The 69,404-nt window shown below is 46.0% G+C and overlaps 2 protein-coding genes and 2 long non-coding RNA genes across 4 annotated transcripts; all 4 read right to left on the bottom strand.

Moving 5' to 3' along the window:
* Nucleotides 1–3,957: 3,957 nt before the first annotated feature.
* LOC147645900 (uncharacterized) lies at nucleotides 3,958–5,076 on the bottom strand. The gene is made up of 2 exons (XR_015282086.1): nucleotides 4,765–5,076; nucleotides 3,958–4,446 (listed from the first exon to the last, which is right to left on the bottom strand). It is a non-coding gene; the product is annotated as an uncharacterized LOC147645900 (long non-coding RNA).
* Nucleotides 5,077–10,202: 5,126 nt separating this feature from the next.
* Nucleotides 10,203–11,323, bottom strand: LOC147645899 (uncharacterized). The gene is made up of 2 exons (XR_015282085.1): nucleotides 11,010–11,323; nucleotides 10,203–10,691 (listed from the first exon to the last, which is right to left on the bottom strand). It is a non-coding gene; the product is annotated as an uncharacterized LOC147645899 (long non-coding RNA).
* Nucleotides 11,324–48,196: 36,873 nt separating this feature from the next.
* LOC147645898 (maestro heat-like repeat-containing protein family member 7) lies at nucleotides 48,197–58,565 on the bottom strand. The gene is made up of 19 exons (XM_086874135.1): nucleotides 58,363–58,565; nucleotides 58,026–58,082; nucleotides 54,178–57,741; nucleotides 53,567–53,925; nucleotides 53,309–53,467; nucleotides 52,974–53,038; nucleotides 52,707–52,856; nucleotides 52,370–52,518; nucleotides 51,898–52,045; nucleotides 51,461–51,648; nucleotides 51,234–51,371; nucleotides 50,837–50,951; nucleotides 50,518–50,658; nucleotides 50,150–50,326; nucleotides 49,857–50,012; nucleotides 49,592–49,693; nucleotides 49,144–49,246; nucleotides 48,807–48,863; nucleotides 48,197–48,522 (listed from the first exon to the last, which is right to left on the bottom strand). Exons 4-19 carry the CDS (start codon nucleotides 53,691–53,693, stop codon nucleotides 48,323–48,325), a joined length of 2,175 nt encoding a protein of 724 aa, XP_086730261.1. The 5' UTR covers nucleotides 53,694–53,925; nucleotides 54,178–57,741; nucleotides 58,026–58,082; nucleotides 58,363–58,565; the 3' UTR covers nucleotides 48,197–48,322.
* A 1,107-nt stretch (nucleotides 58,566–59,672) lies between these two features.
* On the bottom strand, nucleotides 59,673–61,777 carry LOC147645897 (maestro heat-like repeat-containing protein family member 7). The gene is made up of 5 exons (XM_086874137.1): nucleotides 61,585–61,777; nucleotides 61,113–61,260; nucleotides 60,676–60,863; nucleotides 60,449–60,586; nucleotides 59,673–60,166 (listed from the first exon to the last, which is right to left on the bottom strand). Exons 1-5 carry the CDS (start codon nucleotides 61,722–61,724, stop codon nucleotides 59,836–59,838), a joined length of 945 nt encoding a protein of 314 aa, XP_086730263.1. The 5' UTR covers nucleotides 61,725–61,777; the 3' UTR covers nucleotides 59,673–59,835.
* Between the last annotated feature and the right edge of the window lie 7,627 nt (nucleotides 61,778–69,404).

The following is a 69,404-nucleotide window of genomic DNA, read 5'->3' as shown; positions in this document are numbered from 1 at the left end:
GAAAGTCAGGGCCCACACTGCTCATGTGTATCAGGGGAAGGTGAGAATCAGGCCCATCTGCTGATAGAAATGCAAGTTACAGCTTTAGCAGCCAAAGGATATGCAAATAAATGGCTTCTATGTATTGGAGAGCATTAAGCATGAAGTTAGTGTTTCATACAGGTGTTTGAAGGCAATGTAGGACTCCAGAGCTTAGTGTTTGAATTGTAACTTGAATTTCTTTATTTGCTGTTATTTAGACTGCTCTGAAGTAGTAATGAGAAGAAAAAAATGAAAGAAAATGTTGTTTGACGGGGACTGTGGTAGGGCTTTCTTGACAGATTTGAAATGGCTTGAATTCATTAAAATCTCCAGGTGAGGGGAAGATTGTATCTATTCCTCTCTTTTTAAAGCAAATTTTCCAAGAGGGATCTAAAATTGCATTTGAGGATTGGGGTGTGTTTTTTTTCCCTTCTTTCATGTGCAACCTAACAACTCCAGCTTCACAGGCCTATTTAACATTTGATCCATCAAAATCAGTCCTTTGATTTGTGTTTTGGAAGCTTGTTCATCTTGGGGTATTTGTCATCTTCTCAGGGTATTGAAGGTCCATCAAATGCTGCAGGTTTCATTCTTCCTTTAATATGGTCTATGTGCTGGAGTTTGACTCTTAAGCAGAGCTAATTGTTTATTTTGCAGCCTAGCAGTTCTACTGTGGGGCTCTGAGCATTGTGAATTGTCAATTCACTTGAGAACGATGGGTAAATCAGCTCCTGGGAAGCTGTGCACTGCCTGGCCCCGATGCTTCAGCATGCTTGAGGTCAGCTTGGCTGTCTCCGACTGTCTAATAATATGCAGAATAATAGAATTAAGTATTCATTTTAATTGCTGATCAATAAGATTTGTTTTCAGCTAAGTCTGCGTGCTAGTTTCTAAACCACTACAGTCTGTTTCATCAATGACCTTCTTGATTTTAGCTTAAGCTTTCTAGTTTCTGCCGATCTCATTTTCTCGCCTGTCCCTGGGAGAGGAAGGGATGATGGCTGGAGGTTTGGCAGTCAGCGAGGGCCTGGCCACCACTACAGTTCTGGACTCTCAGCCTTGGAGATGTGATCAGGAATCGGCTGTTAGTTCCCAGTTTTGTATTGCAAAGACTGACCATGCTGCCAGCACTGTGTTTTATGAGTGAATTTTCATTTGGTCAAACTCCAAAGCAGCCTTAATTTTAAGGTGGAATTCTTTGTGGATGAGGCTGTGAAGAACATGGTGTTTATACTCCCATCCTACCGGCAGTACAGTAGAACAACTCCTAACGGATTTGGTAATAAAGACCTAGTTTTTCTTCACTAAACCTGCCCTAGCAAAATTCATAAGCTGGTGATAGCTATCTCTGGAGTGGAAAATCTTTATTGAGTTCATTGACAATTTAATATATGTTGTCAAGCTTTGTTGTTTAGTTTCTGTTTGTCCAGAGACACTTGGGGCTACCTTTGCTTCCTAAGGGATTAAACTAGCAAGCACTTAGAATCAGATTTTGGGAAGATGGGTGCAGGAGACTTGGTAATTCACTTCAGAAAAACATAATAATGATGAACACTTCAGATGGAAATTATAGTATTTGACATACTATGTGAAATGCTTTTATATGATTTTTTCATTTTTCTTTTATTTTTAATCCTGGATAAATTAAACGAGGCTTTTGGGGAAAGCATGAGCTGGATTTTATATTGAGTTTGATAACCTCTGATTCTGCTCTCGTTTCTCTATCTGCTGGAACTTGTAGCAAACTAGCTATGTCCATGTTTAATTCTGTAATAATTATCTTTCAAATCAAGCCTTTCTCACTTGGTGTTGATATATTTGGGAGAGGGAGGGGAATGGAGAAAAAAGAGCTACTTTCATGAATACAATTGAAATTTCATATTGCTGATTTGACCCTTTCCAAGATTCAAGTGACCACTGGATCAGGTTGGAACTGAGGGGATGACTCATGACTCAGGCAAAAAAACTACGTTTCATTCCACATATTAGGAGTTTTCTGTTGCCCACAAGAAAGTTCTGAAAAAAAAAAAAACAAAAGAGAAATGGGTTTCAAATTTCCTCTGCTATTTTCTGGTGACTCTTCTTTCTGGAGATCCCTTAGCAAGTGTAGGACATCTGAAAAACTTGGAACTGCAACTTTATTGTTGAGGCTCTGATGAACATTGCTTTTGTCATCAAGTTCTTGTGTTAATACTTTCAACTTAGCTGAGTAATGTTGGTATCAGCAGACTGATAAAGCCATGCCTTCCTAATTTATAATGCATTCTTAATTAAAAAAAAATAAATCTGTTTCTTCATGTATTTAATTACCTAGTGAGTATAAGAGGGAATGAAGTTAATACCGCGCAGATTTCAAGCAAAACACGGCTTTCTAATGTGCTTCAGTATAGGCTATGCACAAGTAAATAGACATGATCTTTAAGCTTCAGTTACCTTGAATTACCTTATGCATATTCAAATTCAGATTGATGAATGCTGAACCAAAAGCAGACATCATATAGTTAATTAAAGTTCTTTTCATTCAGAGGCAAACTATTTTCATTGCTTTGTTTTGGGGGTGGGTTGGTTTTGATGGGGTTTTTTTCTGCTAAGGCAATGGCAAGCATTTATTTATCCAGCTCCCTCCACATTTTCCACCATCGTTATTGCCAGTGACCCCTGCAGTGATAAGTGGTCAATGACCCTCAGCCAGGGTGAGCTGCAGGAGCCTTACAGACGTGCCTGTTCTTTCTCACAGGGGTAGAACAAGTGCAAGAGCACAGTGGCATTTTGCTAAAAGCTACTATTTTTCCCAACAGGTTCTTCTACAGGCAGAATCAAATGCTTTCTTCAAGAGCAACCACATCTTTTCTCTGCCTGAAAGGTTGTGTTTGTTTGGGTTTTTTTCTCTTCCCTTAGGTGAGAGATAAAAAAGTGAAGAGGAAAGCCAGTGGAAATGCCAAAAGTACCAACTGGTAGTAATTTGGTGTGAGTGTCTCCATTTACACTTCACACTTGCTCTTTGAGAACTTGGAGCTGTATTTAATATGGATTTTGCTAGGTGGTCTGCTGCTGATGATCTGCATTTCTTCTTCCATTTCTTTGCTGTGCTTGTTTGCTATTGCTGCTGAATGTCCCCAAAAAGTAAAGTGGTGTGGAAGAGTTGAGGAACCAGCTTCTGAACCAGCTTCTGAAATTCTAAAGCTGATCTGTAAGTTTTATTCCTATGGGATTTTTAAAAGTAGATATGTCATCAAAGTTAACTTTCTTCAGAAAGCAACAAGATTGTCGTCCTTCCACTGATACTCTTTTTATTTAACAGAGGTATTTGATGGTGCTGTAAAGGGGCAAGATGCAGAATGAGTTTGAGAGAAGTCATTGAAACTGGGAGCACAGATGGTTGATTCCTACAAATCAAAAAACGGATGTTTTGTAGGCAAATGAAATCTAATCCTATTTGGAGGGTCAACAGGATAAATAGAAAGAACTAAATACAGATCTATATAGATAAACTCCCCCCAGAAATCTATGAAGCAGGACTGATAGCTGCCATAGCCCAGGCAGCCTGTGGATCTAATTGCCTGCCTGAATTCAGCCCTTGCCTGGATCCCAGGGGAGACGTCTCTGCATTTCTCTCCCAGCATTCCAGGGATGATCCTGCTCCTTTCATGGTGCCCCAGAGTCCTGCGAGCCCCCCGTCCTGGGGCCATCCTGATGCCTGCCGGGGCCTTTAGGGTCCCCCCTGACGTGCAGACAGGGTTTGACTCCAAGCTTCCTTGGAAGGTGGAGGCAGGTGAATATTGGCCACCTTCTTCTTTCCCGCTGCCCTCCATACTCTTGCAAACCCTGCTGGGGCACTCGGGCTCTCCATTGCAGGCAGTCTGGAGCTGCCATGCAAACCCATCTCTCAAGTAGTCCCCAGGTCTCAGGTGCAACATCAAGAAAATGACACAGCAATGTGTAGAAAACGTGAACTTTATTCACTTGACTACTTCTAAAATCTACACTACAACGTTACTTGAAGACTATGGGGTAAGAATCTTAAGCCTAAAATACTTCAATACTTCAACTGTTTAGAACTGAACACTAAGGGAAAGGTCAACTTCTTGGGGGAAACGTGGTGGGGAAAACTACAACTAACAATATGGGTGTGGCTAAATTCTAAGATGGGGAACGTCGCAGTGCCTGGGCTGGGCACTGGTCACACATTCCCCATAATGTTCTGAAGACAGAGTGCCGCGCTGGAGGTCAGAGCTGCGGGGAGGTGCGGAGTCTCCTGCCAATGCCCTCTTTTGCCGCCGTCTTGGTTGTTGGTCTCGGCTGAGAGCGAAGGCACAACCGCATCAAGTCACGGTTGTGCCTCAGCAGCTGCATCAACTTCTTTGGACAGCCGTGTCTTCGATGGCGGCGGGGCCCTGCACGGCCTGAAGGGCTCCGGAGATTCCGCTGCAAGGCAAAGCGCAGGGATCCCCATGGAAGAGGCAGAGGGGCAGAGCGGGGCCGGCACCCACAAAGTGGGGCTGCCTTTGGCCTCGGAGACAGAGACTCGGGCTCAGTTGGGCTGGGCTGCCCCGGGGAAGAGGCTGCAGCATGCAGAGCTCTGGCCGCCTCTGCTTGGTGCTGTCCATGGGGCTCAGCCCCTGGGCCGGATTCCCCAGCCAGGAGCTCAGGCCCCTTCTGCCGCAGGGCATTGGCCAAAGGGTGCCCAAGAGGCCCTCAAGGTCTGCCCCATCCCGCCTCCCTGACCCCCCAGCCCTGCCTCACCTCTCCCCAGCATCTCTGAAATCTTCTCTCAAGGGCCCATCCCATGGCCATGCCTATGATGAGCACGCCGACCAGCAGGACTGCCCAGGACACCCACAGGATCTGCTCAGGGTCCGTCTCCTCCGGGTAGAAATCCTCTGGAAGCATAGGAGAGGCATCCGTGCTCTGCTCGAGTTTGCTGGAAGGGTCGAGGGGATGGGCCAAGAGCAGCAGCACGTAAAGCTGCAGCAGCGAGGAAGAGCCGTGAGCAGCCATAGAGTTCTGCCGGCAGCACAGAGACTCTGGGCGTCTCTCTGCAAGCAGGTCTGCCTGGGCTCTGGGGCGCAGCAACAGCTGGCGACAGTTGCCAGGCACCGTGCCATCGCCAGAGGCTGTGATGTCACAGAAGCACAGAACGCCCTGGCCTCAGAGAGCCCTGAGAGAATGTTGAGTCCAACCTGTGAGCCATGGCGGCAAGCATGGCCAGCAGAGCGGGGCCCGAGAGCTGCGGCCTGGCTTGCCTTGCCCACCTGCCACAAGGATGACTCCAGCAGCCCCCTGTCAGGCCATTGCAGGATCTAATGGCCCTTTCTGGGCACAAGTTCTTGCCAACGCCCAGCGTAAACCTCCCTTGGCACAGCTTCAAAGCCTTGTTGGCATCTGCTCTCTCTTGTCCTTGCCCATCTGGCTGGCGCTGCCGTGTTGCTCACTGGCCTGTCTGTGGGAGAAGAGGCTGTGCCAATGAGTGCTGCTCAACTTTGAGGCCATTCAAAGGAGGATTTGATTGTGCCTGCTGTGGGAAGGAAGATGCGTGCACATGGCCACTTCCCATAGGTTTTACCGCAGATTTTCATCAACAGCTGTCCTACTGAAAGTAAAGTCTGTTTTAGTGAGTATTTGAGGGGTTCCAGAACACAATGGCATCTCAGGGAAATTCTGCTGGTTCAGTTCTACTGAAGTTTTGAGATGAGTTGCAAATCCTGAAAATTTTCTCCTTGCCGAGGTGGTAATTTCACAGTTTAGATTGTGGGGATATTGATTGCTCAGTGTTGAGGACCTAATGTAACTTTCAGCAGCAGAAATTTTCAACATCCATTGATTGTCTTTGAGACAAAAACATTTGAAATCTTTTTTTCTGTGGACAGGAATTGCTTCTGTGATACTTCACATCATCCATTAAAAATTTGATGTCTGGAAAAAGTCCCGAGTGCTGTGTGATTTCCTTGGTCGTGTTCTTTGGAATGGCTTCCCCCCCATTTTCTGAAGCTGGCCACAGAAAGGTAATAGATGGGTGAGAAGTTGTGAAAGGCCAACTGGTGTAGATCTTTGCCTCCTGTTTCGAGGTCTGTGGTGAGCTGTGAGTCAAAGAGCTGATTTGTCTCAGCTGGTGAAAACACAATTGAACCTTTTTGCAGCAGGATGGATGGATAGAACCAAAGCACAGCATGGCTGGCACCAGCAAATGAATTAAAATGCATCCCTGGGATATGTCTATCGGATTGTTCTTCTAATATTGTGGTAGTAATTATGATGTCTGAGTACTGAACAAGCAACAAGTACTGAACACCTGATTTGTAGTCAATTTTCTATCTCTAATGTAGCAAAGAAATTTTTAAGAATTGTGTTTTTTCTCTCATGGTTGAGGTATGTGTTCTTCACGGGCTGAATCTTAATATCACTTTGTTTTTGTAGAAGAGCAGTTTCAGCAGAAGATGATTTTCCTTGCCCTCCTTTTCATTTTTCTTTTCTGTATTATTGCCTGGCAGGTTAACTTTTGCAAATTGCGTGCTGCAAAATGTTGCTACTAAGGATGGTTGGTGTCAAAAGAGGTTCTTTTCTCGCTTGAATTCATTAAAATCTCCAGGTGAGGGGAAGATTGTATCTATTCCTCTCTTTTTAAAGCAAATTTTCCAAGAGGGATCTAAAATTGCATTTGAGGGTTGGGGTGTGTTTTTTTTCCCTTCTTTCATGTGCAACCTAACAACTCCAACTTCACAGGCCTATTTAACATTTTATCCATCAAAATCAGTCCTTTGATTTGTGTTTTGGAAACTTGTTCATCTTGGGGTATTTGTCATCTCCTCAGGGTATTGAAGGTCCATCAAATGCTGCAGGTTTCATTCTTCCTTTAATATGGTCTGTGTGCTGGAGTTTGCCTCTTAAGCAGAGCTAATTGTTTATTTTGCAGCCTAGCAGTTCTACTGTGGGGCTGTGGGCAGGTCAATTCACTTGAGAACGATGGGTAAATCAGCTCCTGGGAAGCTGTGCACTGCCTGGCCCCGATGCTTCAGCATGCTTGAGGTCAGCTTGGCTGTCTCCGACTGTCTAATAATATGCAGAATAATAGAATTAAGTATTCATTTTAATTGCTGATCAATAAGATTTGTTTTCATCTAAATCTGCGTGCTAGTTTCTAAACCACTACAGTCTGTTTCATCAATGACCTTCTTGATTTTAGCTTAAGCTTTCTAGATTCTGCCGATCTTATTTTCTCGCCTGTCCCTGGGAGAGGAAGGGATGATGGCTGGAGGTTTGGCAGTCAGCGAGGGCCTGGCCACCACTACAGTTCTGGACTCTCAGCCTTGGAGATGTGATCAGGAATCGGCTGTTAGTTCCCAGTTTTGTATTGCAAAGACTGACCATGCTGCCAGCACTGTGTTTTATGAGTGAATTTTCATTTGGTCAAACTCCAAAGCAGCCTTAATTTTAAGGTGGAATTCTTTGTGGATGAGGCTGTGAAGAACATGGTGTTTATACTCCCATCCTACCGGCAGTACAGTAGAACAACTCCTAACGGATTTGGTAATAAAGACCTAGTTTTTCTTCACTAAACCTGCCCTAGCAAAATTCATAAGCTGGTGATAGCTATCTCTGGAGTGGAAAATCTTTATTGAGTTCATTGACAATTTAATATATGTTGTCAAGCTTTGTTGTTTAGTTTCTGTTTGTCCAGAGACACTTGGGGCTACCTTTGCTTCCTAAGGGATTAAACTAGCAAGCACTTAGAATCAGATTTTGGGAAGATGGGTGCAGGAGACTTGGTAATTCACTTCAGAAAAACATAATAATGATGAACACTTCAGATGGAAATTATAGTATTTGACATACTATGTGAAATGCTTTTATATGATTTTTTCATTTTTCTTTTATTTTTAATCCTGGATAAATTAAACGAGGCTTTTGGGGAAAGCATGAGCTGGATTTTATATTGAGTTTGATAACCTCTGATTCTGCTCTCGTTTCTCTATCTGCTGGAACTTGTAGCAAACTAGCTATGTCCATGTTTAATTCTGTAATAATTATCTTTCAAATCAAGCCTTTCTCACTTGGTGTTGATATATTTGGGAGAGGGAGGGGAATGGAGAAAAAAGAGCTACTTTCATGAATACAATTGAAATTTCATATTGCTGATTTGACCCTTTCCAAGATTCAAGTGACCACTGGATCAGGTTGGAACTGAGGGGATGACTCATGACTCAGGCAAAAAAACTACGTTTCATTCCACATATTAGGAGTTTTCTGTTGCCCACAAGAAAGTTCTGAAAAAAAAAAAACCAAAAGAGAAATGGGTTTCAAATTTCCTCTGCTATTTTCTGGTGACTCTTCTTTCTGGAGATGCCTTAGCAAGTGTAGGACATCTGAAAAACTTGGAACTGCAACTTTATTGTTGAGGCTCTGATGAACATTGCTTTTGTCATCAAGTTCTTGTGTTAATACTTTCAACTTAGCTGAGTAATGTTGGTATCAGCAGACTGATAAAGCCATGCCTTCCTAATTTATAATGCATTCTTAATTAAAAAAAAATAAATCTGTTTCTTCATGTATTTAATTACCTAGTGAGTATAAGAGGGAATGAAGTTAATACCGCGCAGATTTCAAGCAAAACACGGCTTTCTAATGTGCTTCAGTATAGGCTATGCACAAGTAAATAGACATGATCTTTAAGCTTCAGTTACCTTGAATTACCTTATGCATATTCAAATTCAGATTGATGAATGCTGAACCAAAAGCAGACATCATATAGTTAATTAAAGTTCTTTTCATTCAGAGGCAAACTATTTTCATTGCTTTGTTTTGGGGGTGGGTTGGTTTTGATGGGGTTTTTTTCTGCTAAGGCAATGGCAAGCATTTATTTATCCAGCTCCCTCCACATTTTCCACCATCGTTATTGCCAGTGACCCCTGCAGTGATAAGTGGTCAATGACCCTCAGCCAGGGTGAGCTGCAGGAGCCTTACAGACGTGCCTGTTCTTTCTCACAGGGGTAGAACAAGTGCAAGAGCACAGTGGCATTTTGCTAAAAGCTACTATTTTTCCCAACAGGTTCTTCTACAGGCAGAATCAAATGCTTTCTTCAAGAGCAACCACATCTTTTCTCTGCCTGAAAGGTTGTGTTTGTTTGGGTTTTTTTCTCTTCCCTTAGGTGAGAGATAAAAAAGTGAAGAGGAAAGCCAGTGGAAATGCCAAAAGTACCAACTGGTAGTAATTTGGTGTGAGTGTCTCCATTTACACTTCACACTTGCTCTTTGAGAACTTGGAGCTGTATTTAATATGGATTTTGCTAGGTGGTCTGCTGCTGATGATCTGCATTTCTTCTTCCATTTCTTTGCTGTGCTTGTTTGCTATTGCTGCTGAATGTCCCCAAAAAGTAAAGTGGTGTGGAAGAGTTGAGGAACCAGCTTCTGAACCAGCTTCTGAAATTCTAAAGCTGATCTGTAAGTTTTATTCCTATGGGATTTTTAAAAGTAGATATGTCATCAAAGTTAACTTTCTTCAGAAAGCAACAAGATTGTCGTCCTTCCACTGATACTCTTTTTATTTAACAGAGGTATTTGATGGTGCTGTAAAGGGGCAAGATGCAGAATGAGTTTGAGAGAAGTCATTGAAACTGGGAGCACAGATGGTTGATTCCTACAAATCAAAAAACGGATGTTTTGTAGGCAAATGAAATCTAATCCTATTTGGAGGGTCAACAGGATAAATAGAAAGAACTAAATACAGATCTATATAGATAAACTCCCCCCAGAAATCTATGAAGCAGGACTGATAGCTGCCATAGCCCAGGCAGCCTGTGGATCTAATTGCCTGCCTGAATTCAGCCCTTGCCTGGATCCCAGGGGAGACGTCTCTGCATTTCTCTCCCAGCATTCCAGGGATGATCCTGCTCCTTTCATGGTGCCCCAGAGTCCTGCGAGCCCCCCGTCCTGGGGCCATCCTGATGCCTGCCGGGGCCTTTAGGGTCCCCCCTGACGTGCAGACAGGGTTTGACTCCAAGCTTCCTTGGAAGGTGGAGGCAGGTGAATATTGGCCACCTTCTTCTTTCCCGCTGCCCTCCATACTCTTGCAAACCCTGCTGGGGCACTCGGGCTCTCCATTGCAGGCAGTCTGGAGCTGCCATGCAAACCCATCTCTCAAGTAGTCCCCAGGTCTCAGGTGCAACATCAAGAAAATGACACAGCAATGTGTAGAAAACGTGAACTTTATTCACTTGACTACTTCTAAAATCTACACTACAACGTTACTTGAAGACTATGGGGTAAGAATCTTAAGCCTAAAATACTTCAATACTTCAACTGTTTAGAACTGAACACTAAGGGAAAGGTCAACTTCTTGGGGGAAACGTGGTGGGGAAAACTACAACTAACAATATGGGTGTGGCTAAATTCTAAGATGGGGAACGTCGCAGTGCCTGGGCTGGGCACTGGTCACACATTCCCCATAATGTTCTGAAGACAGAGTGCCGCGCTGGAGGTCAGAGCTGCGGGGAGGTGCGGAGTCTCCTGCCAATGCCCTCTTTTGCCGCCGTCTTGGTTGTTGGTCTCGGCTGAGAGCGAAGGCACAACCGCATCAAGTCACGGTTGTGCCTCAGCAGCTGCATCAACTTCTTTGGACAGCCGTGTCTTCGATGGCGGCGGGGCCCTGCACGGCCTGAAGGGCTCCGGAGATTCCGCTGCAAGGCAAAGCGCAGGGATCCCCATGGAAGAGGCAGAGGGGCAGAGCGGGGCCGGCACCCACAAAGTGGGGCTGCCTTTGGCCTCGGAGACAGAGACTCGGGCTCAGTTGGGCTGGGCTGCCCCGGGGAAGAGGCTGCAGCATGCAGAGCTCTGGCCGCCTCTGCTTGGTGCTGTCCATGGGGCTCAGCCCCTGGGCCGGATTCCCCAGCCAGGAGCTCAGGCCCCTTCTGCCGCAGGGCATTGGCCAAAGGGTGCCCAAGAGGCCCTCAAGGTCTGCCCCATCCCGCCTCCCTGACCCCCCAGCCCTGCCTCACCTCTCCCCAGCATCTCTGAAATCTTCTCTCAAGGGCCCATCCCATGGCCATGCCTATGATGAGCACGCCGACCAGCAGGACTGCCCAGGACACCCACAGGATCTGCTCAGGGTCCGTCTCCTCCGGGTAGAAATCCTCCGGAAGCATAGGAGAGGCATCCGTGCTCTGCTCGAGTTTGCTGGAAGGGTCGAGGGGATGGGCCAAGAGCAGCAGCACGTAAAGCTGCAGCAGCGAGGAAGAGCCGTGAGCAGCCATAGAGTTCTGCCGGCAGCACAGAGACTCTGGGCGTCTCTCTGCAAGCAGGTCTGCCTGGGCTCTGGGGCGCAGCAACAGCTGGCGACAGTTGCCAGGCACCGTGCCATCGCCAGAGGCTGTGATGTCACAGAAGCACAGAACGCCCTGGCCTCAGAGAGCCCTGAGAGAATGTTGAGTCCAACCTGTGAGCCATGGCGGCAAGCATGGCCAGCAGAGCGGGGCCCGAGCGCTGCGGCCTGGCTTGCCTTGCCCACCTGCCACAAGGATGACTCCAGCAGCCCCCTGTCAGGCCATTGCAGGATCTAATGGCCCTTTCTGGGCACAAGTTCTTGCCAACGCCCAGCATAAACCTCCCTTGGCACAGCTTCAAAGCCTTGTTGGCATCTGCTCTCTCTTGTCCTTGCCCATCTGGCTGGCGCTGCCGTGTTGCTCACTGGCCTGTCTGTGGGAGAAGAGGCTGTGCCAATGAGTGCTGCTCAACTTTGAGGCCATTCAAAGGAGGATTTCATTGTGCCTGCTGTGGGAAGGAAGATGCATGCACATGGCCACTTCCCATAGGTTTTACCGCAGATTTTCATCAACAGCTGTCCTACTGAAAGCAAAGTCTGTTTTAGTGAGTATTTGAGGGGTTCCAGAACACAATGGCATCTCAGGGAAATTCTGCTGGTTCAGTTCTACTGAAGTTTTGAGATGAGTTGCAAATCCTGAAAATTTTCTCCTTGCCGAGGTGGTAATTTCACAGTTTAGATTGTGGGGATATTGATTGCTCAGTGTTGAGGACCTAATGTAACTTTCAGCAGCAGAAATTTTCAACATCCAGTGATTGTCTTTGAGACAAAAACATTTGAAATCTTTTTTTCTGTGGACAGGAATTGCTTCTGTGTTACTTCACATCATCCATTAAAAATTTGATGTCTGGAAAAAGTCCCGAGTGCTGTGTGATTTCCTTGGTCGTGTTCTTTGGAATGGCTTCCCCCCCATTTTCTGAAGCTGGCCACAGAAAGGTAATAGATGGGTGAGAAGTTATGAAAGGCCAACTGGTGTAGATCTTTGCCTCCTGTTTCGAGGTCTGTGGTGAGCTGTGAGTCCAAGAGCTGATTTGACGCTCTGGAGGTCAGAACTGAGGGGAGATGCGGAGTCTCCTCCCAATGCCCACTTTTGCCGCTGACTTGGTTCTTGGCCTCGGCTGAGAGCAGTAACGAAGGTGCAGCTGCATCAGGTCACGGTTCTGCCTCAGCAGCTGCATCAACTTCTTTGGACAGCCCTGTCCTCGGTGACGGCGGGGCAATATAAATACAATATAAATCCAGCTCATGCTTTCCCCAAAAGCCTCATTTAATTTATCCAGGATTAAAAATTAAAGAAAAACTAAAAAATAACTTAAAAGCATTTCACATATTATGTCAAATACTATCATTTCCATCTGAAGTGTTCATCATTATTATATTTTTCTAAAGTGAATTACCAAGTCTCCTGCACCCATCTTCCCAAAATCTGATTCTAAGTGCTTGCTAGTTTAATCCCTTAGGAAGCAAAGGTAGCCCCAGGTGTCTCTGGATAAACAGAAACTAAGCAGCAAAGCTTGACAAAGTATATTAAATTGTCCATAAACTCAATAAAGATTTTCCACTCCAGAGATAGCTATCACCAGCTTATGAATTTTGCTAGGGCAGGTTTAGTGAAGAAAAACTAGGTCTTTATTACCAAATCCGTTAGGAGTTGTTCTACTGTACTGCCGGTAGGATGGGAGTATAAACACCATATTCTTCACAGCCTCATCCACAAAGAATTCCACCTTAAAATTAAGGCTGCTTTGGAGTTTGACCAAATGAAAATTCACTCATAAAACACAGTGCTGGCAGCATGGTCAGTCTTTGCAATACAAAACTGGGAACTAACAGCAGATTCCTGATCACATCTCCAAGGCTGAGAGTCCAGAACTCTAGTGGTGGCCAGGCCCTCGCTGACTGCCAAACCTCCAGCCATCATCCCTTCCTCTTCCAGGGACAGGCGAGAAAATAAGATCGGCAGAAACTAGAAAGCAAAAATCAAGAAGGTCATTGATGAAATAGACTGTAGTGGTTTAGAAACTAGCACGCAGATTTAGATGAAAACAAATCTTATTGATCAGCAATTAAAATGAATACTTAATTCTACTATTCTGCATTATTATTAGACAGTCGGAGACAGCCAAGCTGACCTCAAGCATGCTGAAGCATCGGGGCCAGGCAGTGCACATCTTCCCAGGAGCTGATTTACCCATCGTTCTCAAGTGAATTGACCTGCCCAGAGCCCCACAGTAGAACTGCTAGGCTGCAAAATAAACAATTAGCTCTGCTTAAGAGTCAAACCCCAGCACACAGACCATATTAAAGGAAGAATGAAACCTGCAGCATTTGATTGACCTTCAATGCCCTGAGAAGATGGCAAATTCCCCAAGATGAACAAGTTTCCAAAATACAAAGCAAAGGACTGATTTTGATGGATCAAATGTTAAATAGGCCTGTGAAATTGGAGTTTTGATGGATTTTTCTGAGATTGTGTGGAAAGTTGACAAGATTTTGCGGGATGTTTCTGGAATTTGGTAGGGTTTGGAGAAGATTTCTGTAATTTTGTGGGACGTTTCTGGAATTTTGTGTGATTTTCTAGAATTTTGTGGGATGTTGAGGGGACTTGAAGAATTTTGATGGATTTTTCCGATATTGTGTGGAAATTTGTCAATATTTTGTGGGATGTTTCTGGAATTTGGTAGGGTTTTGGAAAGATTTCAAGAATTTTGTTTGATGTTTCTGGATTTTTGTGGGATATTGAATTTACTTGAAGAATTTTGATTGATTTTTCCGAGATTGTGGGTAAACTTGACACGATTTTGTTGCATATTCCTGGAATTTGGTAGGGTTTTGAGAAGATTTCAGGAATTTTGTCGGATTTTTCTGCAATTTTGTGGAATTTTTGTTTAATTTTGAAGAGACATGAAGAATTTTGAGTGATTTTTCCTAGATTGTGTTGAAAAGTTTTCTCGTTTCTGTAGGAAGTTTCTGGAATTTGGTAGGGTTTTGAGAAGATTTCGGGGATTTTGTGGGATGTTTCTGGAATTATTTGGGAATTTTGAGGAGACCTGAAGAATTTTGATGGATTTTTCCTAGATTGTGTGGAAAGTTTTCAAGATTTTGTGGGATATTTCTACAATTTGGTAGGGTTTTGAGAAGATTTTGGGAATTTTTGAGGGATTTTTCCAGAATTTCGTTGGGTTTTTTTAGAATTTTGAGGGATTTTTGAGGAGACATGAAGAGTTTTGACGGATTTTTCGTAGATTGTGTGGAAATTCGTCAAGATTTTGTGGGATGTTACTGAAATTTCGAAGAGTTTTGAGAAGATTTCGCTAATTTTGTGGGATGTTTCAGGAATTTTGCGGGAATTTTGTGGAATATTTTTTGGGGATATTGAAGAGATATGAAGAATTTTGAGGGATTTTTCCTAAATTGTGTGGAAAGGTGTCCAAATTTTGTGGAATGTTTTTGGAATTTGGTAGGGTTCTGAGAAGATTTTAGGAATTTTGTGGGACGTTTCAAGAGTTTTGTGGGAATTTTTGGGAATTTTGAGGGATATTGAGGACACGTGAAGAATTTTGAGGGATATTTCCAAGAGTGTGAAAAGTTCTGAAGATTTTGTGGGATGTTTCTGGAATTTGGTAGGGTTTAGACAAGATTTAGAGAATTTTGAGAGATGTTTCTGTAATTTGGTAGGGTTTTCAGAAGATTTCGGGGATTTTGTGGGATGTTTCTGGAATTTTTTGAGATATTGAGGAGACATGAAGAATTTTGAGGGATTTTTCCGAGATTGTGAGGACAGTTATAGAGATTTTGTGGGATGTTACTATAATTTCGAAGGGTTTTGAGAAGAGTTTTGGAATTTTCTTGGATGTTGCTGGAGTTTGGTACGGTTTTGAGAAGATTTTGGGAATTTTGTGTGATTTTTGTGGAATTTGGCGGATTTTGAGGAGACAAGAAGAATTTTGATGGATTTTTCCTAGATTGTGTGGAAAGTTCTCAAAATTTTGTGGGCTATTACGTGAATTTCGGAGAGTTTTGAGAAGATTTAGAGAATTTTGTGGGATGTTTCTAAAATTTGGTAGGGTTTTGAGAAGATTTGTGGAATTTTGTGGGATGATTCTGGAATTTGGTAGGGGTTTGAGAAGATTTCGGGGATTTTATGGGTTGTTTTTGGAATTTTTGTAGATATTGTGGAGACATGAAGAATTTTGATGGATTTTCCCTAGTTTGTGTGGAAAGTTGTCAAGATTTTGTGGGATGTTTCTCGAATTTGGTAGGGTTTTGAGAAGATTTTGAGAATTTCGGGGGATGTTTTAAGAATTTTGTGGGATATTGAGGAGACATGAAGAATTTTGACGGATTTTTACTAGATTGTGTGGAAAGTTGTCGAGATTTTTGTGGGATGTTTCTGGAATTTGTTAGGGTTTCGAGAGGATTTTGTGAATTGTGTGGGATGTTTCGGGAATTTTGTGGAATTTTTTTGGATATGGAGTAGACATAATGAATTTTGTGAGATTTTTCCTAGATTGTGTGGAAAGTTGTAGAGATTTTGTGGGATGTTTCTAAAATTTCGTAGGGTTTTGAGAAGATTCATAGAATTTTGTGGGATGTTTCTGGAATTTTGTGGGAACTCTGTGGAATTTTGAGGGATTTTGAGGAGACATGAAGAATTTTGATGGATTTTTCCTAGACTGTGTGGAAAGTTGTCAAGATTTTGTGGGATGTTTCAGGAATTTTGTGGAATATTTTTGTGGGATTTTAAGGCATTTTGATGGATTTTTCCGAGATTGTGTGGAAAGTTGTAGAGATTTTGTGGGATGTTTCTGGAATTTCGAAGAGTTTTGAGAAGATTTTGGGAATTTTGTGTGATGTTTCTGGAATTTTGTTGCGTTTTCACAAGGTTTATCACAATTTGTGGGATGTTTGAGAAATTTTGTGGGATTTTCGTGGGTATTTGAAAAAATTTTAATAATTTTGCAAGATTTACCTGGAATTTAGTGGCATTTCTTTGCAATGTTCTGGGATACTGAGGAGACTTGAACAATTTTGAGGGATTTTTCTTATTTTGTGTCAATTTGTGGAGATTTTGTGGGATGTTTCTGGAATTCTATGGGATTTCTGTAGAATTTTGTGAAATATTGACATGACTTGATGAATTTGGATGCATTTTTCCTAATTTGTGGGGGAAGTTGTCAAGATTTTGTGGGATGTATCTGGAATTTTGAGGGATTTTTGTGGAATTTTGAGGAATTTTGAGGCGACCTGAAGAATTTTGAGGGATGTTTCCGAGATTATGTGGGAAGTTCGCAAGATTTTGTGGGATGTTTCTAGAATATGGTAGGGTTTTGAGAAGATTTTGGGAATTTTGTGGGATGTTTCTGGAATTTTGTGGGAATTTTGTGGAGTTTTGAGGGATAATGATGAGACATGAAGAATTTTGATGGATTTTTCCTAGAGTGTGTGGAAAGTTGTCAAGGTTTTGCGGGATGTTACTGGAATTTCGAAGGGTTTTGAGAAAATTTTGGCAATTTTGTGGGATGTTTCGGGAATTTTGTGGAATTTTTTTGGATATGGAGTAGACATAAGGAATTTTGTGAGATTTTTCCTAGATTGTGTGGAAAATTGTAGGGATTTTGTGGGATGTTTATTTAATATGGTAGGGTTTTGAGACGATTCATAGAATTTTGTGGGATGTTTCTTGAATTTTGTGGGATCTTTGTGGAATTTTGAGGGATTTTGATGAGACATGAAGAATTTAGATTGATTTTACCGAGACTGTGTGGAAAGTTGTCAAGGTTTTGCGGGATGTTACTGGAATTTCGAAGGGTTTTGAGAAAATTTTGGGAATTTTGTGGGATGTTTCGGGAATTTTGTGGAATTTTTTTGGATATGGAGTAGACATAAGGAATTTTGTGAGATTTTTCCTAGATTGTGTGGAAAGTTGTCGAGATTTTGTGGGATGTTTATTTCATATGGTAGGGTTTTGAGACGATTTTGGGAATTTTGTGGGATGTTTCTGGAATTTTGTGGGATCTTTGTGGAATTTTGAGGGATTTTGAGGAGACATGAAGAATTTAGATGGATTTTTCCTAGACTGTGTGGAAAGTTGTCAAGGTTTTGCGGGATGTTACTGGAATTTCGAAGGGTTTTGAGAAAATTTTGGGAATTTTGTGGGATGTTTCGGGAATTTTGTGGAATTTTTTTGGATATGGAGTAGACATAAGGAATTTTGTGAGATTTTTCCTAGATTGTGTGGAAAGTTGTCGAGATTTTGTGGGATGTTTATTTAATATGGTAGGGTTTTGAGAAGATTTTGGGAATTTTGTGGGATGTTTCTGGAATTTTGTGGGATCTTTGTGGAATTTTGAGGGATTTTGAAGAGACATGAAGAATTTTGATGGCGTTTTCCTAGACTGTGTGGAAAATTGTCAAGATTTTGTGGGATGTTTCTTGAATTTGGTAGCGTTTTGAGAAAATTTCGAGAATTTTGTGGGATCTTTCTGGAATGTCATGTAATTTTGTGGAATTTTCAGGGATTTTGAGGCAACCTGAAGAATTTTGAGGGATTTTTCTGAGATTATGTGGAAAGTTCTCAAGATTTTGTGGGATGTTTCTGGAATTTTGTGGGAATTTTTTGTGGAATATTTTTGGATTTTTAGGAGATATGAAGAATTTTGATGGATTTTTCCTAGACTGTGTCGAAAATTGTCAAGATTTTGTGTGATGTTTCTGGAATTTTGTGGGACTTTTTTGGAATTTTAAGGCATCTTGATGGATTTTTCCTAGATTGTGTGGAAAGTTGTCAAGATTTTGTGGGATGTTTCTGGAAGCTGGTAGGGTTTTGAGAAGATTTTGGGAATTTTTGGGGAATTTTGTAAAATTTTGGGGGATATTGACTAGACATGAAGAATTTTGATGGATTTTCCCTAGTTTGTGTGGAAAGTTGTCAAGATTTTGTGGGATGTTTCTCGAATTTGGTAGGGTTTTGAGAAGATTTTGAGAATTTCGGGGGATGTTTTAAGAATTTTGTGGGATATTGAGGAGACATGAAGAATTTTGACGGATTTTTACTAGATTGTGTGGAAAGTTGTCGAGATTTTTGTGGGATGTTTCTGGAATTTGTTAGGGTTTCGAGAGGATTTTGTGAATTGTGTGGGATATTTCGGGAATTTTGTGGAATTTTTTTGGATATGGAGTAGACATAATGAATTTTGTGAGATTTTTCCTAGATTGTTTGGAAAGTTGTAGAGATTTTGTGGGATGTTTCTAGAATTTGGTAGGGTTTTGAGAAGATTCATAGAATTTTGTGGGATGTTTCTGGAATTTTGTGGGAACTCTGTGGAATTTTGAGGGATTTTGAGGAGACATGAAGAATTTTGATGGATTTTTCCTAGACTGTGTGGAAAGTTCTCAAGATTTTGTGGGATGTTTCAGGAATTTTGTGGAATATTTTTGTGGGATTTTAAGGCATTTTGATGGATTTTTCCGAGATTGTGTGGAAAGTTGTTGAGATTTTGTGGGATGTTTCTGGAATTTCGAAGAGTTTTGAGAAGATTTTGGGAATTTTGTGTGATGTTTCTGGAATTTTGTTGCGTTTTCACAAGGTTTATCACAATTTGTGGGATGTTTGAGAAATTTTGTGGGATTTTCGTGGGTATTTGAAAAAATTTTAATAATTTTGCAAGATTTACCTGGAATTTAGTGGCATTTCTTTGCAATGTTCTGGGATACTGAGGAGACTTGAACAATTTTGAGGGATTTTTCTTATTTTGTGTCAATTTGTGGAGATTTTGTGGGATGTTTCTGGAATTCTATGGGATTTCTGTAGAATTTTGTGAAATATTGACATGACTTGATGAATTTGGATGCATTTTTCCTAATTTGTGGGGGAAGTTGTCAAGATTTTGTGGGATGTATCTGGAATTTTGAGGGATTTTTGTGGAATTTTGAGGAATTTTGAGGCGACCTGAAGAATTTTGAGGGATTTTTCCGAGATTATGTGGGAAGTTCGCAAGATTTTGTGGGATGTTTCTTGAATATGGTAGGGTTTTGAGAAGATTTTGGGAATTTTGTGGGATGTTTCTGGAATTTTGTGGGAATTTTGTGGAGTTTTGAGGGATAATGATGAGACATGAAGAATTTTGATGGATTTTTCCTAGAGTGTGTGGAAAGTTGTCAAGGTTTTGCGGGATGTTACTGGAATTTCGAAGGGTTTTGAGAAAATTTTGGCAATTTTGTGGGATGTTTCGGGAATTTTGTGGAATTTTTTTGGATATGGAGTAGACATAAGGAATTTTGTGAGATTTTTCCTAGATTGTGTGGAAAATTGTAGGGATTTTGTGGGATGTTTATTTAATATGGTAGGGTTTTGAGACGATTTTGGGAATTTTGTGGGATGTTTCTGGAATTTTGTGGGATCTTTGTGGAATTTTGAGGGATTTTGAGGAGACATGAAGAATTTAGATGGATTTTTCCTAGACTGTGTGGAAAGTTGTCAAGGTTTTGCGGGATGTTACTGGAATTTCGAAGGGTTTTGAGAAAATTTTGGGAATTTTGTGGGATGTTTCGGGAATTTTGTGGAATTTTTTTGGATATGGAGTAGACATAAGGAATTTTGTGAGATTTTTCCTAGATTGTGTGGAAAGTTGTCGAGATTTTGTGGGATGTTTATTTCATATGGTAGGGTTTTGAGACGATTTTGGGAATTTTGTGGGATGTTTCTGGAATTTTGTGGGATCTTTGTGGAATTTTGAGGGATTTTGAGGAGACATGAAGAATTTAGATGGATTTTTCCTAGACTGTGTGGAAAGTTGTCAATGTTTTGCGGGATGTTACTGGAATTTCGAAGGGTTTTGAGAAAATTTTGGGAATTTTGTGGGATGTTTCGGGAATTTTGTGGAATTTTTTTGGATATGGAGTAGACATAAGGAATTTTGTGAGATTTTTCCTAGATTGTGTGGAAAGTTGTCGAGATTTTGTGGGATGTTTATTTAATATGGTAGGGTTTTGAGAAGATTTTGGGAATTTTGTGGGATGTTTCTGGAATTTTGTGGGATCTTTGTGGAATTTTGAGGGATTTTGAAGAGACATGAAGAATTTTGATGGCGTTTTCCTAGACTGTGTGGAAAATTGTCAAGATTTTGTGGGATGTTTCTTGAATTTGGTAGCGTTTTGAGAAAATTTCGAGAATTTTGTGGGATCTTTCTGGAATGTCATGTAATTTTGTGGAATTTTCAGGGATTTTGAGGCAACCTGAAGAATTTTGAGGGATTTTTCTGAGATTATGTGGAAAGTTGTCAAGATTTTGTGGGATGTTTCTGGAATTTTGTGGGAATTTTTTGTGGAATATTTTTGGATTTTTAGGAGATATGAAGAATTTTGATGGATTTTTCCTAGACTGTGTCGAAAATTGTCAAGATTTTGTGTGATGTTTCTGGAATTTTGTGGGACTTTTTTGGAATTTTAAGGCATCTTGATGGATTTTTCCTAGATTGTGTGGAAAGTTGTCAAGATTTTGTGGGATGTTTCTGGAAGCTGGTAGGGTTTTGAGAAGATTTTGGGAATTTTTGGGGAATTTTGTAAAATTTTGGGGGATATTGACTAGACATGAAGAATTTTGATGGATTTTCCCTAGTTTGTGTGGAAAGTTGTCAAGATTTTGTGGGATGTTTCTCGAATTTGGTAGGGTTTTGAGAAGATTTTGAGAATTTCGGGGGATGTTTTAAGAATTTTGTGGGATATTGAGGAGACATGAAGAATTTTGACGGATTTTTACTAGATTGTGTGGAAAGTTGTCGAGATTTTTGTGGGATGTTTCTGGAATTTGTTAGGGTTTCGAGAGGATTTTGTGAATTGTGTGGGATGTTTTGGGAATTTTGTGGAATTTTTTTGGATATGGAGTAGACATAATGAATTTTGTGAGATTTTTCCTAGATTGTGTGGAAAGTTGTAGAGATTTTGTGGGATGTTTCTAGAATTTGGTAGGGTTTTGAGAAGATTCATAGAATTTTGTGGGATGTTTCTGGAATTTTGTGGGAACTCTGTGGAATTTTGAGGGATTTTGAGGAGACATGAAGAATTTTGATGGATTTTTCCTAGACTGTGTGGAAAGTTCTCAAGATTTTGTGGGATGTTTCAGGAATTTTGTGGAATATTTTTGTGGGATTTTAAGGCATTTTGATGGATTTTTCCGAGATTGTGTGGAAAGTTGTTGAGATTTTGTGGGATGTTTCTGGAATTTCGAAGAGTTTTGAGAAGATTTTGGGAATTTTGTGTGATGTTTCTGGAATTTTGTTGCGTTTTCACAAGGTTTATCACAATTTGTGGGATGTTTGAGAAATTTTGTGGGATTTTCGTGGGTATTTGAAAAAATTTTAATAATTTTGCAAGATTTACCTGGAATTTAGTGGCATTTCTTTGCAATGTTCTGGGATACTGAGGAGACTTGAACAATTTTGAGGGATTTTTCTTATTTTGTGTCAATTTGTGGAGATTTTGTGGGATGTTTCTGGAATTCTATGGGATTTCTGTAGAATTTTGTGAAATATTGACATGACTTGATGAATTTGGATGCATTTTTCCTAATTTGTGGGGGAAGTCGTCAAGATTTTGTGGGATGTATCTGGAATTTTGAGGGATTTTTGTGGAATTTTGAGGAATTTTGAGGCGACCTGAAGAATTTTGAGGGATTTTTCCGAGATTATGTGGGAAGTTCGCAAGATTTTGTGGGATGTTTCTAGAATATGGTAGGGTTTTGAGAAGATTTTGGGAATTTTGTGGGATGTTTCTGGAATTTTGTGGGAATTTTGTGGAGTTTTGAGGGATAATGATGAGACATGAAGAATTTTGATGGATTTTTCCTAGAGTGTGTGGAAAGTTGTCAAGGTTTTGCGGGATGTTACTGGAATTTCGAAGGGTTTTGAGAAAATTTTGGCAATTTTGTGGGATGTTTCGGGAATTTTGTGGAATTTTTTTGGATATGGAGTAGACATAAGGAATTTTGTGAGATTTTTCCTAGATTGTGTGGAAAATTGTAGGGATTTTGTGGGATGTTTATTTAATATGGTAGGGTTTTGAGACGATTCATAGAATTTTGTGGGATGTTTCTTGAATTTTGTGGGATCTTTGTGGAATTTTGAGGGATTTTGATGAGACATGAAGAATTTAGATTGATTTTACCGAGACTGTGTGGAAAGTTGTCAAGGTTTTGCGGGATGTTACTGGAATTTCGAAGGGTTTTGAGAAAATTTTGGGAATTTTGTGGGATGTTTCGGGAATTTTGTGGAATTTTTTTGGATATGGAGTAGACATAAGGAATTTTGTGAGATTTTTCCTAGATTGTGTGGAAAGTTGTCGAGATTTTGTGGGATGTTTATTTCATATGGTAGGGTTTTGAGACGATTTTGGGAATTTTGTGGGATGTTTCTGGAATTTTGTGGGATCTTTGTGGAATTTTGAGGGATTTTGAGGAGACATGAAGAATTTAGATGGATTTTTCCTAGACTGTGTGGAAAGTTGTCAAGGTTTTGCGGGATGTTACTGGAATTTCGAAGGGTTTTGAGAAAATTTTGGGAATTTTGTGGGATGTTTCGGGAATTTTGTGGAATTTTTTTGGATATGGAGTAGACATAAGGAATTTTGTGAGATTTTTCCTAGATTGTGTGGAAAGTTGTCGAGATTTTGTGGGATGTTTATTTAATATGGTAGGGTTTTGAGAAGATTTTGGGAATTTTGTGGGATGTTTCTGGAATTTTGTGGGATCTTTGTGGAATTTTGAGGGATTTTGAAGAGACATGAAGAATTTTGATGGCGTTTTCCTAGACTGTGTGGAAAATTGTCAAGATTTTGTGGGATGTTTCTTGAATTTGGTAGCGTTTTGAGAAAATTTCGAGAATTTTGTGGGATCTTTCTGGAATGTCATGTAATTTTGTGGAATTTTCAGGGATTTTGAGGCAACCTGAAGAATTTTGAGGGATTTTTCTGAGATTATGTGGAAAGTTCTCAAGATTTTGTGGGATGTTTCTGGAATTTTGTGGGAATTTTTTGTGGAATATTTTTGGATTTTTAGGAGATATGAAGAATTTTGATGGATTTTTCCTAGACTGTGTCGAAAATTGTCAAGATTTTGTGTGATGTTTCTGGAATTTTGTGGGACTTTTTTGGAATTTTAAGGCATCTTGATGGATTTTTCCTAGATTGTGTGGAAAGTTGTCAAGATTTTGTGGGATGTTTCTGGAAGCTGGTAGGGTTTTGAGAAGATTTTGGGAATTTTTGGGGAATTTTGTAAAATTTTGGGGGATATTGACTAGACATGAAGAATTTTGATGGATTTTCCCTAGTTTGTGTGGAAAGTTGTCAAGATTTTGTGGGATGTTTCTCGAATTTGGTAGGGTTTTGAGAAGATTTTGAGAATTTCGGGGGATGTTTTAAGAATTTTGTGGGATATTGAGGAGACATGAAGAATTTTGACGGATTTTTACTAGATTGTGTGGAAAGTTGTCGAGATTTTTGTGGGATGTTTCTGGAATTTGTTAGGGTTTCGAGAGGATTTTGTGAATTGTGTGGGATATTTCGGGAATTTTGTGGAATTTTTTTGGATATGGAGTAGACATAATGAATTTTGTGAGATTTTTCCTAGATTGTTTGGAAAGTTGTAGAGATTTTGTGGGATGTTTCTAGAATTTGGTAGGGTTTTGAGAAGATTCATAGAATTTTGTGGGATGTTTCTGGAATTTTGTGGGAACTCTGTGGAATTTTGAGGGATTTTGAGGAGACATGAAGAATTTTGATGGATTTTTCCTAGACTGTGTGGAAAGTTCTCAAGATTTTGTGGGATGTTTCAGGAATTTTGTGGAATATTTTTGTGGGATTTTAAGGCATTTTGATGGATTTTTCCGAGATTGTGTGGAAAGTTGTTGAGATTTTGTGGGATGTTTCTGGAATTTCGAAGAGTTTTGAGAAGATTTTGGGAATTTTGTGTGATGTTTCTGGAATTTTGTTGCGTTTTCACAAGGTTTATCACAATTTGTGGGATGTTTGAGAAATTTTGTGGGATTTTCGTGGGTATTTGAAAAAATTTTAATAATTTTGCAAGATTTACCTGGAATTTAGTGGCATTTCTTTGCAATGTTCTGGGATACTGAGGAGACTTGAACAATTTTGAGGGATTTTTCTTATTTTGTGTCAATTTGTGGAGATTTTGTGGGATGTTTCTGGAATTCTATGGGATTTCTGTAGAATTTTGTGAAATATTGACATGACTTGATGAATTTGGATGCATTTTTCCTAATTTGTGGGGGAAGTTGTCAAGATTTTGTGGGATGTATCTGGAATTTTGAGGGATTTTTGTGGAATTTTGAGGAATTTTGAGGCGACCTGAAGAATTTTGAGGGATTTTTCCGAGATTATGTGGGAAGTTCGCAAGATTTTGTGGGATGTTTCTTGAATATGGTAGGGTTTTGAGAAGATTTTGGGAATTTTGTGGGATGTTTCTGGAATTTTGTGGGAATTTTGTGGAGTTTTGAGGGATAATGATGAGACATGAAGAATTTTGATGGATTTTTCCTAGAGTGTGTGGAAAGTTGTCAAGGTTTTGCGGGATGTTACTGGAATTTCGAAGGGTTTTGAGAAAATTTTGGCAATTTTGTGGGATGTTTCGGGAATTTTGTGGAATTTTTTTGGATATGGAGTAGACATAAGGAATTTTGTGAGATTTTTCCTAGATTGTGTGGAAAATTGTAGGGATTTTGTGGGATGTTTATTTAATATGGTAGGGTTTTGAGACGATTTTGGGAATTTTGTGGGATGTTTCTGGAATTTTGTGGGATCTTTGTGGAATTTTGAGGGATTTTGAGGAGACATGAAGAATTTAGATGGATTTTTCCTAGACTGTGTGGAAAGTTGTCAAGGTTTTGCGGGATGTTACTGGAATTTCGAAGGGTTTTGAGAAAATTTTGGGAATTTTGTGGGATGTTTCGGGAATTTTGTGGAATTTTTTTGGATATGGAGTAGACATAAGGAATTTTGTGAGATTTTTCCTAGATTGTGTGGAAAGTTGTCGAGATTTTGTGGGATGTTTATTTCATATGGTAGGGTTTTGAGACGATTTTGGGAATTTTGTGGGATGTTTCTGGAATTTTGTGGGATCTTTGTGGAATTTTGAGGGATTTTGAGGAGACATGAAGAATTTAGATGGATTTTTCCTAGACTGTGTGGAAAGTTGTCAATGTTTTGCGGGATGTTACTGGAATTTCGAAGGGTTTTGAGAAAATTTTGGGAATTTTGTGGGATGTTTCGGGAATTTTGTGGAATTTTTTTGGATATGGAGTAGACATAAGGAATTTTGTGAGATTTTTCCTAGATTGTGTGGAAAGTTGTCGAGATTTTGTGGGATGTTTATTTAATATGGTAGGGTTTTGAGAAGATTTTGGGAATTTTGTGGGATGTTTCTGGAATTTTGTGGGATCTTTGTGGAATTTTGAGGGATTTTGAAGAGACATGAAGAATTTTGATGGCGTTTTCCTAGACTGTGTGGAAAATTGTCAAGATTTTGTGGGATGTTTCTTGAATTTGGTAGCGTTTTGAGAAAATTTCGAGAATTTTGTGGGATCTTTCTGGAATGTCATGTAATTTTGTGGAATTTTCAGGGATTTTGAGGCAACCTGAAGAATTTTGAGGGATTTTTCTGAGATTATGTGGAAAGTTGTCAAGATTTTGTGGGATGTTTCTGGAATTTTGTGGGAATTTTTTGTGGAATATTTTTGGATTTTTAGGAGATATGAAGAATTTTGATGGATTTTTCCTAGACTGTGTCGAAAATTGTCAAGATTTTGTGTGATGTTTCTGGAATTTTGTGGGACTTTTTTGGAATTTTAAGGCATCTTGATGGATTTTTCCTAGATTGTGTGGAAAGTTGTCAAGATTTTGTGGGATGTTTCTGGAAGCTGGTAGGGTTTTGAGAAGATTTTGGGAATTTTTGGGGAATTTTGTAAAATTTTGGGGGATATTGACTAGACATGAAGAATTTTGATGGATTTTCCCTAGTTTGTGTGGAAAGTTGTCAAGATTTTGTGGGATGTTTCTCGAATTTGGTAGGGTTTTGAGAAGATTTTGAGAATTTCGGGGGATGTTTTAAGAATTTTGTGGGATATTGAGGAGACATGAAGAATTTTGACGGATTTTTACTAGATTGTGTGGAAAGTTGTCGAGATTTTTGTGGGATGTTTCTGGAATTTGTTAGGGTTTCGAGAGGATTTTGTGAATTGTGTGGGATGTTTTGGGAATTTTGTGGAATTTTTTTGGATATGGAGTAGACATAATGAATTTTGTGAGATTTTTCCTAGATTGTGTGGAAAGTTGTAGAGATTTTGTGGGATGTTTCTAGAATTTGGTAGGGTTTTGAGAAGATTCATAGAATTTTGTGGGATGTTTCTGGAATTTTGTGGGAACTCTGTGGAATTTTGAGGGATTTTGAGGAGACATGAAGAATTTTGATGGATTTTTCCTAGACTGTGTGGAAAGTTCTCAAGATTTTGTGGGATGTTTCAGGAATTTTGTGGAATATTTTTGTGGGATTTTAAGGCATTTTGATGGATTTTTCCGAGATTGTGTGGAAAGTTGTTGAGATTTTGTGGGATGTTTCTGGAATTTCGAAGAGTTTTGAGAAGATTTTGGGAATTTTGTGTGATGTTTCTGGAATTTTGTTGCGTTTTCACAAGGTTTATCACAATTTGTGGGATGTTTGAGAAATTTTGTGGGATTTTCGTGGGTATTTGAAAAAATTTTAATAATTTTGCAAGATTTACCTGGAATTTAGTGGCATTTCTTTGCAATGTTCTGGGATACTGAGGAGACTTGAACAATTTTGAGGGATTTTTCTTATTTTGTGTCAATTTGTGGAGATTTTGTGGGATGTTTCTGGAATTCTATGGGATTTCTGTAGAATTTTGTGAAATATTGACATGACTTGATGAATTTGGATGCATTTTTCCTAATTTGTGGGGGAAGTCGTCAAGATTTTGTGGGATGTATCTGGAATTTTGAGGGATTTTTGTGGAATTTTGAGGAATTTTGAGGCGACCTGAAGAATTTTGAGGGATTTTTCCGAGATTATGTGGGAAGTTCGCAAGATTTTGTGGGATGTTTCTAGAATATGGTAGGGTTTTGAGAAGATTTTGGGAATTTTGTGGGATGTTTCTGGAATTTTGTGGGAATTTTGTGGAGTTTTGAGGGATAATGATGAGACATGAAGAATTTTGATGGATTTTTCCTAGAGTGTGTGGAAAGTTGTCAAGGTTTTGCGGGATGTTACTGGAATTTCGAAGGGTTTTGAGAAAATTTTGGCAATTTTGTGGGATGTTTCGGGAATTTTGTGGAATTTTTTTGGATATGGAGTAGACATAAGGAATTTTGTGAGATTTTTCCTAGATTGTGTGGAAAATTGTAGGGATTTTGTGGGATGTTTATTTAATATGGTAGGGTTTTGAGACGATTTTGGGAATTTTGTGGGATGTTTCTGGAATTTTGTGGGATCTTTGTGGAATTTTGAGGGATTTTGAGGAGACATGAAGAATTTAGATGGATTTTTCCTAGACTGTGTGGAAAGTTGTCAAGGTTTTGCGGGATGTTACTGGAATTTCGAAGGGTTTTGAGAAAATTTTGGGAATTTTGTGGGATGTTTCGGGAATTTTGTGGAATTTTTTTGGATATGGAGTAGACATAAGGAATTTTGTGAGATTTTTCCTAGATTGTGTGGAAAGTTGTCGAGATTTTGTGGGATGTTTATTTAATATGGTAGGGTTTTGAGAAGATTTTGGGAATTTTGTGGGATGTTTCTGGAATTTTGTGGGATCTTTGTGGAATTTTGAGGGATTTTGAAGAGACATGAAGAATTTTGATGGCGTTTTCCTAGACTGTGTGGAAAATTGTCAAGATTTTGTGGGATGTTTCTTGAATTTGGTAGCGTTTTGAGAAAATTTCGAGAATTTTGTGGGATCTTTCTGGAATGTCATGTAATTTTGTGGAATTTTCAGGGATTTTGAGGCAACCTGAAGAATTTTGAGGGATTTTTCTGAGATTATGTGGAAAGTTGTCAAGATTTTGTGGGATGTTTCTGGAATTTTGTGGGAATTTTTTGTGGAATATTTTTGGATTTTTAGGAGATATGAAGAATTTTGATGGATTTTTCCTAGACTGTGTCGAAAATTGTCAAGATTTTGTGTGATGTTTCTGGAATTTTGTGGGACTTTTTTGGAATTTTAAGGCATCTTGATGGATTTTTCCTAGATTGTGTGGAAAGTTGTCAAGATTTTGTGGGATGTTTCTGGAAGCTGGTAGGGTTTTGAGAAGATTTTGGGAATTTTTGGGGAATTTTGTAAAATTTTGGGGGATATTGACTAGACATGAAGAATTTTGATGGATTTTCCCTAGTTTGTGTGGAAAGTTGTCAAGATTTTGTGGGATGTTTCTCGAATTTGGTAGGGTTTTGAGAAGATTTTGAGAATTTCGGGGGATGTTTTAAGAATTTTGTGGGATATTGAGGAGACATGAAGAATTTTGACGGATTTTTACTAGATTGTGTGGAAAGTTGTCGAGATTTTTGTGGGATGTTTCTGGAATTTGTTAGGGTTTCGAGAGGATTTTGTGAATTGTGTGGGATGTTTCGGGAATTTTGTGGAATTTTTTTGGATATGGAGTAGACATAATGAATTTTGTGAGATTTTTCCTAGATTGTGTGGAAAGTTGTAGAGATTTTGTGGGATGTTTCTAGAATTTGGTAGGGTTTTGAGAAGATTCATAGAATTTTGTGGGATGTTTCTGGAATTTTGTGGGAACTCTGTGGAATTTTGAGGGATTTTGAGGAGACATAAAAAATTTTGAGGGATTTTTCCTAGACTGTGTGGAAAGTTCTCAAGATTTTGTGGGATGTTTCAGGAATTTTGTGGAATATTTTTGTGGGATTTTAAGGCATTTTGATGGATTTTTCCGAGATTGTGTGGAAAGTTGTTGAGATTTTGTGGGATGTTTCTGGAATTTCGAAGAGTTTTGAGAAGATTTTGGGAATTTTGTGTGATGTTTCTGGAATTTTGTTGCGTTTTCACAAGGTTTATCACAATTTGTGGGATGTTTGAGAAATTTTGTGGGATTTTCGTGGGTATTTGAAAAAATTTTAATAATTTTGCAAGATTTACCTGGAATTTAGTGGCATTTCTTTGCAATGTTCTGGGATACTGAGGAGACTTGAACAATTTTGAGGGATTTTTCTTATTTTGTGTCAATTTGTGGAGATTTTGTGGGATGTTTCTGGAATTCTATGGGATTTCTGTAGAATTTTGTGAAATATTGACATGACTTGATGAATTTGGATGCATTTTTCCTAATTTGTGGGGGAAGTTGTCAAGATTTTGTGGGATGTATCTGGAATTTTGAGGGATTTTTGTGGAATTTTGAGGAATTTTGAGGCGACCTGAAGAATTTTGAGGGATTTTTCCGAGATTATGTGGGAAGTTCGCAAGATTTTGTGGGATGTTTCTAGAATATGGTAGGGTTTTGAGAAGATTTTGGGAATTTTGTGGGATGTTTCTGGAATTTTGTGGGAATTTTGTGGAGTTTTGAGGGATAATGATGAGACATGAAGAATTTTGATTGATTTTTCCTAGACTGTGTAGAAAGTTGTCAAGGTTTTGCGGGATGTTACTGGAATTTCGAAGGGTTTTGAGAAAATTTTGGCAATTTTGTGGGATGTTTCGGGAATTTTGTGGAATTTTTTTGGATATGGAGTAGACATAAGGAATTTTGTGAGATTTTTCCTAGATTGTGTGGAAAATTGTAGGGATTTTGTGGGATGTTTATTTAATATGGTAGGGTTTTGAGACGATTTTGGGAATTTTGTGGGATGTTTCTGGAATTTTGTGGGATCTTTGTGGAATTTTGAGGGATTTTGAGGAGACATGAAGAATTTAGATGGATTTTTCCTAGACTGTGTGGAAAGTTGTCAAGGTTTTGCGGGATGTTACTGGAATTTCGAAGGGTTTTGAGAAAATTTTGGGAATTTTGTGGGATGTTTCGGGAATTTTGTGGAATTTTTTTGGATATGGAGTAGACATAAGGAATTTTGTGAGATTTTTCCTAGATTGTGTGGAAAGTTGTCGAGATTTTGTGGGATGTTTATTTAATATGGTAGGGTTTTGAGACGATTTTGGGAATTTTGTGGGATGTTTCTGGAATTTTGTGGGATCTTTGTGGAATTTTGAGGGATTTTGAAGAGACATGAAGAATTTTGATGGCGTTTTCCTAGACTGTGTGGAAAATTGTCAAGATTTTGTGGGATGTTTCTTGAATTTGGTAGCGTTTTGAGAAAATTTCGAGAATTTTGTGGGATCTTTCTGGAATGTCATGTAATTTTGTGGAATTTTCAGGGATTTTGAGGCAACCTGAAGAATTTTGAGGGATTTTTCTGAGATTATGTGGAAAGTTGTCAAGATTTTGTGGGATGTTTCTGGAATTTTGTGGGAATTTTTTGTGGAATATTTTTGGATTTTTAGGAGATATGAAGAATTTTGATGGATTTTTCCTAGACTGTGTCGAAAATTGTCAAGATTTTGTGTGATGTTTCTGGAATTTTGTGGGACTTTTTTGGAATTTTAAGGCATCTTGATGGATTTTTCCTAGATTGTGTGGAAAGTTGTCAAGATTTTGTGGGATGTTTCTGGAAGTTGGTAGGGTTTTGAGAAGATTTTGGGAATTTTTGGGGAATTTTGTAAAATTTTGGGGGATATTGACTAGACATGAAGAATTTTGATGGATTTTCCCTAGTTTGTGTGGAAAGTTGTCAAGATTTTGTGGGATGTTTCTCGAATTTGGTAGGGTTTTGAGAAGATTTTGAGAATTTCGGGGGATGTTTTAAAAATTTTGTGGGATATTGAGGAGACATGAAGAATTTTGACGGATTTTTACTAGATTGTGTGGAAAGTTGTCGAGATTTTTGTGGGATGTTTCTGGAATTTGTTAGGGTTTCGAGAGGATTTTGTGAATTGTGTGGGATGTTTCGGGAATTTTGTGGAATTTTTTTGGATATGGAGTAGACACAATGAATTTTGTGAGATTTTTCCTAGATTGTGTGGAAAGTTGTAGAGATTTTGTGGGATGTTTCTAGAATTTGGTAGGGTTTTGAGAAGATTCATAGAATTTTGTGGGATGTTTCTGGAATTTTGTGGGAACTCTGTGGAATTTTGAGTGATTTTGAGGAGACATGAAGAATTTTGATGGATTTTTCCTAGACTGTGTGGAAAGTTCTCAAGATTTTGTGGGATGTTTCAGGAATTTTGTGGAATATTTTTGTGGGATTTTAAGGCATTTTGATGGATTTTTCCGAGATTGTGTGGAAAGTTGTTGAGATTTTGTGGGATGTTTCTGGAATTTCGAAGAGTTTTGAGAAGATTTTGGGAATTTTGTGTGATGTTTCTGGAATTTTGTTGCGTTTTCACAAGGTTTATCACAATTTGTGGGATGTTTGAGAAATTTTGTGGGATTTTCGTGGGTATTTGAAAAAATTTTAATAATTTTGCAAGATTTACCTGGAATTTAGTGGCATTTCTTTGCAATGTTCTGGGATACTGAGGAGACTTGAACAATTTTGAGGGATTTTTCTTATTTTGTGTCAATTTGTGGAGATTTTGTGGGATGTTTCTGGAATTCTATGGGATTTCTGTAGAATTTTGTGAAATATTGACATGACTTGATGAATTTGGATGCATTTTTCCTAATTTGTGGGGGAAGTTGTCAAGATTTTGTGGGATGTATCTGGAATTTGGAGGGATTTTTGTGGAATTTTGAGGAATTTTGAGGCGACCTGAAGAATTTTGAGGGATTTTTCCAAGATTATGTGGGAAGTTCGCAAGATTTTGTGGGATGTTTCTAGAATATGGTAGGGTTTTGAGAAGATTTCACAAATTTTGTGGGATGTTTCTGGAATTATGTTGGATTTTTGTGGAATTTTGAGGAATTTTGAAGCGACCTGAAGAATTTTGAGGGATTTTTCTGAGATTATGTGGAAAGTTGTCACGATTTTGTGGGATGTTTCTGGAATTTGTTAGGGTTTTGAGAAGATTTCACGAATTTTGTGGGATGTTTCTGGAATTTTGTGGGAATTTTGTGGAGTTTTGAGGGATAATGATGAGACATGAAAAATTTTGATTGATTTTTCCTAGATTGTGTGGAAAGTTGTCAAGGTTTTGCGGGATGTTACTGGAATTTCGAAGGGTTTTGAGAAAATTTTGGCAATTTTGTGGGATGTTTCGGGAATTTTGTGGAATTTTTCTGGATATGGAGTAGACATAAGGAATTTTGTGAGATTTTTCCTAGATTGTGTGGAAAGTTGTCGAGATTTTGTGGGATGTTTATTTCATATGGTAGGGTTTTGAGACGATTCATAGAATTTTGTGGGATGTTTCTGGAATTTTGTGGGATCTTTGTGGAATTTTGAGGGATTTTGAGGAGACATGAAGAATTTAGATGGATTTTTCCTAGACTGTGTGGAAAGTTGTCAAGGTTTTGCAGGCTGTTACTGGAATTTTGAAGGGTTTTGAGAAAATTTTGGGAATTTTGTGGGATGTTTCGGGAATTTTGTGGAATTTTTTTGGATATGGAGTAGACATAAGGAATTTTGTGAGATTTTTCCTAGATTGTGTGGAAAATTGTAGGGATTTTGTGGGATGTTTCTGGAATTTGGTAGGGTTTTGAGATGGTTTTTGAAATTTTGTGCGATATTGAGGGGTCATGAAGAATTTTGAGGGTTTTTTCCGATATTTTGTGGAAAGTTCTCAAGATTTTGTAGGATGTTACTGGAATTTCGAAAAGTTTTGAGAAGATTTTGGGAATTCTGTGGGATGTTTCTGGAATTTGGTAGGGTTTTGAGTAGATTTTGGAATTTTGTGCAATATTTCTGGAATTTGGTAGGGTTTTGAGAAAATTTTGGGAATTTTGTGGGATGTTTCTGGAATTTTGTGGGATCTTTGTGGAATTTTGAGGGATTTTGAGGAGACATGAAGAATTTTGATGGATTTTTCCTAGATTGTGCGGAAAGTTGTCAAGATTTTGTGGGATGTTTCTTGAATTTGGTAGCGTTTTGAGAAAATTTTGGGAATTTTGTGGGATCTTTCTGGAATTTCATGTAATTTTGTGGAATTTTGAGGGATTTTGAGGAGACATAAAAAAATTTGAGGGATTTTTCCGAGATTTTGTGGAAAGTTCTCAAGATTTTGTGGGATGTTTCTGGAATATGGAAGGGTTTGGATAAGATTTCTGTAATTTTGTGGGATGTTTAAAGAACTTTCTGGGATTTTTTGTGGAATTTCTTTGGATTTTTAGGAGACATGAAGAATTTTCATAGATTTTTCTGAGATTGTGTGGAAAGTTGTCAAGATTTTGTGGGATGTTTCTGTAATTTGGAATGGTTTGGAGAAGATTTCTGTAATTTTGTGGGATGTTTCTGGAATTTTGTGGGATATTGAATTTACTTGAAGAATTTTGATGGATTTTTCCTAGATTGTGGGTAAACTTGACACGATTTTGTTGCATATTTCTGGAATTTGGTAGGGTTTTGAGAAGATTCATAGAATTTTGTGGGATATTTCTGGAATTTTGTGGGATTTTTGTTGAATTTTGAGGAGACATGAAGAATTTTGAGGGATTTTCCCTAGATTGTGCGGAAAGTTCTCAAGATTTTGTGGGATGTTTCTGTAATTTGGTAGGGTTTTGAGAAGATTTTGGGAATTTTGTCGGATTTTTCTGCAATTTTGTGGGATTTTTGTTTAATTTTGAAGAGACATGAAGAATTTTGAGTGATTTTTCCTAGATTGTGTTGAAAAGTTTTCTCGATTTTGTAGGAAGTTTCTGGAATTTGGTAGGGTTTTGAGAAGATTTTGGGAATTTTGCGGGATGTTTCTGAAATTCTTTGGGATATTTAGTTATGCCGTAGAATTTTGATGGATTTTTCTGAGATTGTGTGGAAAGTTTTCAAGATTTTGTGGGATGTTTTAGGAATTTATTAGGGTTTTGAGAAGATTTCGGGGATTTTGTGGGATGTTTCTGGAATTATTTGGGAATTTTGAGGAGACCTGAAAAATTTTGATGGATTTTTCTGAGATTGTGTGGAAAGTTTTCAAGATTTTGTTGGATATTTCTACAATTTGGTAGGGTTTTGAGAAGATTTTGGGAATTTTTGAGGGATTTTTCCAGAATTTCTTTGGGTTTTTTTAGAATTTTGAGGGATTTTTGAGGAGACATGAAGAGTTTTGACGGATTTTTCGTAGATTGTGTGGAAATTTGTCAAGATTTTGTGGGATGTTACTGAAATTTCGAAGAGTTTTGAGAAGATTTCGCGAATTTTGTGGGATATTTCAGGAATTTTGCGGGAATTTTGTGGAATATTTTTTGGGGATATTGAAGAGATATGAAGAATTTTGAGGGATTTTTCCTAAATTGTGTGGAAAGGTGTCCAAATTTTGTGGAATGTTTTTGGAATTTGGTAGGGTTCTGAGAAGATTTTGGGAATTTTGTGGGAATTTTCTAGAATTTTTTTGGATTTTGAGGCGACAAGAAGAATTTTGATGGATTTGTCCTATATAATGTGGAAAGTTCTCAAGATTTTGTGTGCTATGACGGGAATTTCGAAGGGTTTTGCGAAGATTTAGAGAATTTTGTGGAATGTTTCTAAAATTTGGTAGGGTTTTGAGAAGATTTATGTAATTTTGTGGGATGTTTCTGGAATTTGGTAGGGGTTTGAGAAGATTTCGGGGATTTTAGTGGGTGTTTTTGGAATTTTTGTAGATATTGTGGAGACATGAAGAATTTTGATGGATTTTTACAAGATTGTGTGGAAAGTTGTCAAGATTTTGTGGGATGTTTCTGGAAGCTGGTAGGGTTTTGAGAAGATTTCGGGAATTTTGTCGGATATTTCTGGAATTATTTGGGAATTTTGAGGAGACATGAAGAATTTTGTGAGATTTTTCCTAGGTTGTGTGGAAAGTCGTCAAGATTTTGTGGGTTATTACCGGAATTTGGTAGGGTTTTGAGAAGATTCATAGAATTTTGTGGGATGTTTTAGGAATTTTGAGGGATTTTTGTAAAATTGTTTGGGATTTTGAGGAGACATGAAGAATTTTGATGAATATTTCCTAGATTTTGTTCAAAGTTTTCAAGATTTTTGGGGTTGTTTTTGGAATTTGGTTGTGTTTTGAGAAGATTTTGGGAATTTTGTGGGATGTTTTTGGAATTATTTGGGAATTTTAAGGAGACATGAAGAATTTAGAGGGATTTTTCCTAGATTTTGTGGAAAGTTGTGAAGAATTTGTGGGATATTTCTGGAATTTGGTAGGGTTTTGAGAATATTTCGGGAATTTTGCCAGATGTTTCTGGAATTATTTGGGAATTTTGAGGAGACATATTGGAATTTGATGGATTTTTCTGAGATTGTGTGAAAAGTTGTCAAGATTTCATACGATGTTTCTGGAATTTTGAGGGACATTGAGTTGACTTGAAGAATTTTGGTAGATTTTTCCTAGAGTGTGTTGAATGTTGTCAAGATTTGCTAGGAGGTTTCTAGATATTGGTGGGGTTTTGAGAAGATTTTGGGAATTTTGTTGGATGTTTCTGGAATTATTTGGGAATTTTGAGGAGACATGAAAAATTTTGAGGAATTTTTCCTAAATTGTGTGGAAAGTTGTCAAGATTTTGTGACATGTTTCAGGAATTCTGTTGGATTTTGAGATGATTTGGGGAATTTTGTGGGTTGTTTCTGGAATTTTATGGGATATTGAGTTGGCTTGAAGAATTTTGATGGATTTTTCCTATATTGTGTGGAAAGTTGTAGAGATTTTATGGGATGTTTTTGGAATTTGGTAGGGTTTTGAGAAGATTTTGGGAATTTTGAGGGATGTTTTAGGAATTTTGTGGGATATTGAGTTAAGTTGAAGAATTTTGATGGATTTTTCTGAGATTGTATGGATAGTTGTCAAGATTTTGTGGGATGTTTCAGGAATTCTGTAGGGTTTTGTGACAATTTTTTGAATTTTGTTGGATGTTTCTGGAATTTTGTGGGGTTTTTGTAGAACTTTGAAGGATTTTGAGGATACATGAAGAATTTTGCGGGTTTTTTCCTAGATTGCGTGGAAGGTTGTTCAAGATTTTGTAGAATGTTTCTGGAATTTTGAAGGACAATGAGTTGACTTGAAGAATATTGTGGGATTTTTCCGAGATTGTGTGGAAAGTTGTCAAGATCTTGTGAGATGTTTCTTGAATTTGGTAGGGTTTTGAGAAGATTTCGGGAATTTTGTCCGATGTATCTGGAATTATTTGGGAATTTTGAGGAGACACATTGGAATTTGAGGGATTTTTCTGAGATTGTGTGGAAAGTTGTCAAGATTTTGTGGGTTATTTCAGGAATTTGGTAGGGTTTTGAGAAGATTTTGGGAATTTTGTGGGATGTTTCTGGAATTTTGTGTGATTTTTGTAGAATTTTGTGGGATTTTGAGGAGACATGGAGAATTTTGATGGATATTTCCTAGATTTTGTTCAAAGTTGTCAAGATTTTGTGGGATGTTTCTGGAATTTGGTAGGGTTTTGAGAAAATTTCAGTAATTATTTGGGATGTTTCTGAAATTTAGAGTGATTTTTCTTAGATTGTGTGGAAAGTTCTTGATATTTTGTGGGATGTTTCTATAATTTCATAGGATTTTTCTGGAATTTTAAGGCATATTGAGTTGTCTTGAGGAATTTTGAGGGATTTTTCCTAGATTGTGGGGAAAGTTGTCAAGGTTTTTTGGGATGCTTCAGGCATTTTTTAGGGTTTTGAGAATTTTGGGGGAATTTTGTGGGATGTTTCTTGAATTTTGTGGGATTTTTGTGGATTTTGAGTGATTTTGAGGAGATATGAAGAATTTTGATGAATTTTTCCTTGATTGTGTGGAAATTTGTCAAGATTTTTTTTGATGTTTCTGAAATTTGGTAGGGTTTTGAGAAGATTTCAGGAATTTTGTGGGATATTTCTGGAATTTCTTATGTATTTGAGAGAATTTTGTTGGGCTTTTTGTTGTAATGCAGTTAGGAAAAATGGTATGACCCAAAGAATGTACCCCTAAAAATGTAGATTTGTAAGTTCTTTCCCTTATCTTGTTCTCCCCAGGTTCCCTTATTGTTTGTGTAAATTCCCACAGCCCCTTCCCCTGTCCTGAAAAAGGAGTGCCTGTCCATACCTCTTCCTCTTTCCCTTCTGCCATCTCACCCTGAAGGATCCCAAGAAATAAAGCTGCAACTGCCATCTCAGCATAGGGAAAGAGCCTCGTTTTTAGGGCCTCGTCTGGCAAGCTAAAACTACCTCCCCAGCCTGCCTGCCCGCTGCGGGGTGGACAGAGGTAACAGAGGGGCTGGGGACTGAGTTATAATAGCAGGTGGTGTGATGAGTATGTAAGGAGTTTGCTCATAAAAACAAGAAAATAAAGGGTTAAGCAAGATATTGGCAATTGAAAAGTTCCAAGCAGAACTGGCAGAAACTCCAAGGACATCCTGTTGTTGAGCATAACTTGTATACTCATTACCTTAGCCAGATATGGAGCTTGAAGCATAACTTGTGTATCCAATATTTTAGCCAAAAATGGAGCTTGGCTTGCAGATCAAGGGCGATGCTGTGACGAAGAGGAGCATCTTCCTCCCCACGACCACCGAAAAGCAAAACACGACCACCTAGCAACAAGCCGCGCAGAAGCAGAATCAACCCGGATGACGCAGAAACCGGAACTGAAGACACTGTAAGGGCTCTGAAGTTTGGGGAGGGGGGCGCTAGCCGTTGGTGGAGCGGTGATTCCCCGGCCGCCCAGCGCTGTTTTGCTTGCTGCCGCTTGCTAAAATAAATCCAATTATTTTTATTCAACAAGGATCTTGATTTTTTTATTAATATTATCCATAACAACCACAATTCCCTTCATTAATAATTGACCACTCTTTCTCCCTCTTTATGCTAATTAGTCCTATTTTTAGTCTATTGATCCTAACTTTTGTCATTTTCTCAGACAGGGTAAAAGGGGCCACTTTGGGGCCCATGGAAACTTTTCTGAGGAACATTTAGGGCAGTTTTGGGTCTGGGCAGGGAATTTAGAAAGAACTTGCGGGTCTGGAGGACACTTGGGGGAGCCAGGTGTGAAGTAGCCCCACTTTGTCCCTCCTGATTAATCCTGGCTAGCTCTGTCGAGGGGAGGGCAGGGAGGCTCTTCATGACCAAGATAAAGACCAAACAGCTGCTTTTCCCTCTGGCATAACGTCAGATGTTTATTCAGGCTGGGATCCAGGAGGAAAAAAAGAGAGGGAGGAAATATTTCCCGGGTACTTTCAAACCTTGGGAGAGGGGCGGGGAGACATATAACACCAAGCAATGGGATAACATTTCAGGGACAGGGAGGGGAAGGGAAAAACACGTCACAGCTGCAGGGAGGGTTTACACAGAAACTAAAGCACACCCAGGATTGTGCACTAGCACATCTCCCCCTATTTTGTTCTATATAATTCATGAAATGAGCTTATATGACTTACTGACCTGAAGTGGCCCACCAAGTACCATTTGCAGGCTGGTGAGGGTTACTCTGGTCTGCCAGCTCTATATGGTTGACATCTGAGGTAGCTGAGATCAGCTTAATTATGCTTTTGTATAGTATCCTGCTTAAAACTCCAAACTCCGTTAGCAAAATAATGACTAGCAGTGACAGAATAGTTTTCACTACTGAAGCCCACCACCCCGAGAGTCCCCAGTTTTTAAACAGTCCATTAAACCAGTCATCTGCTTCTTGCTTGACTTGTCCGATCATGCTTTTCATCTCTTGGAGTGTGGCATGGATGTTAGGAGCTTTCGATGTCAGATTCATGCAGCAGAGACCCTCCAACTCCTGGCACTCGTGCCCGTGGAGCAATAGGAGAAAGTCTATCGCTGCACCATTTTGGAGTGTTGCCTGCCTGCTAACTTCCTCATCTTCTAGGAGGGCACTTATGGCGCTAGATGTTAAATTTGCTTGTTTTACCACCCAGCATTCTAGGTGTCCCAGTTCACCTAGGGCCTTGGCTGCAGCCACCCAAAGAAGGAAAATGGATGCAGCAATTCTTTTTGATTTGGACCAATGAAAAATCTCCGAATCACAATTCTCATCTAAATTTGTAACACTTCTCTTCTGAATTTTCCTCGTCAAATTATTTTTATTGGTCCATTCGCCAATTAATGTTTGATTGGGTGCTAACAGTGATAGACGCCCTCTGGTACACAGCCCTCCGAGGAGACAGGGTGGAATTCCTGCCCATGCGCTATCCCCACAAATGAGGAACAGTCCTTTGGGGAGGCTTTTGAGATGTGTATGAGCTGAGGAGTGCACTTTTGATGTAGCTTAGGACGTGGCACCACCTTTTTGCTGTGAATTCTTCTCAATATTGTACTATATTGTGGAAGGTTTCTTTATTAATTGGAAGACTGACCCTAAAGTGTACACAGTGTAATGCTGGAGAGGAACCCAGTAGCTCTAACTCCTGGGGTTCCTGGCTTGCCTTAGGAAAATGTGGCAGCCACTCTTTGACGGGGTTTTTAAACTCTGCTTCTATTTGAGTGCTGTGGAAATTCATTACCTGCTTCAGGAGTCAGTGTATTAAAGCGATGTGTAAATTCATCATGCTGCAATGGAATTCCTACCAGGCAGGTAGACATAGGATTTTTCGCTGCTCAAGTAGATAGACATATGTTTTCTTGATGAAGTGTTTGTGCCAGGGTCACCCAGATGTTCTGGCGTGGCTGTGCGACGATCCAGGCCGCTGTCAGGCTGCTCAGTGCGAGCAGGATGACAGCAGGGTTAAGGCTCATCATGGATTTGAGTGAGAGGTAGGTTATTTCTAAAAACAAGGAAACAGACATTTTTGGAAACATATTTACTGCCAAAGCATGCAGGTCAGAGGCTAGAAAGGTTTCTTCTTGCTCTCTTCGGTGGCGTCTTCTCTTGGAAGCAACAGCCACTTGCTTCTCATCTCTTATTGCTGGGGCTGGATTCTTTGGAACAAAAGGTTTTACCCGTTTCTGAGGAATCCATCAGGGGCCGGCAGGGGTGGAGACACATGTGTAACCACGCCCCCAGGTGACAAGTTCATAGGGGCCCTTGGTTTGCCAAGTTTCAGGGTCCCTGATTAAAACTGGTGGACGCTGTGACAATTAAAACTGATCATCACTGTTAAAATGCCGAGTCACAGGAGGCTTCATGTTTTCAAATGAGCAGTTTAGGAAATTAATGGCAAACAGAGTTTTACAGGGTTTTTGTTGTGGAGACATCCACACTGCCTAGCTACCTTACCTGGCTAGGACTTGTTTGAGCGTCTGGTGTGCACACTCAATCACAGCTTGACCTGTGGAGGAGTGGGGGATGCCAGTTTTATGTTCCACTCCCCACTGCTGGACAAATTCCAGGAACTCCTTGGATTGATACGCTGGGCCATTATCTGTTTTAATTTCTTTAGGGATTCCCAATACAGAAAAGGCCTGTACTAAGTGTTGTTTGGCATGTACAGATTTTTCTCCTGCATGAGCAGAGGCATACACTGCTCCTGAGTATGTATCAATGCTCACGTGTACATACTTAAGGTGACCAAAACTGGGGATGTCAGTGATATCTGTTGGCCACACTTCACAGCTTTCAATTCCTCGGGGATTAACCCCCAGGCCTAATGATGGCACTGCCTGGAGCTGACAACTGGGACAGGTAGCCACGATGGCTTTAGCCTGACCCCGTGTCAGCTGGAGCTGATGAATCAGTCCTGGCACATTTTGATGGTATCGCTGGTGACTTATCTTTGCCTGTTGGAACACATCTGGGAGACGTGCCTTTTCAGCTGGGGCAGCAAGGGAATCAGCCTCCCGGTTTCCCTCAGCGATTTCACCTGGCAATGGGGCATGCAACTTTATAAGCATCACATAGAAAGGTTGTTCTCGATTTGAAACCAAATAAATCAGTTTTGAAAGCAATCTAAAGAGATGTTCGTTCTCAATGTCCTTGAGAACTGCCTGCTCCGCTCTGGACACCACTCCTGCTACGTAGGCTGAGTCAGTAACCAAATTAATCGGTTCTGAAAACTTCTCAAAGGCTCTAATGGCCGCAGCCAGTTCAGCTATCTGGGGTGACCCCTCTACAAACTCAACATCAGCTTCCCAAAGCTGAGTCTGTGGATTTCTCCAAGTCATCACCGACTTGTGAGATGTCCCAGATGCATCAGTGAACACTGTGAGAGCTTTGAGTGGCCTTTGGCTCCTTTTCTCACAAGGAATGAGGTGGAATTCCTCATGAAACAATTCGTGTGCTGGCGCATGAACTGAAATTTGCCCACTAGAGCTGTCCAGAGCAAACTGGAGGTTAGCATTGCTCTGCAGCAGATGCTCAAACATCTCTTTGGTCAGTCTCTCAGGGGAGTTTTTGCCTTCTCCAGAGAGCCTGACTGGGAGGTGAATACACATAAAGTCACAACCTGCCAGTTCATGCAGCCTTACCCTGGCCAACTGAATCAGCTGAGCCATCAGCTCTTGTGGCTTGGTGATAGTTTTGGGTCATTGATGGGAGAGGAAAACCCATTCTGTTATTAAGAGTGGATCTGTCTGCCCCTCGGCCCACTGGAATATTAACCCAGGTAGGTGTGGCAATTTGCCCAGGACAATAAATTTGAAAGGCAGCTCAGGTTTGAAGCGCTGTGCCTGTCTTTCTGTCAAGGCCTTTTGTGCCTTTTCAATCACAATTTTTGCTTCTTGAGTCAGCTCCCTGGGAGACAGCAGCTCTCTCTCCCCTTTCAATAAATTGAGCAGGGGGCCCAGGTCCTCATTGGTGAGACCTAGCCAGGGTCTGACCCGGTTTAGTGACCCGCATAGGGAATGGAGATCTGCTAGAGTTTTAGGATTACCAATAATTTCCAATTTTTGTGCAGCAACCATCCTTGCGGTAATTTCCAGGCCCAGGTATTTCCAAGGTGGCATCCTTTGAACTTTGTCTTCCTGCAATTAGAATCCAGCAGAGGTTAAAACTTTAACCACTACATCAAGGGTGTCTTGCAGCATGTTGTGTTTGGGACAGCATACCAAAACATCGTCCATGTAATGCAAAATGATGGCATCTCTCTTTTCAGCACGCACTGAGGACGGCAAAGACCCCACATACCACTGGCAGATGAAGGGGCTTGCTTTCATCCCCTGAGGTAATAACTGTCCAGTGGTACCCTTTCATTGGGGCTTCTCGGTTAATTGTGGGAATGGAAAAGGCAAACCTTGGCGCATCAGCTGGGCCCAGGGGAATTTGAAAAAACCAGTCTTTAATATCCAGTACTGCTAGGAGCCAATTTTGTGGTAACATAGTTGGGGATGGCATACCTGGTTGAAGAGACCCCATGTCCTCTATTTTTTTGTTTCTTTCTCTCAAATCCTGAAGGAGGTGCCATTTATCCTTCCCTGGCTTTTTTATTACAAACACCGGGGAATTCCAAGGGCTGATTGTTTCTACTATGTGTCATTTGGCCAATTATTGTTCTACTAACTTTTCTGGCGCCCCAAGTTTTTGTCTGCTGAGAGGCCACTGGTTCACTCAAACTGGATTATTATCTACCCAAGTGTCTTGGGTTGATTAGGAGGTTAAATTGTATCCCCATTCATCCACCTAACCCAGACACAGGTTTTGTATTCTTAAAATTTCATCTAAGAGTAAAAGTGAGTGGAAAAGAAGCACCGAGTCTGTTATCAGAGACTGTACTTGCTCCCCCCGCATCGGGAGTTTTGACTTCCACACAGACAGACAACAAGACACAGATCGCTTTGGCTTTCCAGCTAGCCGGAGCAGAGAGGTCTTCCTGGACTGTTTTCTTTCCCCTTTTCTGAAACAAATCGAACCTGCTCTGAACTGGGGACTCGAGGGAGCACCGGGAGCTTTCACCCGTGGACTACCGGGAGCCCAGCCTGGGCAGCGGCATTTTCCAACACCAGAGAGACTGATAACAGAGCAAACACCCACAGCAAAGAGACCCTCTGAAGTTTGTCATCTCTTCTGAACGGCAAGAGGTTTTGTAATTTGATATCGTTCATTCTTGTGCCGGGTAGTGCTGTGGATGTGAAATAAACAGGTTTTTTCCACTTCTCTCAGAGAAATCTCTTCCCGAACCGGTTGGAGGGTGGGAGAAAAGGGCCACGTGGGTTTGCTTCCCTGGGGGAGCCCCACTGGAGGTTTTCTCCCAAATCTGCCCTAAACCAGGACACCAAGATAACTTTTGGACCGGACACTCTACAGTGGCCTCCATCAAAAATCCAGAGGTGTCTCAGGAATTGATAATTTCACTCCCCACTGGGACATGGTGTCTCTTCCCCACAGCGGGCACTTGTAGTCAATAACAAAAGGTCGGACACTAGCTAACCTACCCTCCGGACCTTCAATCTGGACGATACCTTTAGCAATTTTAGCCAGTTTCATTCCTCCAACACCCTGTATTTTTCCTGCCATGGGTTACAGTTCCCAATGTGAGGGCCACACCTTTTCAGGTATGATAGTCACATCTGCCCCAGTATCAATTAACCCTTCTACATGGAGATGTTCTGATTTATGTGTTAAGTTCCATCCCATAATGGGTTTGTCTTCACCCACTACTTCTGCCCAGTAGACTCCTGGTGCTTTGTCATCTACTGGGATTTCTGTTGGAACAGGGATCACCTGGGCTATTACCTGCCCTTTGTCTACATAGAAAGGTGGTTGAGGGCACCTAGCTAAGAGAGTGAGGTGTGTTAGGTCTCCCTTAATTGTCATGGGAGCCACCTCAATCTCTATTGGTGAATGTGCTGTGTCTCCAATAGCAAAATACCTACTATCCAGTCCAGACGGGTCTTGTGAATTATCCTGCAAGTCTACTCCAATGACAGTCCAACGATCAGATCTGAAGCAAAAAGCTTTAGAAGTTATGTCGTGGTTTTAAACCAGTAACTAAGAAAATTACTTATTTCTTGCTGTGAGATATGGATTAGAACAAGAGCAAAACAGGCATAAAACTTAAAAGGAATAAAGAACGTTTATTCACAAACTACAATAATAAGAACAACAGAATAAACTTCCAGAAAAACCTTTTTTATCCCCCACTACCCACTATTCCCTTGTTCACATGACCACAGAGACAAAAACTTTGGAACTTGGATGGTTAGAACAGTCCCAATTCCTGCTACAGTCTTTTCACCAGTCTTTGTAGAGAAACAGAAGTCTCTTTCTGTTAATTTATGGAGTTTCTCACTAGAAAACTACTTCTGTTATAGTTTTCTATTGCCCTGATGTCAGCTGCCCAGAACTGCTGTTATCAGAGCTCACTCCTCCCATTTCACATCACTCTGAAGTGTGTATGGGCCATGAGTCTAGGGATGGCATTTTAAGGACGAGTTATTCAAAAGCAAAAGTCTTCTTCATCTGTCTCTGTAAGCTTCACTAGAAAAAAGTTTTCTCATTGCCTCTTAAGGCTTCAAATCCTCCAGCACTTCACTGTACCACAATTACTCTACTTTTTACTCAAAATTTACACTTTGAACACTTTATTCCCCCCTACATACTCTATCATGAATTAAAGGAGTTCTTTCAGGACTTTATGTCCATCTCCATAACTTGAACAGAAAAATATTTCATCTTAATTAAAGCACCTCCTTATTCTCTACCTTTTCTGAAGCTTCTTTTCTTTTCTGTCACTGGTAGTTTATAAAGTCTCTTTTCATGTTGATCACTCTCTTTTTCCCTCTCTGGATAAAAAGATTAATCTGCAAGTCTCATCTGGGTAATGAAAGGGTTAAAATCTTGCCCAGGCTTTGTAGATGGTTCTGTGACTTCTGTCAGTGCAGGAGCTGGAGCTGTCATTGATAGAAGATTCCTCATGGCTGTTCTGGAAAGTGTAGTCGCCGCCTTAGCCCGCCGCAGGTTCAGAGCCTCTTTCTTTCTTCACTCGGCAGTCTCTAGTAAATTTAGTCACAGCAAAACCTGCAGCCGAGCCAGAGATCGGCTTGGCTTGGCCAGAGCCCGGGGAAAGCCCCCCGCAAGCCCCCATCTCCCGGCCGAGAGCCGCTGGGTCCAGCCCAGCCCCCGCCCGGCCACGTGGCCGGGCAGAGAACGGGAGGCCTGGAGCTCTGTTACCTTTCACAGCCAGGAAACAAAGAGCCCAAGAGTGCTCTGACTTTACATCTTAAGGTAGGGTTCACAAGTTGATCTCCCTTTTCAATGGTCAAAACTGCTGTCAATTCCCAGTAATGACCGATAATTGGTCAGAAGAAAAGACTCTCATCAGCCACCAGCAGCTTCAACTTCCTTAGCTCTTAAAACCACCTTAAAGGTAAAGTCACCTCATGACAAGTTACAAATCACTTACTGAATCAATTTTGCGGTTGCCAGACCTTATTAGGCAAACGTTCCTCACAATTATATTTCTGCAGCCTCTCAGCCCGCTCCCTTTCCTCCCCTTTTCCCATTAAAATAGAGTCTTTTTTCTGCTTCAGGTCTGTCATTTTTATGTCTCTGCGCTTGACAGAAAAGCGCTGAGACTTTAGTTTCTTGGTTGACTGGCTAGAGCTTCTTTCTAGTGTTTCCCTTGTTGCTGGGTTTGAGGACAGTTCCTTGCAAAATGTCCTGGCCTCTTGCACTGGAAACAGACGATGTGCTGCAGCTGTTCTGGTGACATCTGTGGCTTATTCATTCCTGGTGTCACTGCTGCCACTGTCCTTGGGTTGCCTGGTTTCTTGCCGTGTACGCTGTACAAGTCTGCTTTCTGGGCACATGGCTTCAATCATATCTGCTATGGTGGGTGGAGGGTTAATAGGTAGACTCAGAATTGCTCTACGACAAGCGTCGTTGGCATTTCTTTGGGCCATTTCTTGAAGCAGTTCTGTCTGGGCCACTGGTTCTTTAACTTGTCTCTGTATCTGTAGTCTCAGTCGATCTACAAACTGTAAGAAACTATCAGATGGGAGCTGGTTAATATTAACATAACTGACTTGAATATCAGCTGCTATTGTATACCACAGGAGCCGCTGTTAGCATACCTTCATCTTCTCCAGGGCTGGTATTCCCTGGGTTTCTCTGCCTGCACCCCCCCACGCCGGGCTCTGGGGGCTCCATTCCCTCACCAAGCCTGTGGAGAGACCCAGCTCCTCCCCTGCAGGAGCCAGGCGGGGGCCCGCACCCTGCCACGCCAGGCTCGGTAGGCTGGCACCCCCCCATCGGGAGGCAGGGCCGGGACACCCCTCTCCCTGCCCCTCTGCAGGAGCAAGGGGTGTAACTCTCTCTCTCCCTGCCCCTTCTCCCTGGGGAACAGGGGCCGGAGGGATAAGTGGATACAACACGGACTCAAAGTATCTAGACACAGGAGGCCCAAACTTGCTGGAATAATCCAAATTGCAGGTTTATTGTCTGTCGTCCATCCGGGGCAAGAAAGAGACAGAAATGCCCTGGATCTTATCTCTTATACAAAGGGGTGCGGGTGATCGGGGGATACAGAGAGGTCACAGCCAATGGGAAGGGGGAAGGGAGAAGGTTCTCAGGTAGGAACTAACATTACACAAAACAGAGGTGAGTTTTACTCTTGGGAGATACCAAGATTTTTAGACGCACTACAACAACACATGACAGGTGGAAGGCGAGCCCGCCCTCAAGCACGCCCATCCAAGTCAGTCAGGGGCACAGGCTGCAGCTGAAGCTGCCAAGCGTTGCTGTGAGGCTGGCAAGTGAAGAGAAAGCCATTGTGGTCAATTCTGCTGAAGCCTTTTGCCAAACCAAAGGCAACTGTGCCCACAGCCTCCCCCTGTTTGGCACTCAGCTGCTGCAGACGCCTCACTGTGCAGGTGCCGACGTTGGGGCTGCTGCTGTTTCTGTGCACACTCTGCTGCTGTTCCTGTGCACACTCTGCTGCTGTTTCTGTGGGCTCCTGAGTCGCTTCAGCAGCAGCGACTGGGCAGCCCTGCTGGAGGAGACATCACCACCCTCCCCTTGGTGGCAGCAGCTCTGCGGACCCCGAGCTCTGTGTCAGGGGAGCCTCAGTCACAGCACCGTGTCCTGGGCAGCCGCGAGGGCCCGGGCTGGCGGCCAGCCCTGCCTCTGCCCACTGCCCCTTATCGCAGGCACCCAGTGGCCATGGGCCGGCAGCACCCCCCTGCCCTGCATGTCCCCAGCCAGCCCAGCCTGGGCACACCTTGGGCTGTCCACACCCTCCTGGAGGGGTGTTGTCCCAGCCTCGAGGGCTTCTGCTGCAGGCCTGGGAGACATTCTGGGGAAGTGCCAGGTCGGCCGGCTGTCAGGAAAAAGGTGGCTGCCTGGGGGCTGCTTATGCCCTCTGACACCCAATTCCTCAGGTCTTCCCACCGGTCCGGCCTTTCAGGGGCCTCCTGTCCCCTTTGGAGCCTCCAGCCTCCACACATGCCCCTCACGCCTTCCCACGCTTTTGTCCCGCCTGGGCCTCCACAGACCCTCATCCATTTACAGCCTCCCAGTGCCCTGTTCCCTCAGAGTCTCCCCCAGCGTGGACCAGCAGCAGCGCCACAGCCCCACAGGAGCTCCAGAGGAGCAGGATCAAGAGGCACGTGGGAGCCCTCAGCAACCCAGCCAGCACCACACGGGCACGAGGACACAGATGGCGGCGCTTCCTGGCTGAGACAGGGTTTGTGCCTTCAGCAGAACCACCAAAGGCCAAGGGTTTCTGGCCATTTTCCCTGCACCACTGCATGCCTGGGCAGCTTGCTGAGCTGTGATTCCCCAAGTGGAATCACATTTTCCCCGCTTCCTCTATGCCCTGTACACCATGGGCAGCAAGATAAAGGTCTTGGGAAGTGACTGCCTATTATAATATATACTATATTTATATCCTAAAAGAAAATGAAAAGAAGAAAAGAACAATATTTAAGAAACAAAAAAAAATCTCTGCTGGTTCAGGTGGCCCCAGCAGACAGAGCCTGCCGGGTCAGTTGCCAGCAGAGCTCCAGCAGCGCAGCCAGCTGAGGCCCAACAGACGAGGCCGTGTCCTCCATGCCCTGCGCAGCTGAACTTGCAGGTTCTCCAAGATGGAATATCGAGCCGTCTCTACTGCCTGGGTGATGTAAAATGTTTGAATTGCCAGGTTTCCGATGGCAGGGCTGGTGTCACAAACCACGTTCTTAAGGGCTGGAAGAGAGATGAACAGAGCCACGGTCAGATTCCCAGACCTGCGGAGGCCCACGGAGAGCCCCCGGCCAGGGCCATCCCAGCCGGCTCTTGCCATGGCCAGCAGGGAGCAGGGACCAAGGGGATCAGCCCGAAGCTGCTGGCCACGAATGCCCCACGTGAAACCTCGGAGTGATCCACCCACGCCGCCCCTCATCCGCACATTGAGCAGAGACCTTCGCAGACAGTCCAGGACTTGCAGCTCCACCCAGCAGCCCCGCTGACAGCCCGCTGCCCTCACTCACATTTGTAAATTAGCTGCAGGTCTTCTTTCTGCCGCCTCAGGAGCCGCCCGGCCATCCCTGGGAACACAGAGCCTGTCAGGGCCCCAGCGGCACAGCTCCCTGCCAGCGGCGCTGCCAGCCCTGTGGCCACACGCCCTCCCGCCCCGGCAGGGCTCAGCCCGGGCCCGTGCCGCATCCTGACTCAGCGCAAGGGCACGGCTGCCAGAGGCCGGCAGCAGCAGCCCCGAGGGGAGGCAGGGCTCCAGGGCGTGGGGCCCGGGTGCCGCTGCCGGGGCAGCAGTCGGGGCCGGGGCCGAGCTGTGGCGGGGCGGGGAGGGAGCCCGGGCTCGTGGCTCACCGATGAACCTGATGGCCGCCGCTCGCAGGGGCTCCTGTGGGCTCTGCAGGTACGGCAGGGCCCGACGCAGGTCCTCCGCCGCTCGGTTCCTGTCCTGTGCCAGCTGGAGAGAGCGGCAGGAGGGAGGGGTTGGCGCGGGCTCTGCCCCTCGGCCAGGCGCTGCCTGCCCGGCCAACCCTGAGGCCCGGCCAGCAGCCGCTGGCGCCGAGCTCTGCCAGGGGCAGAGGGCCGGCTGCTGCCCAGGGAGCCGCGGTGCCGCCCTGCCCTGCAGCCCCAGTGGATCGGGGCTCCATCGGAACCAGGCTCGGGACCACAGGAGCCTGAAGAAGAAGCCGTGCGGCCCCCGGGGGCGGCACTGGGCAGGGGCGCAGCTGCCAGCCCCACACACCGAGCGCTGGGGACAGGGGGCTTCTCCAGGCTGAGGCTGGGCCTTCCAAGCCGTCCTTACCAGGCACTCGGTGATCATCCACAGCTTCTTCTTTTTCACAGGTCTTTCAAGATCTCTCCTCTTCAGGAACTCGGCCGCACAAAGCAGCGTTGCCCAAGAAGCCTGGAGAGCAGCAGAGACCCGCAGATGGCCCCACAAGTCAGGACACAGGACCCGCCCGCATTCGTGTGCCAAGGCCAGGAGGAGGCTGCAGCCGGCAAGGTGCCAGGGCAGGAGGCGGCCGAGCCCCCTCCCCGGGTGACAGCAGCAGCCCAGGAATCCTCACCTCTGCCACCTGCTGGTTCTCGTCATGGCAGTGGAAGAAGAGAGGCAGCAGGCTGTGGTGCACGTGTGACTTCAGGGCCTTTTTTTCCTTTTCTGTTAGAAGAGTCATCAATGATCGGAAGAATAATATGGACACCAGCTGCACCTGGCTATTATCCTATATGAAAGGAAGGAAGGAAAAAAGACCTCAGCCCTGTCTGCATGGGGCTCAGCAGGGCGCAGGCCTGAGAATCCCCAGGGCACCAAGTGTCTGGGCAGCAGCCAGTGGCCTCGGCTGGGGGCACAGAGCCTTACGTGGTCAAAGAGTGGCAGGAGCGCCTCAGCCAGCTGCAGGGCAATGGGGCTGGGTATCAGCATGTCCTTGTCCAAGACGATAAAGCTGAGCACCACGACTGTCATCCTGACTATCTCTCCATCTGCATCCCACAGGAAATCTACAAGACTTTCAGTCAGGCTCCGCATTTTTTCAGCCTGTGTGGAAGACAAGTCTGTGAAACGCCACCCTGCTGCCACAGGGCCAAGAGGCCAAAGGCCTGTCCCAAAGCACTCAGGAAGAAGCAGGAGGCAGGAGAGCTGGCAGCAGCTGCCTCGGGGCCCGAAGCCCAGCCGAGCCCAAGGGACTGCGTTTCCCGGCGCAGCTTCAGCCACTGCCCACTTCTCACCATCGAGGGATCGTCAATCAACTTGAAAAGGGCCCTGAGTGCCAGGTGACACTTGTCCCTGCTCTCGCTCCGCAGGTGCCTTGAGAAGATTTCCAGGACTCTGTTAGCGCTGCGTTCGCTCAAGTCCAGGTAGTCCAGGATCTGAAAGGCACAGGGCAGTGACAGGGGAGGCAGCCGGCAGGAGCCCAGAAACAAGACAGGAAACAGGGCCCGGGCAGCAGCACAAGGCATGGGCACCGTCCCAGGCAGCTGCAGCTATGAGAGGGCAGAGAGGTGGCAGGCAGCTCTGCAGGGAGGCACTTTTGGCCATCAGGCTCACCTCCACAAGGAATGCCAGGGCAGGCAGATCCCAGCGTGCCTCCTGTGTGCTGAGCAGCTGGAGCAGGTAGGGAACGATGCGGGAACACAAGGGGATAGAGGCAGACGACATCTCCCTGCCAGGGTGAAAAAGTAGCCCAGACTGTGAGCTGGGAGGACAAACATCTCCCAGGACTGATTGACAGAGTTCACATCTTTGAGCACCATCCTGCAAGGATAGGGGACCTGGGCCCTTGGGGAGGTGACTCCTTGTGGGCACCCTCCTTTCCCAGCCTTTTCCAGTCTCCCTAGCCGTCCCTCGGTGACGAGGCCCTCTGGCCCACGACAGTGGGGACTGTGTTGGGCAACCTCAGCACGGGGCACAAATGCCAGAGGCAGTGGGGAGAAGGGGGTCTCACCTGGCCAGCAGACCCACGGCATAGTGGTGGGTGTCAGCAGAGAGCAGCTTGTCCCAGCCACGCTTGTGTTCCATTTCCACCACCACTTCCTCACGATGCATTTGGCACAGCAGGGACTTCAGGGCCTGCACTGCAAAGCTGTGTGCACAGCAAAGCCCAGGTCACGCTGGGAGCACTGGCTCGTGCCGTGGAGACATGGCAGGGACAGGAGGAGTGGGATAGAGCACCTGTTGGGGCTGATGGCAAGGCCGTGTTGCTCCTGGCATCCCTTCCAGAAGGCATTGAGATCCTCTGGCATCTCCAAAGTGCTGAAGAACACTTGGAAGAGCAGATGCACAAAGAGGCGGGGGAAATGCACCGTCACTACATGTGGGACGCAGGGCATCTGAAGGATCTTCCACATCAGCACAGTTGCCTGCAGAGGACAGAGAACCCTGAGACAGCGCTCAGTGCCGAGGTGTGCGGGTGGCAGGGCCTAAGTGTGGCAGGGAGCGGTCAGGGGAAACCCCTGGGGAGCTCCACGCCTGGTGCCCCTGAAGCTGCCCCTAGGCCAGGTTTCAGCCCAGTGCCTGAGGCAGGGAGATGCAGTTGGGGAAGGAGGAAACAGAGCTGCTGAAGAGGTGGCTTGCCATGGGCTGAGCAAAGGCCAGTTGCAGAAACTCACAGCCAGGGCAAAGACACCCGTGTTGTCTCCATCAGAGGTGCGCGTGCTGTGCTCTGGCCAGTTCCCCAGCACATCGAGGACTATCCGGTATGCCCGCTCCGCTGTCCTGGGCGAGCACAAGATGGTCTTCCACATGGTCATAGCAGCTCTGCGGGGCGACAGCTCTGTCTCACGGGGGTCTCAGACACATCCCCGTGGCCTGGGCAGCAGTGGGGGGGAGCTGAGCTTGCTGCCAGCTCTGCCTCTGCCTGCTGCCCCTCGCCAGCAGCAGCAGCCAGGCAGCCCAGCCCTGTGGGGACAGGGCCCTGAGGGCCATGGCATGGCAGCAGGCTCGGGGACCGATGTAGCAGGGCTGGGAAAGGTCCCAGGTAGACAGGACCCTGGAAGTCTCTGTTGGTCAGACACCTGGGCCAGGCTGTGCAGGCTGATGGGCTGAGGAGCCCTGAGCCCTCTGGGCACGTGGGCCCCGTACCTGTCACACGTTGGGGCCACACGCAGGAGAGCAATGACCACGTCAGCGGGCTGTGCCTCGCTCAGATCCAGCAGGGTCCTGTTCAGCCTGTGCTCAGAGAACTGATTGGCCATGAGCCACTGGTGGATGTACCTCACCATGGCAGGCACCTGGAGAAAGCACAAGGGGAGACTTGGAAAGCTGCCACAGGGAGTCAGGAATGTCCCCAGCTTCCCCAGAGAAGTGCTTCCCTTCTCAGCACGCTGCAATGGCCTCAAAGGCTTCGAGTGATCAGCAAGCGTGGCTTGGGAGGCCAAGCGATCCCTGGAGGATCAAACCCTGGCCACAGGCTGCTTACTTGCTTTTGACTGTAAAAACCCTCCTCTACAAGCATATCCAGCAGGGCAGCAGTGGCCTTGGTGTTGAAGATGTATGAATAAGGTCTGAGCCCAGTGGCCACGGCGCTGGTCCCTTCTTCCCGAATTCTCTTGATGAAGCTGCAAACCAGCTGTAGGAGAAGGGCGGGAGACAGAAACATCGGGGATGTTCCATGGAGTGCTCCAGGCGTGCTGCTGGGCTGAGCAGTGCCAGCAGGCCCAGCCCAGTTGGGGATGGCTGCAGGTACCTGCGCTGTTCTGCGGAAGAGGCCACCGCCAAGGTCCTGCTCTTGTGTCTGGGCCATGGCTGCATCTGGCAAAGAGCAGCCAGAGCTGAGGGGCTGCGGGAGAGGCCGGAGAACGCAGCCCAGCCCTGCGATCCCCAGGCAGGGACAGCCCCGCGGATGCCCCAGGGGATGGAGCACGGCCACTGCTGGGGGGGCAGCCCCAGCCCCTCTTTTATGCTGTCCATGGGTGTGTCTCCACAGGACAGGGTGGGATGGGATGAGATGGGATGCAATGGGATGGGATGGGGCCAAGATGGCCGCAGGCACCAGCCCTGTGGCCCAGCTCTGCCACTCACCCTCCTCCAGCGGCCGGAACTGCTGCACCTCTTCGGTCTCTGGTGCTGGGGCAGCTCCAGGGCCTTCTTCCTCTTCCTCCTCCTCCTCCTCCTGCACCCAGGCCAGCTTGGGCACTCTTGGGGGTCGCTGCTCCATATCATCTTCAACACTCTCCCATCCTTTCCATAGGAACAGCACCAGGGGATGGCATGGCATGCAATGGGATGGGGCCAAGCTGGCAACAGGCGCTAGCCCTAAGGCCGAGCTCTGCAACTCACCTTCCCGTGGTGCCTGGAACTCCTGCACCTCTTCAGTCTCCTGTGCCAGGACAGCTCCAGGGCCTTCTCCTTCCTCCTCCTCCTCAACCCAGGCCAACTTGGGCACTCTTGGGGGTCGCTGCTCCATGGCAGGGACTGGATTTATAGCTACTTGCAGGAGAGATGGCTCGGAAAAGCTCCGAGTCAGCAAGTCCTGCAGTCGTGCCTGGAAGGCACCTGCAAGACTCAAGTCCGGGCAAGACGGCAGGACAGCGAGTCCTGCACTTGTGTCTTGAGGGCTCCTGCCACAAGGACAGGAGGCTCCTCGTCAAGGTTTGAGGTCTGGTCTCAAGGGCAGTGACTGCAGGGATGGGCGACACCTCGGAAAAGCTCCGGGTCACCAAATCCCACGGTCTGCCTTGAGAGAACCTTGAGAAGCCTCGGCAAGGCCACAGGTCAGCAAGTGCTGCAGTCGTGCCTGGAAGGCACCTGCAAGACTCAAGTCCTGGCAAGACGGCAGGACAGCAAGTCCTGCACTTGTGTCTTGAGGGCTCCTGCCACAAGGACAGGAGGCTCCTCGTCAAGATTTGAGGTCTGGTCTCAAGGGCAGTGACTGCAGGGATGGGCGACACCTCGGAAAAGCCCCGGGTCACCAAGTCCCACGGTCTGCCCTTGACAGAACCTTAAGAAAGAAGCCTCGGCAAGGCCACAGGTCAGCAAGCCCTGTGGTCTGGCCTCGAGGTCACCTGTTGGAATAACGCTTCGGAAAAGCTCCGGGTCCGACACAAACGAGTGTGCTGTGCGGGGGCTCCTCACAGCACCGCTCTGACGCGTCCTGTCCCGTCGCGTGCACCGAGCACTGTGGCGTGGTCCTGTCACCGCCAGCTCCTATGCCACCACATGTCACAAAGGGCCCTCTGACACCCTGTCCCTTTCCATCCCATGGTGACCATATGTCACAAAGGGCCCTCACGCACCCTGCCAGCTGCCCTGGTTCCCCCTGCCCCCATCCCCCCAAAAATGGCCCAGGTTGGGAGGAATCTCTTGCCCAAAGGGTCTAAGACAGCCCAACAGGATCTTTAGGAATGCCTCAAACCATCAGCCAACGCTGCCCTGCTCTGCAGGCTCAGGGCAGCAGAAGGAGCCCCCAGGGCTGCCGACGCAGCCGCAGCAGGAAGGGCACGGGGCCTTGCACAGAAGCTGGCACGGCCTCCTTGGGACACGTCCCAGCTGGTGGCCATTCTAAACCTGCAGGTGTGACACAGACAAGGAACGTGTGGGCCAGGGCACGAATGCTGCTCTGAGCCCTGGGGCCCGGCCAGCACTGAAATCAGCAGGTGTGGCAGAGTCCCCGCCAAGGCAGACCTGCCACCCCACCCGAGCCCTGGCAGTGCTGGCACTCGTCTCCTGCCCCAGAGACCTGTACCCCTGGGGGGCTTCTGTGCCAGAGGGCAGCCAAAGCCCACATCTTTTTAGAATTTTTCCAAAGCCTGCCGACTGTTTTCAAGGTTTTCTTCCTATTTTCTCCCTAGTGCACAATCTCCAGAAATTGTGCTTTTCCATCCTTTTGCATTTATTAAATTGACCTGCAATGACCAATCAATCAAAATCCTGGGAAAACTTGAACTTCAGCTTGAACCCGGGCAAAATATTTATCTCCCACACTTGAAGCCATGAATTGCCAAGTACTGTCCCCGCTGTCATACCCTGTCCCCTGTAGGTGTGCTGATGCCATTTCAAAGGGGTTGCCAATGAAAACCAGTTTGAAGATTTTTGTAGTTTCCACATTGGCATTCAAATCCTTGACTAGAAAAATCACATATCAAAATTTCTAGGATTCTTCCATACCAAAGCTGTCATCTTCACCCTGGATTTTAGAGTGTCTGAACAGTCACACAAGGTTTGAGTTTTAGACACTACAGAAGAAGTCTTTGCTGTTGGGCTATACCATGACATCAGCATATAGTCCTGATGATTCCTTTAGGCAGGAGCAGCAAACACAAGAATGAGCCAAACAAGCTATTCCTGTGTTCTCATGTCCTGCACAGCAGTAACTGGGAATTCAAGAATGGATTCAGGAAGCAATGGGTGCACAGGGAGCCACAAAGACTTTGGGATGCTGAAATGGACCAGCCTGGTGCCTGTGCCTGGGCTGCACCGGGCTGAGCTCCAACTGGACGATCTAACAATGGCTGAATGGACACACCGTGGGCCACAGGAGACTCCTGCTGCCAGTTCTGTGAGCTACAATATTCATTTGTGATTCACCAGATGATTTTTTCATCTTTGCTTGAAATCCAGGAGAGGAAAAGGTCAACATGGAGAAGTGTTCTTCCAATTCTAGTGACAGTTGTGTCTGCACACCACCTGTGCCCATGGCAGGGTGGTTGGAAGTGGATGATGTTTATGATACTTTGCAACACAAAATGTTCTGAGATTCTGTGATTCTCCAAGTGGAGTGGAAAACTAAGCCATGTAAGTCCCTGCTTTTTTTCAGTGCATGCTGCTTACTCCTTTGTTCCAAGCAAGTCCAGGATTTTGTTTCATGTGTCTTTAAGGTGCCTGGACAGAAGAGATGGAGGGCAGCTGCAGCACAGGGCTCATGTCCCATCAGAGTCTCTTACTCTCTCTCTCACGATGGCGCTGATGCCGCTGCCTTGGGACACCTGAGTGTGGAAGGCGAGCCCGCCCTCAAGCACGGCCATCCAAGTCAGTCAGGGGCACAGGCTGCAGCTGAAGCTGTCAAGCGTTGCTGTGAGGCTGGCAAGTGAAGAGAAAGCCATTGTGGCCAATTCTGCTGAAGCCTTCTGCCAAACCAAAGGCAACTGTGCCCACAGCCTCCCCCGGTTTGGCACCCGGCTGCTGCGGACGCCTCACTGTGCAGGTGCTGACGTTGGGGCTGCTGCTGTTCCTGTGCACACTCTGCTGCTGTTCCTGTGCACACTCTGCTGCTGTTTCTGTGGGCTCCTGAGTCGCTTCAGCAGCAGCGACTGGGCAGCCCTGCTGGAGGAGACATCACCACCCTCCCCTTGGTGGCAGCAGCTCTGCGGACCCCGAGCTCTGTGTCAGGGGAGCCTCAGTCACAGCACCGTGTCCTGGGCAGCCGCGAGGGCCCGGGCTGGCGGCCAGCCCTGCCTCTGCCCACTGCCCCTTATCGCAGGCACCCAGTGGCCGTGGCCTGGCAGCACCCCCCTGCCCTGCATGTCCCCAGCCAGCCCAGCCTGGGCACACCTTGGGCTGTCCGCACCCTCCTGGAGGGGTGTTGTCCCAGCCTCGAGGGCTTCTGCTGCAGGCCTGGGAGACATTCTGGGGAAGTGCCAGGTCGGCCGGCTGTCAGGAAAAAGGTGGCTGCCCGGGGGCTGCTTATGCCCTCTGACACCCAATTCCTCAGGTCTTCCCACCGGTCCAGCCTTTCAGGGGCCTCCTGTCCCCTTTGGAGCCTCCAGCCTCCACACATGCCCCTCACGCCTTCCCACGCTTTTGTCCCGCCTGGGCCTCCACAGACCCTCATCCATTTACAGCCTCCCAGTGCCCTGTTCCCTCAGAGTCTCCCCCAGCGTGGACCAGCAGCAGCGCCACAGCCCCACAGGAGCTCCAGAGGAGCAGGATCAAGAGGCACGTGGGAGCCCTCAGCAACCCAGCCAGCACCACACGGGCACGAGGACACAGATGGCGGCGCTTCCTGGCTGAGACAGCATTTGTGCCTTCAGCAGAACCACCAAAGGCCAAGGGTTTCTGGCCATTTTCCCTGCACCACTGCATGCCTGGGCAGCTTGCTGAGCTGTGATTCCCCAAGTGGAATCACATTTTCCCCGCTTCCTCTATGCCCTGTACACCATGGGCAGCAAGATAAAGGTCTTGGGAAGTGACTGCCTATTATAATATATACTATATTTATATCCTAAAAGAAAATGAAAAGAAGAAAAGAACAATATTTAAGAAACAAAAAAAAATCTCTGCTGGTTCAGGTGGTCCCAGCAGACAGAGCCTGCCGGGTCAGTTGCCAGCAGAGCTCCAGCAGCGCAGCCAGCTGAGGCCCAACAGACGAGGCCGTGTCCTCCATGCCCTGCGCAGCTGAACTTGCAGGTTCTCCAAGATGGAATATCGAGCCGTCTCTACTGCCTGGGTGATGTAAAATGTTTGAATTGCCAGGTTTCCGATGGCAGGGCTGGTGTCACAAACCACGTTCTTAAGGGCTGGAAGAGAGATGAACAGAGCCACGGTCAGATTCCCAGACCTGCGGAGGCCCACGGAGAGCCCCCGGCCAGGGCCATCCCAGCCGGCTCTTGCCATGGCCAGCAGGGAGCAGGGACCAAGGGGATCAGCCCGAAGCTGCTGGCCACGAATGCCCCACGTGAAACCTCGGAGTGATCCACCCACGCCGCCCCTCATCCGCACATTGAGCAGAGACCTTCGCAGACAGTCCAGGACTTGCAGCTCCACCCAGCAGCCCCGCTGACAGCCCGCTGCCCTCACTCACATTTGTAAATTAGCTGCAGGTCTTCTTTCTGCCGCCTCAGGAGCCGCCCGGCCATCCCTGGGAACACAGAGCCTGTCAGGGCCCCAGCGGCACAGCTCCCTGCCAGCGGCGCTGCCAGCCCTGTGCTCACACGCCCTCCCGCCCCGGCAGGGCTCAGCCCGGGCCCGTGCCGCATCCTGACTCAGCCCAAGGGCACGGCTGCCAGAGGCCGGCAGCAGCAGCCCCGAGGGCAGGCGGGGCTCCAGGGCACCGGGCCCGGGTGCCGCTGCCGGGGCAGCAGTCGGGGCCGGGGCCGAGCTGTGGCGGGGCGGGGAGGGAGCCCGGGCTCGTGGCTCACCGATGAACCTGATGGCCGCCGCTCGCAGGGGCTCCTGTGGGCTCTGCAGGTACGGCAGGGCCCGACGCAGGTCCTCCGCCGCTCGGTTCCTGTCCTGTGCCAGCTGGAGAGAGCGGCAGGAGGGAGGGGTTGGCGCGGGCTCTGCCCCTCGGCCAGGCGCTGCCTGCCCGGCCAACCCTGAGGCCCGGCCAGCAGCCGCTGGCGCCGAGCTCTGCAAGGGGCAGAGGGCCGGCTGCTGCCCAGGGAGCCGCGGTGCCGCCCTGCCCTGCAGCCCCAGTGGATCGGGGCTCCATCGGAACCAGGCTCGGGACCACAGGAGCCTGAAGAAGAAGCCGTGCGGCCCCCGGGGGCGGCACTGGGCAGGGGCGCAGCTGCCAGCCCCACACACCGAGCGCTGGGGACAGGGGGCTTCTCCAGGCTGAGGCTGGGCCTTCCAAGCCGTCCTTACCAGGCACTCGGTGATCATCCACAGCTTCTTCTTTTTCACAGGTCTTTCAAGATCTCTCCTCTTCAGGAACTCGGCCGCACAAAGCAGCGTTGCCCAAGAAGCCTGGAGAGCAGCAGAGACCCGCAGATGGCCCCACAAGTCAGGACACAGGACCCGCCCGCATTCGTGTGCCAAGGCCAGGAGGAGGCTGCAGCCGGCAAGGTGCCAGGGCAGGAGGCGGCCGAGCCCCCTCCCCGGGTGACAGCAGCAGCCCAGGAATCCTCACCTCTGCCACCTGCTGGTTCTCGTCATGGCAGTGGAAGAAGAGAGGCAGCAGGCTGTGGTGCACGTGTGACTTCAGGGCCTTTTTTTCCTTTTCTGTTAGAAGAGTCATCAATGATCGGAAGAATAATATGGACACCAGCTGCACCTGGCTATTATCCTATATGAAAGGAAGGAAAAAAGACCTCAGCCCTGTCTGCATGGGGCTCAGCAGGGTGCAGGCCTGAGAATCCCCCGGGCACCAAGTGTCTGGGCAGCAGCCAGTGGCCTCGGCTGGGGGCACAGAGCCTTACGTGGTCAAAGAGTGGCAGGAGCGCCTCAGCCAGCTGCAGGGCAATGGGGCTGGGTATCAGCATGTCCTTGTCCAAGACGATAAAGCTGAGCACCATGACTGTCATCCTGACTATCTCTCCATCTGCATCCCACAGGAAATCTACAAGACTTTCAGTCAGGCTCCGCATTTTTTCAGCCTGTGTGGAAGACAAGTCTGTGAAACGCCACCCTGCTGCCACAGGGCCAAGAGGCCAAAGGCCTGTCCCAAAGCACTCAGGAAGAAGCAGGAGGCACGAGAGCTGGCAGCAGCTGCCTCGGGGCCCGAAGCCCAGCCGAGCCCAAGGGACTGCGTTTCCCGGCGCAGCTTCAGCCACTGCCCACTTCTCACCATCGAGGGATCGTCAATCAACTTGAAAAGGGCCCTGAGCGCCAGGTGACGCTTGTCCCTGCTCTCGCTCCGCAGGTGCCTTGAGAAGATTTCCAGGACTCTGTTAGCGCTGCGTTCGCTCAAGTCCAGGTAGTCCAGGATCTGAAAGGCACAGGGCAGTGACAGGGGAGGCAGCCGGCAGGAGCCCAGAAACAAGACAGGAAACAGGGCCCGGGCAGCAGCACAAGGCATGGGCACCGTCCCAGGCAGCTGCAGCTATGAGAGGGCAGAGAGGTGGCAGGCAGCTCTGCAGGGAGGCACTTTTGGCCATCAGGCTCACCTCCACAAGGAATGCCAGGGCAGGCAGATCCCAGCGTGCCTCCTGTGTGCTGAGCAGCTGGAGCAGGTAGGGAACGATGCGGGAACACAAGGGGATAGAGGCAGACGACATCTCCCTGCCAGGGTGAAAAAGTAGCCCAGACTGTGAGCTGGGAGGACAAACATCTCCCAGGACTGATTGACAGAGTTCACATCTTTGAGCACCATCCTGCAAGGATAGGGGACCTGGGCCCTTGGGGAGGTGACTCCTTGTGGGCACCCTCCTTTCCCAGCCTTTTCCAGTCTCCCTAGCCGTCCCTCGGTGACGAGGCCCTCTGGCCCACGACAGTGGGGACTGTGTTGGGCAACCTCAGCACGGGGCACAAATGCCAGAGGCAGTGGGGAGAAGGGGGTCTCACCTGGCCAGCAGACCCACGGCATAGTGGTGGGTGTCAGCAGAGAGCAGCTTGTCCCAGCCACGCTTGTGTTCCATTTCCACCACCACTTCCTCACGATGCATTTGGCACAGCAGGGACTTCAGGGCCTGCACTGCAAAGCTGTGTGCACAGCAAAGCCCAGGTCACGCTGGGAGCACTGGCTCGTGCCGTGGAGACATGGCAGGGACAGGAGGAGTGGGATAGAGCACCTGTTGGGGCTGATGGCAAGGCCGTGTTGCTCCTGGCATCCCTTCCAGAAGGCATTGAGATCCTCTGGCATCTCCAAAGTGCTGAAGAACACTTGGAAGAGCAGATGCACAAAGAGGCGGGGGAAATGCACCGTCACTACATGTGGGACGCAGGGCATCTGAAGGATCTTCCACATCAGCACAGTTGCCTGCAGAGGACAGAGAACCCTGAGACAGCGCTCAGTGCCGAGGTGTGCGGGTGGCAGGGCCTGAGTGTGGCAGGGAGCGGTCAGGGGAAACCCCTGGGGAGCTCCACGCCTGGTGCCCCTGAAGCTGCCCCTAGGCCAGGTTTCAGCCCAGTGCCTGAGGCAGGGAGATGCAGTTGGGGAAGGAGGAAACTGAGCTGCTGAAGAGGTGGCTTGCCAGGGGCTGAGCAAAGGCCAGTTGCAGAAACTCACAGCCAGGGCAAAGACACCCGTGTTGTCTCCATCAGAGGTGCGCGTGCTGTGCTCTGGCCAGTTCCCCAGCACATCGAGGACTATCTGGTATGCCCGCTCCGCTGTCCTGGGCGAGCACAAGATGGTCTTCCACATGGTCATAGCAGCTCTGCGGGGCGACAGCTCTGTCTCACGGGGGTCTCAGACACATCCCCGTGGCCTGGGCAGCAGTGGGGGGGAGCTGAGCTTGCTGCCAGCTCTGCCTCTGCCTGCTGCCCCTCGCCAGCAGCAGCAGCCAGGCAGCCCAGCCCTGTGGGGACAGGGCCCTGAGGGCCATGGCATGGCAGCAGGCTCGGGGACCGATGTAGCAGGGCTGGGAAAGGTCCCAGGTAGACAGGACCCTGGAAGTCTCTGTTGGTCAGACACCTGGGCCAGGCTGTGCAGGCTGATGGGCTGAGGAGCCCTGAGCCCTCTGGGCACGTGGGCCCCGTACCTGTCACACGTTGGGGCCACACGCAGGAGAGCAATGACCACGTCAGCGGGCTGTGCCTCGCTCAGATCCAGCAGGGTCCTGTTCAGCCTGTGCTCAGAGAACTGATTGGCCATGAGCCACTGGTGGATGTACCTCACCATGGCAGGCACCTGGAGAAAGCACAAGGGGAGACTTGGAAAGCTGCCACAGGGAGTCAGGAATGTCCCCAGCTTCCCCAGAGAAGTGCTTCCCTTCTCAGCACGCTGCAATGGCCTCAAAGGCTTCGAGTGATCAGCAAGCGTGGCTTGGGAGGCCAAGCGATCCCTGGAGGATCAAACCCTGGCCACAGGCTGCTTACTTGCTTTTGACTGTAAAAACCCTCCTCTACAAGCATATCCAGCAGGGCAGCAGTGGCCTTGGTGTTGAAGATGTATGAATAAGGTCTGAGCCCAGTGGCCACGGCGCTGGTCCCTTCTTCCCGAATTCTCTTGATGAAGCTGCAAACCAGCTGTAGGAGAAGGGCGGGAGACAGAAACATCGGGGATGTTCCATGGAGTGCTCCAGGCGTGCTGCTGGGCTGAGCAGTGCCAGCAGGCCCAGCCCAGTTGGGGATGGCTGCAGGTACCTGCGCTGTTCTGCGGAAGAGGCCACCGCCAAGGTCCTGCTCTTGTGTCTGGGCCATGGCTGCATCTGGCAAAGAGCAGCCAGAGCTGAGGGGCTGCGGGAGAGGCCGGAGAACGCAGCCCAGCCCTGCGATCCCCAGGCAGGGACAGCCCCGCGGATGCCCCAGGGGATGGAGCACGGCCACTGCTGGGGGGGCAGCCCCAGCCCCTCTTTTATGCTGTCCATGGGTGTGTCTCCACAGGACAGGGTGGGATGGGATGAGATGGGATGCAATGGGATGGGATGGGGCCAAGATGGCCGCAGGCACCAGCCCTGTGGCCCAGCTCTGCCACTCACCCTCCTCCAGCGGCCGGAACTGCTGCACCTCTTCGGTCTCTGGTGCTGGGGCAGCTCCAGGGCCTTCTTCCTCTTCCTCCTCCTCCTCCTCCTGCACCCAGGCCAGCTTGGGCACTCTTGGGGGTCGCTGCTCCATATCATCTTCAACACTCTCCCATCCTTTCCATAGGAACAGCACCAGGGGATGGCATGGCATGCAATGGGATGGGGCCAAGCTGGCAACAGGCGCTAGCCCTAAGGCCGAGCTCTGCAACTCACCTTCCCGTGGTGCCTGGAACTCCTGCACCTCTTCAGTCTCCTGTGCCAGGACAGCTCCAGGGCCTTCTCCTTCCTCCTCCTCCTCAACCCAGGCCAACTTGGGCACTCTTGGGGGTCGCTGCTCCATGGCAGGGACTGGATTTATAGCTACTTGCAGGAGAGATGGCTCGGAAAAGCTCCGAGTCAGCAAGTCCTGCAGTCGTGCCTGGAAGGCACCTGCAAGACTCAAGTCCGGGCAAGACGGCAGGACAGCGAGTCCTGCACTTGTGTCTTGAGGGCTCCTGCCACAAGGACAGGAGGCTCCTCGTCAAGGTTTGAGGTCTGGTCTCAAGGGCAGTGACTGCAGGGATGGGCGACACCTCGGAAAAGCTCCGGGTCACCAAATCCCACGGTCTGCCTTGAGAGAACCTTGAGAAGCCTCGGCAAGGCCACAGGTCAGCAAGTGCTGCAGTCGTGCCTGGAAGGCACCTGCAAGACTCAAGTCCTGGCAAGACGGCAGGACAGCAAGTCCTGCACTTGTGTCTTGAGGGCTCCTGCCACAAGGACAGGAGGCTCCTCGTCAAGATTTGAGGTCTGGTCTCAAGGGCAGTGACTGCAGGGATGGGCGACACCTCGGAAAAGCCCCGGGTCACCAAGTCCCACGGTCTGCCCTTGACAGAACCTTAAGAAAGAAGCCTCGGCAAGGCCACAGGTCAGCAAGCCCTGTGGTCTGGCCTCGAGGTCACCTGTTGGAATAACGCTTCGGAAAAGCTCCGGGTCCGACACAAACGAGTGTGCTGTGCGGGGGCTCCTCACAGCACCGCTCTGACGCGTCCTGTCCCGTCGCGTGCACCGGGCACTGTGGCGTGGTCCTGTCACCGCCAGCTCCTATGCCACCACGTGTCACAAAGGGCCCTCTGACACCCTGTCCCTTTCCATCCCATGGTGACCATATGTCACAAAGGGCCCTCACGCACCCTGCCAGCTGCCCTGGTTCCCCCTGCCCCCATCCCCCCAAAAATGGCCCAGGTTGGGAGGAATCTCTTGCCCAAAGGGTCTAAGACAGCCCAACAGGATCTTTAGGAATGCCTCAAACCATCAGCCAACGCTGCCCTGCTCTGCAGGCTCAGGGCAGCAGAAGGAGCCCCCAGGGCTGCCGACGCAGCCGCAGCAGGAAGGGCACGGGGCCTTGCACAGAAGCTGGCACGGCCTCCTTGGGACACGTCCCAGCTGGTGGCCATTCTAAACCTGCAGGTGTGACACAGACAAGGAACGTGTGGGCCAGGGCACGAATGCTGCTCTGAGCCCTGGGGCCCGGCCAGCACTGAAATCAGCAGGTGTGGCAGAGTCCCCGCCAAGGCAGACCTGCCACCCCACCCGAGCCCTGGCAGTGCTGGCACTCGTCTCCTGCCCCAGAGACCTGTACCCCTGGGGGGCTTCTGTGCCAGAGGGCAGCCAAAGCCCACATCTTTTTAGAATTTTTCCAAAGCCTGCCGACTGTTTTCAAGGTTTTCTTCCTATTTTCTCCCTAGTGCACAATCTCCAGAAATTGTGCTTTTCCATCCTTTTGCATTTATTAAATTGACCTGCAATGACCAATCAATCAAAATCCTGGGAAAACTTGAACTTCAGCTTGAACCCGGGCAAAATATTTATCTCCCACACTTGAAGCCATGAATTGCCAAGTACTGTCCCCGCTGTCATACCCTGTCCCCTGTAGGTGTGCTGATGCCATTTCAAAGGGGTTGCCAATGAAAACCAGTTTGAAGATTTTTGTAGTTTCCACATTGGCATTCAAATCCTTGACTAGAAAAATCACATATCAAAATTTCTAGGATTCTTCCATACCAAAGCTGTCATCTTCACCCTGGATTTTAGAGTGTCTGAACAGTCACACAAGGTTTGAGTTTTAGACACTACAGAAGAAGTCTTTGCTGTTGGGCTATACCATGACATCAGCATATAGTCCTGATGATTCCTTTAGGCAGGAGCAGCAAACACAAGAATGAGCCAAACAAGCTATTCCTGTGTTCTCATGTCCTGCACAGCAGTAACTGGGAATTCAAGAATGGATTCAGGAAGCAATGGGTGCACAGGGAGCCACAAAGACTTTGGGATGCTGAAATGGACCAGCCTGGTGCCTGTGCCTGGGCTGCACCGGGCTGAGCTCCAACTGGACGATCTAACAATGGCTGAATGGACACACCGTGGGCCACAGGAGACTCCTGCTCCCAGTTCTGTGAGCTACAATATTCATTTCAAAGGTGAGATAACCTTTATAAAGTACATAGTGGAAAAAGTTAAAATTTTTGATATTGTGTTTTACCTTAAGATTATTGTTTCTACCTTGTATGATTCCATAATCCATTCAGTAATTCAAGGAATACTGAACAGAAAGTAACTATAATAGCTCAAAAAAATGTTAACCAAATTTGAGAGAGAGTGGAAAAAACTTGATGCAGCACAAGAAATGTTAAAGAAATTAGAAATGGAAATAAAGTGAATGCAAAAAATGAGATTATTGAGAATATAGAAAAAATACTAAGATTCAAGTTGTTTTTTTTTAAAAGCATGAATCAATGTGGTCAAAAAGAGAAATGCGGGATTGCAGTAAAAGGAATTGATTTGTCCTAACTAAATAGTAACTGTTATTGAAGTTATTATTCGAATCAATCAAAAGAATCAGTGTTACAAGGCAGATGCAGCGCTTTACAGATGTTACATGTTAAAATTGAGGTACAGGATGTAGTCTGGAAGATAAGTGATGTCCCAAGATGAAAATGGCCTTGAGATAGACTGTCGCCCTGAAAACTCAGCTTCTGAGCTTGCTGACATAGTTTTCTAAGGACTTTCCCAGGAGAGTAACTGTAAACATAGATATGTGTACATTCTTTCTGTTACACGTCTTGTGATGGGCATCTCTCATGGCCAGTGCAGTGAGAAAGTGTTATCCTGACCATCCAATCCCTGGCCATGGTCAGAAGCCTATAAATCCTGGGAGGAAAAATAAATTCTGCTCTTTCTTTCACCACACCTCAACCTGTGTCCGTGTGATCTATTCATCTTCAGCGGTAACATCTGGGGAACCCCGACGTGTCTTGCACGTGTGTTACAGGGTACTGTCTAGCCTGTGGCTATGGATGGTTTTGGGCTTTCTCTCAGCGAGGGCCTGGTTCTGGAAATATGGCATGCGGTGTCTGATCAGAGAGGGATTGATGTTTCATATGCTGACTTTCAGCGATTGTGTGAGTATGGGAGAATTGAGGGGTTTTTCCCTGTGGTTGAAGCGATTTTTTCACAGTCAGCTTGGGACCCTTTAGGCGATTCCCTGATTGAGGCTCTGCTGGTCGGTTATGAGCCCCGGCTGCTCCGGCTGCTCGGGATCTGGCGAAGGTGCGACGGGTTGAACGGGGCCGCCGCGGGACCGGTGGGTGTGACCCCGCCTCGACCGGCGCCCCGGCGGTGTAGGCCCGGGGCGGGGTTGGATCCCTGCCAGCAGGCCGTTGGGAGCGCTGCGGACCCAGGGGGTGTAACGCCGCCTCGGCCCATGCCCCGGCGGTGGAAGCCCGGGGCGGACTCGCCTCCTCCGTGTGCCCTCCTGGCACAGACCGATGGGGGGGTGCTTGAACGGGGGGCGGCACCCACCCTGGGGGATGCCTCAGGGCCGGTCCCGTGTCCCTGCTGCGGCTGGGCCATGCCCTGCCCCGCGGTGGGGGACGGGCAGGGCCCGGGCTCCACGCCGGTGGCCGCGCACGCTTTTCCAGCAGAGGAGCAGCTGGCACCGCTTCTTGGACCTTTCGCCCCGAAGAAACGCTGTTAGGGGCAGTTCTGAGCGCTGCCAGCCCCGCGCTGGATTCGTGGGGGGTGGGGGCGGGTTCTGCGAGTGGTGCCGATGCCAAGCCGTGTTCTGCCAGCCCCATGCTGCCAGATTCCCATCCTGCGAGCCTGGATTGTCCCCTTGCAGCAGAGCAGGACGGTGCTGCGGCTTCGCAGGCTGTGCCTCTACCGGCGCCTCGGTCCTTCCCGGCGCTGGAGGCGGGCTGTGCTGAACTGCCTCCAGCCCCCCCCGCCTCGTATTCCCGGGCATCACCTGAGCCTGTGGCTGGAGCCGGCCCTCCCCCGCCACCTCCTGCGGCCGCGGCAGACCAAGGTCCTGCGCGAGTTACCACTGGCTCGGGTGGTGCTGCCGCAGGGGCGAAGTCAGTGGCCTTGACGGGCCAGGGGTCCCAGGCTGCTGGAGCTTCTTCAGCTGGCCTGTGGACCTTGTCCTCTTGTCAGATGACTGTGCAGCTGAGCGTATCAGGCATTCCATGTGTTTCTGAATGCTTTGGTCCGGTGGGTGAAGGCATGAGTGCTCTTCTTGTGGCGTGGATGAATACCGTGTTCATGCTCAAGGCACTATTGCTCACCCAGGGGACGTTGATTCGGAATTCCTGGGGTGCATTTCTGCCATGGGTTCCACACTCACCCCTCCTGTTCCTATCCCTGCAGGACCTGGATTTGCTCACCTTGTGCCTTTTGAGTTTTATGTTCGCAGAGCTGAGAACCAGCTGTGGGGAGATGGTGGCTTCGGGTTCCCTGGACCTCCCTGGGTCACTGGACTGCTGTTCTGACAGCCAGGGATCATCCTGAATGGGTCTACACCATCCATCTCCTGTCCATCCTTGGTGAGGTGCTGTCAGAGATTAGCTTCTGCGGGTTTTTGACACTGGCATGGACATCACGATTGTCAGGTTTGCTGATGGGCCCCAGAGTGACCCTTGGAGCCGATGCTGACAGATTCTATGCAAAGAAGAACTTGAGACTGACTCTTTGTTCAGCAGATTCTGTTGTCCTTTCCCATGATAGACTAGTCACCCTCCGTGACTTGATGCAAGAACAGTTGGATCACAGTGATCTGGAGTTTCAACCAGTCCCTGGGACATTCCTGTTTTCTGTGTCAAGAACAAGTCTGGGAAATGGAAGTTATTGCAAGACCTCCAGAAAGTTCATGCTATGATGGAAAGCATGGGGATGTTGCAGGCTAGCATGCCTTCACCTGCCATGCTTCCTGCTGATTGGCTAGTCCTCATTGTGGATCTGAAGGATTGTTCTTTGCAATTCCTTTGCATCCTGATGACAGACCCAAATTTGCCTTTCTGGTGCCAGCTATCATTAATGCTGAGCCCACACAGAGATATCAATGGAGATTTTGCCATAAGGCATGCAAAATTGGCTGGCATTTGCCAATGATATGGAGCTGCAAGTGACTCCAGAAACAACCTCCTTGAAATTATTTGAGGGTCAAAATAATTTTTGGGACGAACAGTCCCGCATCTGGAGGTGCAATTCTTTTTTTGCATTCAGTGCAGACACTGCATGAATGATGTCCAAATATTAATGGAGTTTTACATGGTTGTGTCCTCATATGGGACTGACCACGACTAAACTGTCTCCCTTGTTTGGTCTATTAAAGGGGGACTCTGATTTAAAGTCACCTCTGACACTGACCCCAGAGGCACTGTAGATGCTGGAGGAGGTTCTGCAAGCAGTTTCTGCTCCTCAAGTTTATTAGATTAATCTTTCCATTGATGTCGCTGTTTTGTTTTTAGGTTGGTGTTTTTTGTTTTATTTTTTTGGAGAGTCATGAGTTTAGATCAGCCCAATTGATGGAATTACAGGCTGCTGTCAGAGCATTTCATAAGTTTTCCCAGGCGCCTTTCAATCTGGCCATGGATTCTGCCTCTGTGACCAAATTGAGAGCCATCCACAAGCAGGTGTTGATGTTGGACAATTGTTTCATTTATTTTTGAGTTTTGTTGTTTTTCTGCTCTTTTTTTCAAAAAAAAAAAAAAAAGGTTTTTTTTGTAATAATGAAAGGGTGAGCTATCACCCTGAAATTACAGCCTTCTGATTGTATGGAGTATTGTATTTTCCTATTATTTATCTTTTTGATTGTTTATAATGTTGCTAGTTTCTTTGTTCATTTTTCTTTTTTCTTTTCTTTTTGTTAAACCAAAAAGGGGGAGATGTAGCCCTGAAAACTCAGCTTCTGAGCTTGCTGACATGGTTTTCTAAGGACTTTCCCAGGAGAGTAGCTGTAAACATAGATATGTGTACATTCTTTCTGTTACACGTCTTGTGATGGGCATCTCTCATGGCCAGTGCAGTGAGAAAAATGTTATCCTGACCATCCAATCCCTGGCTGTGGTCAGAAGCCTATAAATCCTGGGAGGAAATAAACTATAAACTCTGCTCTTCTTTTCAGCACACCTCCACCTGTGTCCGCATGATCTATTCATCTTCAGCGGTAACAGTATCCTAGTTCTTGTCATCCAGAACCATGGAAAAATCAGGGGTGCTGTTGCATCTCTGTTGCAATGTGATGTGTCTGACCCACTATAATATTTTTTCCCCTGATCTATCATGCTGAGAACCATGCAAGGCTGTAGAGAGGTCAAGACAACCTCTGTTTTTAAAACTCTGCCCTGCAGCTATTCCTTACGGTGCTGTCAGCAGGGAAGACATTTTGTCTTCTAAAACCTTACTTCTGATAGTGTTTCCCATCTGAAAACTATCTGGACCAGGGGCAGCACCCAGGGACCTGCCCTGCCTGGGGGAACTTACAACTGGATCTTATAACTAAGTATCAGAAACAAGGGCAC

The sequence above is a fragment of the Cyanistes caeruleus genome, unplaced genomic scaffold, assembly GCF_971803275.1.
Source record: "Cyanistes caeruleus unplaced genomic scaffold, bCyaCae1.hap1.1 HAP1_SCAFFOLD_145, whole genome shotgun sequence".
NCBI lineage: Eukaryota > Metazoa > Chordata > Aves > Passeriformes > Paridae > Cyanistes > Cyanistes caeruleus.
The sequence above is the reverse complement of the archived record's forward strand: the minus strand, read 5'-3'. Positions and strand labels throughout refer to the sequence as shown.

Excerpts from the sequence above, each read along its gene's own strand:
- LOC147645898 (XM_086874135.1), bottom strand. The coding sequence starts at position 53,693 with ATGGAGCAGCGACCCCCAAGAGTGCCCAAGTTGGCCTGGGTTGAGGAG. Across the intron at positions 50,013-50,149 it reads TCCTGCCACTCTTTGACCAC|GATAATAGCCAGGTGCAGCT; the intron begins GTAAGGCTCTGT and ends CCTTTCATATAG. Across the intron at positions 48,523-48,806 it reads CCTGCAGCTAATTTACAAAT|CCCTTAAGAACGTGGTTTGT; the intron begins GTGAGTGAGGGC and ends TCTCTCTTCCAG.
- LOC147645897 (XM_086874137.1), bottom strand. The coding sequence starts at position 61,724 with ATGGTGAGGTACATCCACCAGTGGCTCATGGCCAATCAGTTCTCTGAG. Across the intron at positions 61,261-61,584 it reads GTGGCCCCAACGTGTGACAG|AGCTGCTATGACCATGTGGA; the intron begins GTACGGGGCCCA and ends GTCGCCCCGCAG. Across the intron at positions 60,167-60,448 it reads GCCGTGGGTCTGCTGGCCAG|GGAGATGTCGTCTGCCTCTA; the intron begins GTGAGACCCCCT and ends TCACCCTGGCAG.